The sequence below is a fragment of the Chamaea fasciata genome, unplaced genomic scaffold, assembly GCF_029207755.1.
Source record: "Chamaea fasciata isolate MVZ Bird 193981 ecotype frontalis unplaced genomic scaffold, bChaFas1.0.hap1 SCAF_8, whole genome shotgun sequence".
NCBI lineage: Eukaryota > Metazoa > Chordata > Aves > Passeriformes > Sylviidae > Chamaea > Chamaea fasciata.
This window is the reverse complement of record NW_027094093.1, coordinates 30,331,395-30,402,567: the sequence shown is the minus strand read 5'-3', so window position 1 is coordinate 30,402,567 and position 71,173 is coordinate 30,331,395. Positions and strand designations below refer to the sequence as shown.

The following is a 71,173-nucleotide window of genomic DNA, read 5'->3' as shown; positions in this document are numbered from 1 at the left end:
CTCCGCGGGGCTCTGGCGGGGGTGTCCTCGCCAGGGTCAGGGGGGGGCTCCCTGCCCGGTCAGGGTGCCCGAGCCTCGCGTTGGGAACGACAGCCCCGAGATTTTCCCAGCTCTAGTGGGTGCAGGGCTGCCTCTCCGTGGTAGTAAAGCTTCTCCCTTCACTGAATTCGGGATATTTGGGTGACAAAAGGGCACACGCGGGACTGGCGCCCACGCCGTCCACCCGCTGCCCTGCCATGGCTGTAGGGACAGGGGCTGTCTGCGTCCAGCTCCACGCAGCCCCGCCGTGTCTCCCAGCCCTCCTGAACTCTCTGTGCGTGTATTTCCCTGCGGGGGGTTGCGGGTGCATTTGTGCAGCTGAACGCGCGTGCCGCGGGTGTGTGGGGGAATATTGCCTCGCACACACTCGTGTGCAAATGGCTGTAGCTCTTAGCTCAGAGGTTGCACACGGGCACGACCTCCCTCCACCACTACTTCCCGAGTTTCCCTTCTGCCCGAGGGCCGCCTCGAGGGGCTCCTCCTGCCACCCCCCCCCGCCCGTCCCCTGCCCGGGAGCAAAGGGTCCGCCGCCGCGGAAAGTTTGCTCAACTCTTGGCGTGGAAGAATGGTCCCTCACGGGGTCCTCTCCTCGGCTCTCAGGTGCACACCCCTCGCCAAGTGCCTGCCTGAAGGGATGGATGAGGTTCTCCTGCAAAGATCTGGTGTTCTTTAGGTTCTTTATCCCGAGGTCCAAACGACAGCACTGGTGTCGGGGGACATGAATGTCACCAGTTCTCCCCTTCCGGTCGGCAGGCAGCTCAAGGCTCTCTCCCTGTCGGTGCTTTGGAGAGGAGCCTCTCCACAATATTTCTCTCCCCCTTCTGTCACTTCACACCGCCACGGCCGGGCCGTGGCTGCGAGACGGGCCCGGACCCGGGAGGCGACACCGGGTGGGAGGGTCCCGGCTTGCCCCGGGCCGGTGTGCAGGCACCGGGGAAGTTGAGAAGGAGAGAAAGGGGAGGTGGCGGGGGGCGAGGGGGGGGGGGGGGGGGGGGGAAGAGAATCCTTTGTGTTTTTGTCATCCTTTGTTCCGGAACTAACTTGACCAGTGTGGCTGGGAAGCAGCACCATTTCGATTGGAAAAAGCAGGGGAGAGGGGTGTTCTTTTGATCCTCTTCGGGGAAATGATGTTCGAGGAGGTGGTTGGAGGCGCTGACACCGGCGCTGGGCTCTCTCTGCAGCGGCTCAAAGCAAAATTTCGTTGAGGGCACTATTTCTGCCTTGCCTGGGAACTTTGGGCTTTAGTAATCCGTGTGGCCCCTACGAGTTGGGTTTGCTCCTCTCTGCTCATCCGTTCCCAGGGAGAGAAAACAGTGTGTGTAGTGCTAAAATGCGGCAAAACAAAATAATCAGCTTTTAAAGTACGTGTTGGCTTGGGGGTGGGGGACAGGGAAAGGGGCAGAGAGTAAAGCAAAATAATTCTATTGCCTGCAGAAATGATGCAATGTTACTGCTGCCCAGTGGCAGTAACCGGAATTGGGTCATTTTAGGGACAAACGCCGGCAAAATTCAAGTCACGTCCACTTTTGATATAAGGATGTGTCCTCTTTAAAAATTGTTATGCAAAAGACTCTCGTACGTGATCTTCTTGCGATAAAAAGCAGCAAGCCAAATATTGGAGCCCGAGTCAATAATGTATGAACAGATTAAGCAACCTTTCTCCCAAGCAATTATTTCAGCAATTGAAAATCTCGCTCGCTCCAAATTTCAATAATAATAATAATAACAATAATAGCAAAAGTAAATAAAACCCAGTGCAAGTGAGATGGTCTCCTGCTCCTTAGCCCTTGCTCGGGAAGAGTGGATGGAATTTTTTTTTTTTTTTCCCTAGCCGGGAAGAGTAGCCGAGAAGGTATTTAAACCAACAGCAGCTTGAAAATCATAACAATTCATAATAATCTGCGGGTCGCGCGAGTAAACAGGCATATCGCTGGGCCACTGGCCTGCGGGGTTTATTTGTCTTTAAAGCTCGGGGTAAATTAAGTTTCCGGCTGTGTAATTTTAACAAAAGGTGATAGAAAACGCACGGGGGGTGTAATAGATGGTGGCACCGGGGATCAGAGGGGGGAATGGGTTTAATGCTGATTTATGTGCCGAGGACCGGGGCGCGACGTCACAGCCGCGGGAGCAACGCGAGCATCTCCGCGGGTGCGGGGGCTCCGCGGGGGCGGCCGGGCTCAGCGGGGCCCCGGGCACGGCTTGTGGAGGAGCCGCTGCCGGGAGGCGGCTTGTCCTGGATGGAGACTGCTGCCCTGCGTGGGGAGGCACACGCGTCCCTCCTGGCGGAGGTCGCCAGGAGATCACGAATTTATCAAAATAAATTCAGCTGCAGGAGAAGGGCCGCGGGTGCTGCCAGGAGGTCTGGCAGCAGGGAGGTGGGGGCAGAAGGCAGAGATCTGGGATGGGTTTCCCCGAGCATCCTTGTGGCTAAAGTCGCCGCAAAACTTGGAGAGAGAAATTTCCCCAGTTTTACACTTCACGTCCCCTGCCCACACTGCCGGCCACGCAGCGGGCAGATTGCCTTTGCCAGCCTCTCTCTGGCTCCACCACAAAAACCTGCCCTCATCTTCACCGGCTCTGATCTTGGTCTTGTATTTGGTCGATGGTGCAGTGGCAATAACCAGCCATTCATTTCGGTTACAAAAGCAGAGAGCAAGTCAAAAGCAAGGAAATTGAACTTTCTGGTGTAGATGGGGGTTTCCACCCTCTAGGAGAAACCGTGACCAGGTTTCAGGGGACGGATGGGACTCTGGACCCGTTTGAGGGCTGTGTGAGAGGAAGATGAAAATATTATTTGGGAACGATTCCTCACGGTGCATCTGAGTGAAGAGGTCGTGTGGGAGCACAGAGATGTTGGAGCACCCAGCCCCACTGACCTGCTCCAGCTAAGACCTTTTTCCAAGATGTGCCAGAGTACAATAGAAATTCTCGCTAGCATGGCACTTCACCTGCACACCCAGCCCTGCAGCCAAATCCCACATCCCTCTCCAGACAGCAGCCTTACATTCCTGAGCTAGACAAATGATGAAAAAGTTCCAGTTACCGTCTAATGAAAGGCCTCCATCTCCCTTCCCCCAGAGGTTTCCGATGCACATATAATTAGCTCTCAATATTTCATGAATATGGGGTTCTACTAATTCCTTTTCACTCAGGAGATTTCGCATTCGCCGTTTTACCCTCTCTGTCATTTTGCACAAAGCCGTGGCTGTGGGAAGGGTGGTTGCGGGTTGGGGTGGGTTCTTTTAGCTGGATACACAACATCCTTCAGTCGCCTGAGGCCTCAGCCCAGACATCATGGGAGACACAGATCTCAAATGAAGGACCACAGCTTTTTTTTTAATGCAGGAAATTAAATGTGCTGTGGGATTTTGGTCCTTTGGGGCAAGCTTTTTTTTTTTTTTTTTTTTTTTTTTTTTTGCATGGGTAGCAATTCAGGAGCAGGTCTTCTGCTTCTGAGTTACAGCATGCTTTGGAGGGAAATTAGTACTTTCTGACCAAAAAAAGCAGTAATCTACCAGGAGGCAGAAGTCAAGCTAAATGTCATCAAGAAATGTCCCGTTAAATCTTAGTGATCTTCCACAATAACGGCTTCAAATTGTCTAAATACTACTCAAGTGTATTAGTAAGGACAACTCCAAGTTCTCACTCTATACAATGAAGGGGAAGACTTTGTCAGCATCATCTTTTATTTTTTTTTTTCTTTTTCATCTAGTCATGCCAGAGATATTGACAACATTTTTTTTTTTTTCTGCTCAGTCCAAATGCATGTGCCTCGAGTTAGGTGATATAATGATAGTTCAGTCCTGGAGGAGTTTTCCCAAACACACTGCAAGAACAAAGTTTGGTCCTCTAGTTAAAGCAGGTTTAGACTAATGGACTTTTCACCACATCCCTCAGTGCTAAGTACTGGCATTTGCAATGCAGTGGATGAGTTTCTCTAAAGGCAACCCCCAAACAGAAACAGCTCATTAAAAATCCCATTATCCCCATAACTCGCTTATTATTAGTTTAAATGACTGTCTTATGATTTGTAAGAGGGAAAACAAATCCTAAAACAAATTATACTTATAATCACTGAGCCTGGTGGGCAATGGATTTTATTTGCCACGCATTTTTAGTTGGATGTTAAAGAGGTTTTTTAGTTTACAATAATTGCTGTCTCTCTATGTGGTCCATTGAAGGATAGCTTTGTTTTCTCACATTAAACTTTGTGAGTCACTAGTTACTGTGCTTTGCCTATTTCTTAATAACAACTTTACACTTACATGGGCCTTTTCCACCCTGCAATTCTATAGTTGTTTACTAGGAAGCCAAGAGGAGCTGGTGAAAGGAAGAGGAGTTCCCAGAGTGACTGACATGGATGCAGGATCAGAACCTGCAGGCATTCTGCTGAGCTCTGAGTCACGTTCAACAGGATATTTCCCTGTGTCAGAGAGTTCATTCCCATCATGTCTGTCTGTGGGTGTGCTGCAGTGGGATTTTGTCTGTGCTCATCAATCCCTGGGGGTGAGGGTGTAAGTAGAGAAACCCCAGAGGAGTTGGCAAGTTTGGGGGTTATAAACCCAGGCCAATGCTGCCTACAGGAAACATCTCAGAAGCTGAAATTACCTCCTTTAGCTCTCTGGGGAGTGATCTGAAGCAGAAGCAGGACTCTAAGGGAGGGATTATTCAGCACTGCTCTGGGCTGAGACAGCCAGTGCTGAGATCCCATCAGCTGCAGGCTCTGCTGCAAGGGATCCAAACCCATGCAGACACAAAGCAGTGTAAGGTGTGCAAAAAACACGTGGCAGAAGGGCTCCCAGAGAGGACTGTCCCCATTTTTACTGTTTTCTGCTGCACTGTGATAGTTTAATCTGGTTTCCAATGTGCACTCTTTGCTGTTTGTCCCACAACTTCAGAAGTAAATACAGTTTTTGATCCAACAGTGATTTACAGATCCACAGTTCTCATCCATCCTTTAAGGAAGTGCCATATGTGCAACCTCACAGGCCAAATTCTCACCTGGAGTAAACTGTTGTGGAGAGGGACTTTCAGTGAGTGGGGCTGCCCCTGCCCTGCTGCTCTCAGTACAGGCTCAGAGCAGCGCATACCCCAGGGCTCAGGGCTCACTGCAGATGGAAACAGCCTGGCCCCTTTTCTGGGGTTATTAATGCCTTTTTTTTCCAAATGCTGGTTTCCAGAGACATCTTGTGGCTCTCACCAGCTATCACAGCTGAGCTGCTCCAAATCCCAGCATGCTGCCCTTTCTGCAGGGTTGGACAGCTGAAAGCTGCTTCTCAGGCTGCTGGCTGTTTGCACCCAGAGTGAGGTTTATTTTTTTTTTTTTTTTTTTTAGCCCTCGATGTGTATTTTTCAACATTGTGTGACTGCCTCTCACATAGAGCTCAGGTTAGGTTATGGATGTAAGCACCAGGGCTGCGGGAGAGATCTCTGCAGAGGTGCCACTGGTGTGAGAGCCCTCCCAGACTGGTGTTGCCACAGCAGATCAGTGTTTGCTCCCAAGGCAGCACCCAGAACTGGTACCTCAGCAGCTAATGAAGTCCAAGGTTGTTTGGTTGCTGGGTTTGGGTTTTGTTTTTTTTTGTTTTTTTTTTTTTTCATCATTTCATTTGATGACAATGCTACACAGAGAAATACAAAGCAAAAGCACTTTTGAGAGAAGCAGAGGAAGGACAGTGTTGGCACATGGCAGAAGCTGGGGGATGGTTTGAATCCCTGTGTACTGCAGGCAGGAGGGCCCTCTCCAGCCCTTGCAGCAAAGATTTCCAGGAGCAGTTTCTCCACTGAAGTAGGAGTGATGAACCCCACAGGGGTGTGAAAAACGATCTTTTTCAGAAAAGGGATGGTAAGAAGCAAATATGAAGATTAAATCCCATGGCTGTGTAGGTCCCATGCATCGACATGCTGACTGCACAGACAGTGATGTGAAAGCACAGTCCTCTCAGACTGCAGTCAACAAGGACTGTTGGGCTTTTAAAATATTTTCTAAAGTAATGAATTAGCAGTAATTATTCAGAAGATAAAGAAAGGTCATTTAAACCACCCAGTGTCAGCATATCTCTCCTTGTAAACCTCTTGTTTAGACAACATTTTGTCTTCCAGGGTGGCTTGTTCCAGCAAGCATGGGCAGCCCTGCACCCCTGAGCACATGCAGTGCTGCCAGCCAGCTTCTCACTCATGGCCACAGAGCACAGGAGGGAGCAGCCAGGTTCAGGCAAGGAGATGAAGGCTGTTCCTCACGCCTCAGGCACACCAGGATTGCTGTGGTGCCACACTACGCAGGATCTGTCTGTCCAACACCCAATTAATCCTCCTCCCTTTCCACGGGGAGACAGCAGCTACAGTGTCTGAGCCAGCAGATTGCTTGTCTCCATCCAGCCAGGGATTCCCTTCCTATTGCACAAAGGAAGCTTCATAGATGAGGGTGATGTCAAATGTGTATCCCATGGTCACACTGACTCTTTTTGGGCCCAAGCCATCTATGCAATCTATACTTTCCCGCTGGTGTATAATTTTCTTGGCACTTTCCTTGCAACAGGTGGACTGCAAAATAAGGAAACACAATGTGACTGCTTCACTCTTGACTAAGGAGAAAGATTTACTGCGGAAGACACATTGCTTACAGTTTTATGGAGATTTCTTATCTAAAGCCATGTAACACCCTATGGCGGGGGGCCACAATGTTGAGAAAGTCTCAGAACATCCAAACAAATGTTTTCAAGCACGAAAGGAGCCAAGTTACCACGTCTGTGCACAACATCAGGATGCTGGGCTGGGAACTGTAGCTGAGATCACATGGTGCTCTAACCCTGCTTCGCCTGTCTGGTGTCCAAGGAACCTTGTGTAATTCATCCAGCCGTGGAGGAGAGAACATACCACAGATGAAAAATTACTTCCCACGTGCCCAGGACAATGTGTCAATGTGCTGGCTGTGCTGACTCAGACAGCTTGCTGTGCTCTGTCCTTGAGCTAATCATCAGTGTCTCCATCCAAGAGGTGGCCAAGCCCATGACACAGCCTCTCACACCCACGAGAGGCCAGGACACAGAACCCTTCACCCATTGCTGTGAGCAGGTCCACACCGGATATGATAATGTCTCCTGGCCTCCTACAGATGTAAGGCACCCCATGAAGAGGACAGAGAGAGAGAGCTGCTGTCTCTGCCTTGCTGCTTGAGGTGGTTTTCTTGCGCGGGTTTGTAATTTGGTGCAATGTCCACAGTGAGAACGAGCCCCTCTGTCACAGACACTGCTAAGCATCAAGCATGCCATGAGTTACAACTACTAAACAGCAAGGCAACACTAATAAATCTTAATCTGAAGGCTGATAAACTGTAAAACACAACATAAAATATGATGCATGGGTTGGTGTTGAGAGTCCAAGCCTCTGATCTCTTCCCACGGGTGCAAATTCTGGCTGATTTTTACAGATGGAGTTCAAAGTGGGCCAGCTGCTGTCACCCAGGCTAAAGCCAGCCTCATGACTCTTATCTATGTAATTCCTGGTTATTAATAACTTTTATAGCTGATACGTGGGACTGAATGGTGTGTGCTTTTTCAGTGAGGATAAACCATTCAATCACGTAAAGCATCGCCTAAGACGTTGCTAGATGAATCATTTAGGTTGATTGAGGGCTGTGTAAGTGATACATTAAAGATGTGCCAAGCAACATTCCTTGATGGGGAAAATTATGTGTTTTCTGGCAGATTCATAAGCTAAGGAACTCATCTGTTGGTTGTTAAGGAGATTATTGTCTGGTATGTGTGTATATACAAGGGAGCGGGAATACTAGTCAGTCCATTTTAATAGATATCCAAAATAACTTTGGTTTGCTGAAATGAAACTGTCAGCCCAGTGTGATGCTGGGTAAACTTTCGACTCATCATATCAAAGTGATTCTTTCAGTAATTCTTATGCTAAGGAAGAATTTGGTCCATGGGTTTGAGAGACAGCATCTGTGTGGGACATGACCAGCAGAGTGGACTCAGTGAATGCAGTTCCCTTTTAATGTCAAGAGAATGGCTTGCTAGGACCACTGAAAGAATGGACAAATATTTCTGTAACTCTAGCAAACTTCAGGATGATGTAAAAAGTGCAACCAGTTCAATTCTTCTTATTTTGATCCATACATTAAAAAAAATCCTATCAACAATCCTCTTTCATTTAAGGTGGTCCATGCTTAAAACTGACTTAACTAGGAGGAAAGAATTCTTTTAACCTCGCAAGAAACTTTTGGTGCCTAGGATGCCATCCCACGCCAAATCATAATGCCTCCAGTTCTACAGCCACTCTTTCAGGGAGATGTCCAACTGCGTTGGTAGGGCTGAGCACATGATCAGGCAGGGGACAATGTCCAACCCTACACTGCCACCAAAACAGCATCTTCCCAGAACTGGTGGCTGCTTGCCATCCACCAACACTCACGTCAATAAGAAACGAGAAAAAGCATGCTCAAAGAATGTATTTTGCAATATCTACATGTTTAAAACATTGCTTTTCTTTTCATTTTGCCAAAAATCAAGTGTGTGTCCCAGCCCCTTGAACTCCCACACTCTCAGCTGGAGTTCAGTATGGTCTTAGTTTGGATTGCCATTCAGTTCTTCAGGCTATCTTTTAAAAATTTGCTTCAGTTTATGTAGTTTGTGCAGATCTATGTCTCTGAATCTGAATTTCATGTTAGAAACATGAAGACAGCACTGCAAATGGCAGTGTGCTGTACAGTCTGAACTTTGCATCATCACTTTCAAAGCAGAGTTATTTAGTGTCTCATGATCTGTTTTGTAGGATTTCCAAGTTTATAGTTGGTGCTTTTCCATGTCTTCATTACAAACTGTAATTTTATCATCCTTCAGTCACTGCTTAGTTTCTGTCCTGTATCCTCCATCCATAGGATCACAGCACTTTTCTGCAAGCCTCCTCCCATCAGTTCAAAAAGTATGGGAAACCCCATTTCAGCATGTTTCTCCCTAATATTTTGCTTCCCTGCTTTACTCTGCTCCTGCCCAATGTTCAGCCAATGATGGAAGGGGCTGTCCTCTGCTCTGTTCTCCACAGAGAGGAGAGAGACAATAATTAATATTAGCTGTATGTCATGGACAAAACTAGCTCATGAGGAGCCCAGAGAGCTTGCAGATGGGGAGCTTATGGTCACATCAGTCAGGTGAACAAGCAAATGAGAGAGGCAGGCGCTTAAGCCCATTTACTCAGCAGCTTGGTGCTCCACAGAACTTGAGTACTTTGGCTGTCTCTCTGTGTGCTTTATAAGGTTATTGTGACCATTACATATCTCACCTTCACATCACCCATAATGGCTTTGAGAGATGTTTAAAGTGAACTTCAAAGAAAGGTTAGAGTTGCTTAAAGCTGTTGAGGGAACTTTAATATCCAGTAGCTTGGGCAAGGTTTAATCCACAGGGAAGCGTGTTAGGGTCCAACTCCCAGAGTGGGCTGCAAACTGTTTGCCTTGGCCTGCAAGCGTGGGCATGGCTGGATACTGCTCTGATGGGAAAACCAGTCCTGGTATGGATGCAGCTTTGGCCACTGAAGGAATATTTTTCTGGCTTATACTATCAAGAGGATGCAAGGTGCAGGTAACATTAGGTCAGTCTGGGCAAGAGGTTCTGCCAGCTGCAGGTGGACAAGGTTTAGGTGGTGGCTATTTCTTTATGATAGTGTAAGTATAAACATACTGATTAAAGGCTGCATGTTTGAAAAGCTATGACTACCTGAATAGCTTCCCAAGCAATACTAGGTGCTTTTCCACCATTATGAGGGTGATGATGCTGACACCCTCTCCCCAAACCTCTCTTCTCAGCAGAATACAGACCAAAGAACACCCAAGTCCAATTAAACATATCAACTGTCCAGTAAAGAAATTAGTTCTACACTCTCAGCTAGTCTCCGAGGAGCCTGAGCTCCTCAGCTGGCTGAACCAGATAATATCTTTCAGCTACTTGTTGGGAGCTCGCATTCCTCGGGAAAGCTATGATAAACCCGGCACTTAACAAGGCTCACAAACCAACTAAACAGCTGTGGGAGACATTTGGTGCATTCGACAGTAAAGACAGGAATGCTTTGAAGACCGGGCTTGTAAGGCAGAGCTCTGTCAGGCAGCTCCGGAGCAGCCCCGGCGAGCGGCTGGGGCGTATGGAGCGAGCTCAGCCTTTATGACTCCGCAGCCCGGCAAGTGCCCTCCCGGCCGGCGTGGCCGTGATTTATCCACCCCACACCCCCGGGCTGCTCTGCTGGTCTCGCTCCCTGCATTTTCCAGGGCTCTGTTTCACATTAACTCATCAGCAGGTTGCAAAGTTAGCGAGCCTGGAGAAAAGCTTTTTAAGAGAGACCCTGCAGATCGTCATCTCTTTGCTGCAGAAGGGAGCTGGAAGGGAGGAGGGTCGCCTCCTGCTCCTTGCAGCCATCGGTTCCTCCACTCAGCAGATGTGAATAGTCTTCGCTCCTTGGCACACGAGGAAGAAGTGCAGGAGCAAAAGAGACTCTGAGCTAGTCAAAGTCACCCATGGCTTTATACTTTTATAAATTGTTCCTCTTGCTTGAAGAGTGCTGGAGAGCACTGTAGAAAATGCAGCCCTGAGGGTACCTGGCATCTGCCTGGATCTGTTATAGTCAGTGTATGCAGAGGAAAAAAAAAATAATATATATATATATATATATAAATTTTCTTCTTTTTTTTTTTTTTTTTTTACAAGATACAATATTATGTCACCTTTCCTCAAAGAAGAAAAGAAAAAAAGACTGAAGTTTCTTCATCATAACACAGGGCAGGAAGATGCTGCATTCCTACTCATGTTTCCTCCACCTTGCCCAGTTTCCCCTTCTGCCAGGAGGTGCTGAGGATTTTCTGTCCCCTTGGCCATTAAGCATGTGCCAGGGAGGTCACAGCACTGGACCTGGGAATGGAGAGGTCAGGTTCAAGTTATCCTCATACAGATGCTCTCAGAGACTGAAGAATTTCTGGATCTTTGACAAAAATATCGACTTTACTCTGAGTTGTTACCCCTAAAAGGAGATCACAGAATCACAGAACCATTTGAGTTGGAAAGGACTTTTAAAGGTCATCTAGTCCAACCCCCTGCAATGAGCAGGGACATCTTCAACTAGATCAGGTTGCTCAGAGCCCAGTCCAACTTGACCTTGAATGTTTCCAGGCATGGGACATCCACCACCTCTCTAGAACACCTTCACCTTACTACAGATGATGGGTTATTTCACAGAGCCAATTGGCAATCACTGTGACTTAGAAATACCTGGGTTTTTTCCTGAAGACCAGTATCTACTCACAGCACTAACTGAGGATTCACAAATGGACACATTTCTTTTGCTTGCAGAACATGCCCTCAGTAAAGCCCACATCACCTTTGAGATCCTTTCTCACACAACCAGCAAAGGAGAAGGTACTGGCTAGCTGTGTAACACCTCAGTGAAATCTATAGTGATGTTTTGAATTTTCATGGTAGATATTTAGCTATCCGAAGCAGGATTTTTACCATACCTTTTAGGGCCTGTCTGGAAGAAGAGGCAGAGCACACGCTTGTGTATCTCCTGCAATGAATGCTAGCCAGGACTCGAGGGGAGCTCACACTGCAGCCGGTGCCGGGTGTCCCCGCAGCCCGGGGAAAGGCTCCGGAGCGCACCACAAGGTGGGGATGCTGCAATGCTGAATGGCAGCGGCTCGGAGCCGGGCTAATCGCATCCATCTCTGTCCAAGATGAAGTTTCTAACAGCCAAAAGCTAATATTAAATAAGGGAAGGTATACTAAGCAAGGTGTACTTAGCCCTGCAGAGCTTACTTCGGGTCCCAGCAAGTTACCCCACATTGTATCTCCTACATAACCCAGCATTAAATGTTTTAGAAAACGTTGGTGCATGTGCGGTTTGGTTGTGGAGTCCCCAGAGTCTTTTCTATCGCCTGGAGAGCCAGCACTGAGGCTGCTTCTGAGGCTGGGGTGAGCCTGCAAGACACAGCAATGCTGTGGAGAGAGGGGAAATCTGATGAGCCTCTTTTTTTTTCATGCAAGAGCAAGGTGACACCGCTGTTAAAGAACGGCGATGCATTTCAAGTAATTAAGGGAGCCTCTTTCTCTAGACTCAGCTGGGCTGGAAAACTCAGTGCTTTGTGCTCCCACTCAGTATTACGTGTTTTCCAGAGGCAGAGGCCACAGTGAGAGCAATTCCTGCACAGAGGCAGTGGATAACGGTTCCTTAAAAACTTCACAAGACAAGTTTTAGAGCCCAGCCTTGCAGGGCAGTGTGCAGTGGGCAGAGGCACTCTCTTCCTGCACACTGACCACCTCCTCCTGCTCCAAAACTCCTGCTGCCAGGGGTGCCAGCCAAAGTGTGGCAGGCTCAGGGCTGTGCCTGTGAGTTGTGCTGACAGCACAACTGCCATCCTGCTCTGCCTGCACCCCACAGGCTCCTGAACATTTCAGTCTGAGTGAGAGTGATCCTTCCCACCAGCTGGGAATGGGGCATCTGGCACAATGAATATGGGCAAACAATAGCTGTGATACTTCTTGGAGTTAACAAAGTATTTGACTGGCTAGAAACGAGAACTGGAATCTTGATTATAGTCTTCAAATATGCAAGAGGCTTTTATGAAGAGGGCAGCAGTCAATTGCTTACCATAGCTACCAAGGGGGGGACAAAAAAGGAATGAGCTGAACATTTAGGAACAGAGCTTCTTAGTAAGCATGTGGGAGAAAAATATATCCTTTCTGGCTGTGAAGGTAATTATGAATTAGGATAGGTTATCCATGGAGGGCTTGGAGTCTCTGAGTTTTAAGAGCACATAGCATAAACATAGGTCAGGAATAATCGAAAGACCCTCCCAGACCAATACTTTTTGCCTTTGTGCTTTTAGCATTTCCCTCCTGCAGGTCTTGCTTTTACATCCCCAGGGATGAAGCTGTCAGGGAGAGATTCTCTGTGTCTAGGGAGAGTTTTCCCCAGTCATCACCCATCTAGATGTGGTTCTTGTAGATTTTCTGACACCATTAGAGGTGTCTCTGCCTCTTCATTCAATTCTATTAGTTCCTACATTGCCTTAACCCTTTCCCATTTTGATTCCCAGGAGCCCCCTCTGCTCTGGACATCCCAGCTCGTTGTCCCTCTGCCTGCAGGAGCAGTCTCAGGTTTTGTATGAAGTGTTTTACCTCTGTACAGAGCCACCTCTTGCTGCACTAGGAGTGGGTGGGGGAAAGCTTTAAGTCTTGATCATGTTTAGTGAGGCTAGCAGGGACTTTGCACAACATGTGGAATGGCCTTTTCTAAAGCCTCAGTTCAGCAGCAACCTTGGACATCTCAGAAAAGATGTGTGGGTAAACATGAGCCCACAGCTCTGCTTAATCAACACTGATTTAATTTCAGTATTAAAGCAGGGTCAGAAGCAGTGAAAACAGCCCCTCAAATCAGGCTTCACGGAGGAGCTGGGCACCCCAGAGTCATGGGGACAGCAGCACCCTGGGGCAACTAGCTGGGACTGCTTGGTCAGAGGAAGTAGATGGCAAATGCCAGCATGAGTTCATTGAAAAAAAAGAAATATGCCAAGAAACAGCAAATACCTGGAAGTAACATCCAGTCATTTCAGGGAATCTCTAAGCTGAGAATGAGTGTAGGCTCAGAAAATAGTTGAGAAACATAATAAATATGTTCTTTTATCTCTTTTTCCTGCTCTTTCCTAGGCATTCACTTTTCTGGCAAACCTCAATCAGGGCAGTGGGCTAAGTAGAGCTTTAGACCATTTGAGCCAGTGTGTTCACTCATACACTGCAGTCAAAGGAGGGGATGAATTGGACTGAATATGGCTTAGAAAATTACAGGATTTGTTCTTCTAAATAAGTAGGTTTTCTTCCCACAGCTCCTGCTGAGAGGTAGGTGTTTCAACCTTCTGACCCTATCTTTGTTTAGTTGTCTTTCAGGGACTCTAGGACATGGTCCACAGATTCAGAGGCTGAAGCCTGTACCAAAAGAAGGTGGAGGAGTTCTGCAATGATTTACTACTGTCCCTGGCCATTTTTAACCCAAATGAAGAGCTGGCAGCTGATATTTGACAGAAGAGGAAGGCAGTGCTCTGCTTAGACGAAGTAAATGGAGTCACAGCTTGGCCACAGCAAGAACAAGTGAAATGGATGAATGAGGAAAGGTCATTAATATTTTCACAGGGAGAAAGTGTCCAGAGTTCTGGGGGTTTTATTTTTGGGACATAACAGAAAAGTTACCCTCAAACAGCAAGGAAGAAATTCAGTTCTACATGCAATTTTATCTCCATGGTGCTGAGGAGATGAAGGTGCTCATCTGTGGCTGCTTTATCTTTGGCGCTGTCCATCCCCAGATGAAGAATCATGTGCAGCAGATTATTCTTTATCTCTCTATTCTTTCTCTCACTTGTGTGGTATGAAACACTACAGTCATGGATGGAATTAATGTCTTTGCAGGAGCTGGAATTTCTTTTCTATGCTGCTGTAAAGATATCCCAGGCAATTCATATAGATCAGAAAAATCAAAGGTTCTTTTTCAGCTGAAATTTCTGCTCAGGAGGGGATCCTATGGGCTCATCCAAAGAAAGGACACCCTCAATCCTGCTCAGGTTGTGGAGCACTGGCAGACCTAGCTCCACCTTCCTGAAAGTATCCCCATCCTGGGAAGTCTTGTCCTTCCCAAGGACAGGTGTTTCCATGAGTGGCCACAGTGCTGCAGCTTACCACCCTCAGAGACTTGGGGCTTGTATAGACCCAAACAGCTCATTTTTCACCAGCCCTGGGGCTATCCCACTGTGAGCAAATCTCTGGAGAAACCTGATAGGAGAGGCAGGACTTTGCTTCTGGCTTGATCAGATGCTGAGGGCAGAACAAACCTGCCTGTGTAATGGCCGCTGCAGGGATCTTGTCATTATTATAGAAGCTCAGTTATTGCTCCCGTGCTCAGAGCTGCCATATGGATGTTTTATTGTCAAATGCACAGAAAATCAATAATGGAAATGTATGAGCACTGCCCACTGGCACAAAGCAGAGCATGAATTGGTGGAACTTCCTTGCAGCTGGGCTGACCAAGAAACCAGGGGGCACACAGTGTGTTTCCTGAGCTTCCTCCTTGTGTCCAGACAGCACCAGCAGGTGGATGAGTGTCAGCACCAGCCCTGCAGCAAAAACACTGCTCAAAAATTTGTCATTTTCACTAGAATGTCCACCATACCTCTATGTCTAACATGGTCAGGTCCACCTTGGCTTTGTGGCTTCAAGCAGGGAAAATCCAAGCCCATGGATGTTTCCATCCTCTGTGTTGAGCTGCTCCACCCTGGGCTGGAGGTGCATCAAGAAAAAGCCACAGCTTCAAGCCATAAACCCAGAGCAGGTTGCAGCATGGCTGCTGTGTTTCACAGAGAAAGAGATAAACAGCTGGTAAAAAGCCATGGCAAGTTCAGCTCTCCTTCGGCTCAGACAGAGTGGGACAGAGCTAAGCCACAGTCAGAGACTGCTCTGGCCAGTGCTTTGAAAGATGTCTGGGTTTAACATGTGCCTGTGTCTGAGTTTGACCAAAAGGATACAAAATGGCAAGTCTGAAGACTTTGCATCAAGGCAAATGTTTGAAAACAAGTCCAAGTTGTCACCTATGGCCAAAAGCTGTCACCAATGGCCAAAAGCTGTCTCCTTGTTTAGACAGAGAGTCATCGCAAGGGAGGAGTTACACAATGAACTCACCTGGGTTTGGTTTTGGTTTGTGTTTATGAGACAGCTTCAAGAAGATAAAAAATAATTGTTCAACAATCCTACTACTTTATTTTAATTTCTCATCAGCACAGCAAATTTGCAGCAAGGAGGTCTTCACGTGCCCACAGATTTGGAAAGCTGTGTGATGGACTTCCCCAAGGAAGCATCATTCCAGAGCAGCTGCTGCTCTGGGAGCCTGGCAGAGGCGTCCTGTCCTCCCAGCTCAGCCCTCAGACACTCACCAAAGCTTGGTAAAACTTTCATCTCCGGCATTGAGGGATGGGAAGGAGAAAAGGAGCAAGAAGGAATACAAGGTTTTAATTGCTCCCAACAGCAAAGTGCTGCCAAGCAGCTCAGAGCCACTTACCCGGAGGTAGCAGAGCCAGGTGCCACACCCACCCCACACCTCAAAAAGAGAACAAGAACTGCCACTGGGAAAAGAAACTGTGTTTTCTGGATTTTTCTTCTTCTTCTTCTTACTTCTCAGTATTGTTTTTCTGACAGATCCCATAGCAAAGGCCGCACTAATGACCTCTGCTCATCTCAGCTCTTTTTCTTCCTCACATGGGGCTCAGGACAGTGATCACAGGGGCTTTTGTCCTCTATCAAAACTTCTAGCAGATAAACAAGGAGAAAGCTAGGAATATATGCAAAATGGAATTTTTACTGATTTGTTTTCATTCTAAATCCTTGTCCTTTCTGAAGCCATACTAGAAATGGGTTTTTTCCTATTGCATTATTGGTTCTCCATGGAGGACTGAGGGATACCCAACCCTGAGCCCCACTTACCTGGTCAGCATCTGACAATCTGACACCTGTCATCCAATGATGGACAGAAATTCCCATGAGACAGATCTTGGTGTTAGAAATCAATTAAGACTTGCATTTTCTTTGCAGGAAATTGGATTATAAACTCTATTCCTCCATAGCCAGATTTTTTAAGACGGCCTGTAAAGGTGCATTTTCATTCATGGGCCTCTGTGCCCTTTGCACTGTACTAAAATGTATTTCAAGGAGGTTTTCAATTCTCATGTTATTTTGAGGCGAGAAGCATCTTGGCAGGGCAGGCAGTAGAAAAAATAAGTGTATTAATGAAGAGTGGGAGGGAAGGTCATTTGCCTGTTATTTGTAGCACAATACCTGATAAGAGGTCATTAGTCATTCAAAACCACTGAATGACTTTAATTAAAATTTGATCTTTGAGAGCTGGGAACAATCTGCTGAACAGACTTTCAGGGCAAAAAGACAGAGAGAGGGAGGGAAGGGGAGGGGGAGTTGACCAAAATGACAATAAGCTTAATCAAAACCAGGAGGAACACTGGCAAACTCTCATTTCTGGGCTCCTCAGTTGGGTTTTTATCCAGGTGCTCCAGACCTGTATCTTCCCTGGGTCTGCCTGGCACAACCATGGCTCTGGGTACCAGAGGAGGCACATTCCTGGGCTCTTCCCTGGAGCACTGGGTGATTCAACAGTCTGTACAAGACCCTTCTTTTTCTCCCCCAAATACTCTGTATTTTATAAAAATAATTGTATTTTTAAATATTATTTTGTATTTTGAGATTTTCTGTCCTGTCCTCAGCCCAGGACAGACATGGGAGGTATAATTGAGCCTTTCACTGGGAAAAATAAATGCAGGAGAACAGGATTGTGTGCCTGGGATCACAAGACCAGATTTCTCAGAGGTGTTGACGTCCCAGCATCTTTCCCCTCACTGTCCACAGAGTCCTGCTGCTGGTAATACAGCAGCTGGTCCTCCCTGCACTGCTACAGGATGGCTACAGAGAGGGGCTGGAGTGGAGAAAAAAAGGGCAGCTGGTGCTCTTAGGGGAAACACCTTACAAAGAACTATAAGTAAACTTGTATTTTAAGAGAAGGAAATTAGCCTCCGGAAGAAAGAGGACAATTTTGCACTGCTAAGGGTAAAATTAGGGCTTCCCCATTGCAGCTTCTCTCTCCAGGGTTGCATGCCCAGCACCTCTGCTTGTGCTGGGATGCTGAGACGTGTTGATATATGTGCTCTGAACAGCTGCAAGGCAGATACAACCATGCCAGACTGTGAGAATAAAGGAGGGGGCTAGCCCCCTGCTTATTTGGTATATGCAACATATTATAATTAAGTAATGTGAGCTTGCTGCCAGCCTGGGGAAGCTGCCACAGGCCAGCTTTTTATTTTTTAGGACAGGAGGTATATCTACGTGGGCTTTTTAAACTATTTCTCCTTTTTTTTTTTTTTTTCCATGTGCAAATGGATCTCAAAGGCCCTTTTTGGTACATGAGGACTTGAACTTTGAGTGGAGGCTACACAATACAACATTGACCATGAGCTGCCGATTGTAGTCCCCTTCCCTTGATGGGTCACTCCTACAGAGCTATCCAGGAATATTATTCACGTGCCAAAAAGCATTAGGACTTATCCTTGATGAGGGCTTTATCTATGACAAACCAGACAAAAGACCCCATCTCTTGCCCCACTGCCCGTGCTGGTACCAGGGCTCAGAGCTGAGAGACAAGGACAGTGAGGGTTTCCCTCCTCCTGCCTCCAGCTGCTCAGGCTGACTCCCAGCTAGAGGGTCCCCATGCAGACCACCAAGGAAGAGCTTTTTAGCATGATAAATCACTTCCTGGTAAGGCCATGCTACTGGAGACATTACACCAGGCCTTTGAGTGTATCAATTGATGGTATTCTTGCCAGCAGAGCTGTATCATCATCTCTACCAACAAGGTCGCTAGGCTGACAAAACATTATCTAAAACCAAAGTTTTCTTGGCCCAGCTTTCCATGAGGAGGTGCAGTGATTTTTCTCTCCCCAGCCAGCTTGCCTCCACCAGAAACATGCTGCACTGCAGTCCAAGCCCTATTGCTATTGCAAAAGGCAGCCAACTTAGACCAGAGCCTAAGTTTCCATCTGCTTGTCATTAGTCTGGATCTATCACGTGCTCAAGCTGGAGAAAGAAATCTATGACGTTGATCCACTTTCTTTTCATTTTGCTTTAGGATTTTGCTCGTCTTCTTTTTGGTCTGGGGAAATGTTTGGGACAAATCCTCCAAGGCCACTTCTGATCCCCATTTTCAGGTAAGCTATGGAGGGAAAGGAGTGGACAGTTAAAGAAAAATGTACATCCCAGAGTCTCTGTAGCTTTGAGATCCCCTCTGGATCTTATTCATCACATATCCAGCCCTTGACTGCTTGAGAGAATGAACTCTGAAGGTGAGATGACAGTTGGAAATTTGAGCTCATTTTTGCTTTGATCATTTTCTTTCTTTAATGATGTGAGCTACCCAACTGTCTCTCTCCCTAAAATAACACCTTTCTTTAGCTTGTTCTGATGGACTAACATATAATGCATTTATTTCTGGCACACACATTTATTGGCATGTTGACATCTTTTTTAATCTTCCCACCTCAGACCTCTCCATCAATCCACACTCCTTAAGCAGAGACTTTTCAGTGCACCACAGAAGAAAAGTCAGGTTAATTTTTTTTTCATTACCTAAAGCAGGGCCATCTCTCCCGGGTTTCCTTAGCCATGTACAAAGGCTCATGCCAAGTCAATCTGAATTCCCTTTTAAAACACAAACTGCCCTTAATGGGAAAGGTATGATTTCATAAGGAGATCTGAGCAAGACTGATGTTGTGCAGACAAAGCCCCATAATGATTAACATGTGGCACCTTGGTCCAATTCACTCAGCTATGCACTTACAGTGCAGGCAAAGCTGCTTACCAGCCTGCTCGCTTGGTGCATCTTGATTACAGAAATTAGGAAAACCAGAAATCCACTGCAATTGTCACACACTTTATTGACACCCATAGCTCTAATTTCTTACCATGCCTGTCTAATATTTTAGGCAAGGACCCAGGATTGAAGCCTCAATCACAAGGTCTCTGCAAAAGCCTTTCAGATGTGGCTGGGAGAGGAGCAGGAGCAAGGCTGCCTGGCTTAGCATCCCTCTGGTTGGGCTGACCTCCCTTTTCCACCTTTGCCCAGTCCAGTGCTGGCAAACACAGCAAGTCCCATGCACACTCACAACCCCTGGATTTCAGCCCCAGAACGTGTGTGGGGAGTCAGCTAGCGCTTCTGCTGGAGCCTCCCTGAGAAGGAAAGGGTGTCTGAGGTACCAGCCCTGTCCTTCTGTGGCCCCAACATTATTGAGGAGGTGGCTTTGAGAGAGGCTTTGGGGACCATCACAGCTCCAGGGCTGGCCAATCTTCTCCAGCTCCCCTGCCCCACTGAGCAATGGCAGACACAGAAACGTTCTGCTTCATCACCATGACTGAAGGTCCTTCATGGCTTTCCCTGGTCCTGCTTGACCTGAAGCCAGATGACATCCCAAAAGCAGCTGGTTTAAACCAACACCTTCTGAGTGAGGCCCTAAATCTGCACACGCCTTGGGAAGGTTAATCAACCTATAGTGTGGACATTTTCACCAGCTCAGCTCATTTGAACACAGTAGTGAATGTAAATCAATGGCTTCCACATAGAATTTCTCAATGCCACCAAGAATGCTGTATTGAACTAAAGATATCCAACTCATTAATAAAGTCAAGTAACTGCAAGCCAGTGTTACTATTTTATTGAGCTAGAGCTACATATTTGACCAATAATGAAAGCCTAACTGATTTCTCCCTTTCCTCCCCGGTTTCTTTTAAAGCACATATATGTGTGTGGTTTCAATGTTTGGTTTAGCTTAAGTTGTGCCTCATGCCAGATTCCCTGGTGGTTACAACAGAGGGAAATTATTAAGAACCATGCTTTTTTTTTCAGTGATTACCTTATCTGCATTCAACCAGCCTTCAGTGGCACTTGGTTATGCCTTGCTCCAGCACTGCCACCTCCCACCATTGCCACATGGACCTATTTTCCCAGGTGACATCCAGGGGACAATTCAGGGGCTGTGGTATGTAAAGCCCCTTCCACAGAATCAGAGAGTGGGGCAGGTTGGAAGACACCACAGCAACTCATCTGGTCCAGCCTCCTTGCTGAAGCAGGGTCATTCATCCCCTAGCGCATGGCACAGGATTGCATCCAGATGGTTCTGGAATATCTCCACTGAGGGAGATTCCACAGCCCGACTAAACAACCTGTTCCAGGGCACAGTCACCTGCACAGTTAAAAAGTTCTTCCTCATCTTCAGGTGAAATTTCCTGTGCATCAGTTTCTGCCCATTGCCTCTTGTCCTATTGCTTGGCACCGCTGAGAAGAGCCTGGCTTCTGTCAGGTTTCTGTAAAAACTCTGCTCAAACACTCATAGGCATGTGAGAATGGCAGTACTCCTGAATTGATGGTGTTGAAGGCTCCAGCCTTACTCAAATGTGAGAATCCTAGAGGCCCATTGCTCCCAGTTATTTTGGTGAAGAAAAAAAGAAAAGGAAAAAAAAAAAGCATTTCAATGGGAGAGGTTGGAATTAGGCAAGAGTCAAGGCTGTGGGGCAAATTCTAGTTTTATTCATCAAAGTGATCAAAGCAATTCAGCTGTGCTTGATCTGTCATTGCCGGTGTAGCAGGAGGAAGGGAATTCCCAGCTATCTCCCAAAATAAGGTGTGTGTTGATTATGGAAAGAGGCAGAGAGCCCGAAGGTCAGTACAAATTTACTTTTTTCCCTAGAAAAACATGCCCACACCTCAGGCAAGTTAGCCACTGGCAAGATCTGAGCATCATGTAGTTCTCCAGGCATTTGGACACTTGCACTCAGTTTCTTAAAAAGAAATAAAACATCTGAAAGCATGAAAACAAATAGTAATATTTGTTTTGCTCTTTTTATACAATCTTTAGTAACTCCTGCTACTAGCACTAGCCCACTTTGGGAAAGGCTCCAAGGAGAGTGTTGAACCAGGGCTTCGATTTGTTTCTGCATGGGAAAGAAGCAGCAATGACACTTGCCTTTCAAGCACAGTAGAAAACAGGAACTATGAGGACCACCCACCTTCCACTGGCAGGTGAGAAGGTGAGTCCAAAGGTTTCACACACACTCCAGCCCTAACACCTGGGTGGTGTATTAGGACTGGACATGATCAAGCCTTACACTTGGCCCCAGAGACCGGACCTGTTCCCAGTGCTGTGGGACAGATGCTCAGCCAGCAGCACCCACTGCACTGTCCTCTCCCAGCCCCTCACTGCTCTCAGGAGGGTCTCTGCTCCACCCTGATGGGTGCTTCTACCCACTTCTGCCATCTTTCACCAGCCTCTTGTTCCCTTTCCCTGAGACACCTCCTGAGACAAACACTTTCATGCTGAGAAATAGTAGAGAGTCAAAAGAATTAATTAAGAATTAGTTGTCTATAAGTAGTTATCTAGTGACTATTTCATTGCTAAAGACCATAATGGAGAAGCAGCAGTCAGCAGCACTCATTGGCTCTAATTAAGGGGAAACAACTCACACTGGTCAAAAGGTGAGATCTGTGGGGAGCAATGCAGTGATTGCACACTGACTGTGGTTCCTCGTGGGTGCTGTGCTTTGGAGGATGGCAATGAAGCTCCCAATAAAGGCACCTTTCCCTTTTCTGTCACTTTCCCCACCATGTTCTGACGATGGGAGTTTCACACCGCAGCTTATCACTTCCTAGCGGAGGATGGAGCAAGCTCAGGCCCACGTGGCTGTCACAGGCAAGCAGGAGAGTCACTGAAAGGGAATTGAGGTTTTGTGCAGAGCTGTGGGAGCAGACGGGAGCTGCGCTGTCGTGTCAGCACCCAGAGAAGATGTACAAGGGGACAGCAAAGGGACATCAGAACAGAGGGCAGGAAATTAAGGAAGGAAATTCGACGGGAAAAGTCATGACTTTGGGTCTCTGAAGCGCCCAGTGTCACCACAGCAATTACAGGAGACAGTTTGAACAGCAGGGCTGGGGGTTGCTCTCCAGGGACAGCGAAAAACTGAGAGGCAGGGAAGTCTGGAGCATTTTCAGGGTCTGAGCTTTAATGCCTAGCACCGCACACATGTTTTACAGGACAGTTGCTTCGAGTTAATTCTGTATGGACTGCTGTCAGGAATGGTTTCAAGTCTGTGTATAAAGCTGCACACACATATGTTTGCTCTCCACATTCATTGAATAACGGGCATGGGGTGATTACAGGTTAATGGATTTTCAAGCTGAAGTGTTTTCCAGTAGCATTCAGGACATGGGAATTTGTGCCAGAAACCTTATCAGAGACAAACCATCCCGTGGTGTCCTTTAGTGGAAGCCCAAGTATTAGCTCCTTAATATGTTTACCCTGAGATAAATGCACAGTAACACATTGATGTACAGGCAATTAATTGGGATGTGCCCCAGTGCAAGGACAATACTCAATAATAAACCACTTTAAGAACGTCCTTCTTAAGAACAATGTGCTGACTACCTGACTAGTTTAATATCTAAAAATACAATGACCCTGAGCCTCACATAATCCCAGAGACTTTGCTGAAAAAAAATCATCGGGGCAAGTTAAGGATCTTCTTGCCTGCTTGGGTTGGATGTGGGGCAGAAAGAACCACAACAGAACCTGCAGCATTATTTGACATAGTTAATAACTGCTTAGCAAATTAAAAATGACCCTTGGACTTTAAAAGCCCAGGAGATGGAGGAAAGTGGGAATGCGGCTACACTGTGAGCTGTGCTTGGAGAAATCTTTTTGGCCTTGTGGAAAGCATGTGATGAACCAAAGCCTTCCAGAAGAGATGAGCCTTAGGAAACAGCTGATCTCTCCCTACAGAACTGAGCTGCTAAAGCAGAGCAAGGCCTGGGAGATGCCTCCCTTCAGCTGTAATTTTGCTGTTTGTAGCAGACCATTAATAGATCTAACCTGCCCTCCATGGGACTGGTTTTTTTTGATGTCTCATTATCCCTCCTGCTTCTTAGCCTGTCTCATCCAGTCCTTGGGATCAGCTCTTACCTGAATAAGGGACAACTGCCTTTGAGGTGAGGAAGAAGATGTTGTATGAAGACCTTGAAGACAAACTTGCCTGTCAGGCACATCAGCCTCGCAGAACATTTTTCAGCTTTGAGGGTGGCCTGCTTAGCCAAGCTTGACTATTTCACTGTGCTGCAGAGGCTGCCCTGGTATTAATTCACCTCAAAGAGCAGGTTGAAGTCATTAAAATATTTTGCAGGTGGTTCCTTGAATTCATGGTGCAGCTGGATCCAGCCTAAAGGGGGAAAAAAAAGGAGAGGAGGAGAAGAGGCAAGTTCTGATGAAACACAAATTAACATAACTCATAGAAGGGAAAGAAAATCTGTTTTCAATCTATACAACAAAGCCAAGCAACACATCAAGCTAGAAAGGAGAAATGTCAGCCAGGCAGTGCTAGAGGTTTTATTGCTTTAGCACAAGTGCTTCTCCACAGTCCCAGAAGTACCCAGGTGCTACTGCAGCAGCCAGACCCCCTGAGCACAGGTCTGGGTATGCAGGGATGTGGGGGGCTTCACAACAAGGCCTCTTCTTCCATATGGGTCCAGACTCAAGGTTTGTTCTAATGCCCTGGCATTAGAGCTTGTGTGTTGGCCTCAGTCCCCCTTCTACACGGAAAATCTCCATTTAATGCACCATTTCTTGCCCTTGGAGGTGGATACACTTTTTTTCAGGGGATGCTGACCAGGGCTGAACTGGGCAGTCCATGGGACACTCATAAGGGAGATCCCAGATATGGTACCTCCATGATCTACTGGTGGGCAGATCACCCACAGCCTGCCTTGGCATCCCCTGGATTCAGCAGTGCCTCCTGATGTCAGTGGGCACCAAAGTCCTTGCTCCTTCCTCGGGGAGAACAAGGCATTTTAGCATAAACCCTGTCACACTGCAGAGCTGGGTCTGACAGGGATGGAAGGACCATCCTCCACAGCAGCCCAACACAGTAGGGTGGTGTGCCTTGGATTTGGGGCTAAGCCAGTGTTGCTAACCTGGATGTTTTGGCTACTGGTGAGAAGAGCTTGTACAGCATTGAGCCTGGGAGCAGGCTGGGGTTGAGCAAGATATTTGGGAAGGGACACATCTGGGGTTGTGACCTGAACCGACCCCAGGGATGTTCTGCACCATATGATGTCAAACTCAGAGACTAGAAGTTCAGGGGAAGAAGGAGGAAGGGGAGATGTTTGTGGTTTGTGTATTTGTCAGCCCAAAAAGCCATCACGCATGCTGAGGCCCTGATTCCCAAAAGCAGTTGCCTATCTGCCTGCTGATGGGAAGTAGAGAATGAGTTCCTCTTTTTGCTTTGCTTGCAAGTGCATCTTTTTCTTTCCCTATTAAACTGTCATTATATCAACTCACGAGTCTTCTCACCTTCCATTTTCTCCCCATCCCTTGCAAAAGAGGACTGAGACAACATTTGTGTGGCTATTTGGCTGATAGCTGGAGTAAACCCACCACAAGAGCTGGTATGTCAAAATTCACCAAACCTGTTCATTGCAAAAAGACAAAAGACTGAAAAATCAGGTAAAATAGGGGGGAAAAAAAAAACAAACAAAACAAACAAACAAACAAACAAAAACCACCAAGCCAGTCTACTAGCAAGGCTATGATGAGGCAATTGTAGAGCTCTGGTCATTGCTGGTTTTGTGGTGGACCTGTATGGCATGTGTCACAGATCAAACCACAGCGACTTGCTTTTTTTCTGTGGGAGAGCAGTGTGGTCTGTTGGCAGGATTATGTTTCGGTGTTTTGAAGCCCATCTGCAGAAACAGGGGTGCAGGCATTAGGAGAAGGGGTAGACTGTCACCTTTCCTGGCTGCAACCCTCACTTCAGCCTAGAGGCAACAGCAGAAATGGTGAAGGTTCCTGCACCAACCTACCCAATATCAGGCCTGTTTATGCCATACCTTGGAGAGGAATGAAAGCCTCCCAAATGCTTCACATTCATGCCTAAGACAGTCTGCAATTAAATAGATTAGTTTGGAAAAATTACCCTCTTGTGGATAAATGGAGAAACACCTCTGAACTAGGATATCTTCACACGTGAGAGGAAAAAAAAAAAAAAGAGTCTTTAAAGAACCACAACTTCAGTTCTTTCAGGATAAACGGTTATCCTGAGGAGGCTGATGTCTGCCCAAGCTCCCTGGCAGAAGCTCTGCGGGGAGGCTGTTGATGTGTTTAGCTATTGCCAGGCTGGAGTTTGGTGTTACATCCCTTTGCTTTGCCATGAGCTCTTGGTGATGGCAAATGCCTGCAGAGGACAACAGTGATGGAAGATGAGAAAGGTAGTGGGTATGGCCTGGGACTTTTTGATCCACCAGCCACTTCCAGGCCACTTCCTTTTCCCTCCACCAGCAGTTCCCCCAGGCTCGTGACTTTGAGGCAGCTGTGGTCAGTTTATAAAACTTGGTTCACATGTCGGTGCACATTTAGAGTGAGAACATGAGAAGCATCTTCTGTATGAATGTAGGAAGGAACGGGATAAGCTGGAGGACTACAAGCTCTTTCTTGATGTCAGCAGAACATGTCAGGGGAAGCAGGACAAGCAGCAGGAGGAGAGGGACCAGGGCTTTCTCACAGACAGCCCGAAGGATAAGGCAGATGGCCCAGCAGACATGTCCCATAATGAGCTGGAATCTGTTATTCCACAAATAACCCCACTGCTTCAGCGAAACATCAACCTAGTGAGACTGCACTGAATCAGCAGTTTCTTTTCATTTTTCTTTCCTGATTGCAAAATCAGAGTCGACCTATTGCTAAAGTTGGTGATGGTACAGTGAGAAATGAAAGACAGCGGAGAACAGGACAGCAGCACAAGCAAAGGCTGAGCCAGCATGTTGGAACATGATCTCTGCCACCAGGGCATGGCCCAGACCCTCGGCACCACGAGCACTGGGAAATCCCGTGTTGGCAGGGGCTGACATGGAGATAGAAATGCACCACGACCTCCCAGGCAGCCAAAGGCTCACCTGAGCAATAAGAATGTGGCAGTTCACAGAGCTGCATGGGGCTGCATAACACAGAAATAAAGGTTTGACCGGCTGGGTATGCAACTGCAGTCAGAGGGATCATGACTTTCCTCCCAATAATGGAGAATTGGACTTCAAAACCTGAAGCACTGCAGTTCAGGGCTGTAAAAACTCAATGGAATCTATCCCAGTTTTTACACCCATGCCAACTGGGCCACTGAGAGTGGCATGGTCACAGCATGACCATGAATCATATGAAAACTTATCCCTGAGCTTCTTTGTCAGGGATGGAGGGCACAAAGATCTCATTGCACCTTTTGTCTTTAGGCAGGCTTTTGAGAACAGTGTCTGCCAGCTTATTTTTAATACTTTGAAATAAAATGGTTTTGAATAGAAGTATTATTAAAAGCCTCTCTGCTATAAATCTGCTCTCTGCATGCGCCTGAATCACATCCATCCCTATAAACATCCACTTGGCAGCACAAGTGCAGTCATTCCCAGCTCATCATCCAGCAAGAGTAGACGGCTCCAGGCTTGTGCAGAGTGGTCAGCTGAACCACCAGAACCATCAGAAATGGGCTGGATGTGAGCCCTTACTCCCATGGGAAGGTGATGTCATGATGGGAGAGGATGCACAGGCATTTACTGTGGCTCAGCTGATCGGTGGTAACCTCCCAAGCCTCCCTAATTCAAGGGCACATCTGAGACCTTCAGAAGGAAGGAAATGGTCCCAATTCCTACACAGAGTGTAGCAGAATGTTTAAAAATGGAGGATTCCTCTTCCTCCCTGATGGGGACAAACCAGGTCACAGCTGCACAAGCACATTTGGAAGGAGAACACAGATGTAGATTCAAAAATCCCCATGTATTTGTGGTTTAAGGCTTTCAGAGATTTGTACATCAGGTGCAGAACAGAGGGCTTCACTCTGCAGTGTCAGGGTGTGGATCTCCAGCTCACCCCTACCTGAAGATTTGCCACACTTCATGCCATGGCCAAGCAAAGTGGTGAGGACCCAGCAGCCCCAGGGATGAGCATAGACCTGCAGCCCAGGACCAAATCGTGTGACAGTGACTGCCTTGCACCTCAGAGAGGGCAGGATGTGCTGGTGGCAGCGTGGATGAGGAGGGCTTTGCCCAGCTCCTACCGGCGGCTCCTGCCTGCAGGCTTGGGTGAGTCACTTTGCTTTGAAAAACCAAAATCAAACCCAACGCAAGTGGAGATGTCAAAATGCCAAATGCCAGGGGGAGTCTGGCAGGATGAGGGCAAAGAAATGGTGAAGAAGTAGGAATTGTGTCCATGGGTGTGAAAAACTTGTCAGGGAGGAAACAGGAGCTTGAGAGACCTTGTCAAGGAGGCTACAAGTGTCTTTTCTCCATGTCATCCCAAACCTGTTTGGGTTTCAGCATCCCCCATCCCACCATCATTCGCTTGTCTTTACAACTCTTCCTGATTCTTTGCCTCCTTTCACTTGAGTCACACAGTCACTAAGGTGTCACCTTGGTGCACATTACTGTGTGTTTCACTATGTGTTTCTCCTATCCCAGGAGAGGGATTGCCAAGCTAACACTGAGCATGGAATCTTTTTGGCTACCTGAGGAGGTTTACTAGTGTTAGAAACAAAATGTCCATCTCATTCCTAACTCTGCCACAATGCAGAATAACTCCAGGTTGCAGATCTTTCAGAATCCTGCCCAAGGCTCCCTGGACTCCAATTGAGCACATGAGAGCAGCTCAACATCTTAGCTGCGGCTTTTTGAGGAACTGTTCAAATTACCACATCAGAGTTCTCAGTAGTCTATAAAAGCTGAGCAGATAGGAAATGCATATCAGAAAGCATACCAAATCAGGAGGCAGAGAGGAAGTACCTCCAGTTCTTTATTGTCCATAATCTGACAAGGTTTTAGATTAGTCACAAGAAATTTGTCATGAAAATTAAAGACAAATACAGGGAAGATGGAAATTCGAGTGATATGAACTCTTTCAGTGTTTCAGAAAAGATTGGGTTTGCCTCACCTGCTATCACAACCTTTCAGATAAGTGGTAAGATTTCTTTTTATTCAATGGTTTTATATGGATTTTATCTGGTCTAAAACAACACATAAAAATGAAATATCGCATTTTAAATGCTCTTTGGAGTGATTTTGCTAGTAAATTAAATGCCATTTAAAAGTAGAAGTGTCAAACTACCCTTCCTAGCAAAAAGCTGATGCTGAGCATCAGAAAAAAAAATAGTTATTTTCCTGTTTTAGAAAATCTAATTTTCTCAAGGAAGACTTTCATGCATAATAGTTAAGATACAAAAATCACCAGACTCAATAAAAAAATGTAAGTTTATGAATTTTTAGCTAAATCTAAAAGCTTCATTGCTGACTAAGCCATTCTATTGTAAAACCAATTAAAATACTGTACTCTTTTAAAACTAAGACTCTAAATTTCTGATTACATTACTTTGAAAAAAAAAGAAAAGCCTCAATTGAGGGTAACTTACTGAATGTCTGACGTAGTTACCAATGCTTCTGAAATAATTTTTTTCTCCCTGAAGGCCAAAATTCAACAAAGCCGTTTATTTCTTTTACACTTGCTGGTAACGATTGATTTTACATCTTATGACTTGTTTCAGTTTATCCTGCAGCTCAGTTTATTATTGATTTTTCATTTATTTTGATGCACACATGCATCACTGTTGGAATCACATGTATGCAGTGCTCTGGATGGAGAGGGAATTGGTTTAAGCAACCCTTCAAATGGCAGCCTGGGACAACTAAAAGCGATGGAAACGGGGAGTTTATTGATGCAGAAAGGGGAAAATCACCACATTCACACTGTTACAGGCTGGATTAAGCCTTGTTGGAGCTGAGCTGCTTAAATTAGCTAAGGAAAAGGTGGCCAAGCAAATTGCAGTGCAAAGCCTGGAGCAGAGGAAGGCAGCCTGCATTGCTGGCAGGACCGAGCACTCTCACAGAGGGACCTTGCTGCTCCATACCGCTGGAAAGCACGGTGGCTACGCCTGCAAAGGCTGGAAGCGAGCAGGACTTGTAGGGGAGAGATATGAGAAAGTGTCTACTCTTCTTCTCTTGGTTTTCAGAGCCTCGGAGCCAGAAAAAGGCATCCCCATGCTGTGCTCGGACAGCTCTCGGCATCTACCTGCTGCTGCTGACGGCCGGCCAGGGGCTGCTGGTGTACAAAGGTAACGCTACAACCTCGCCGTGGGCTTGGCAACAAAGGAGAGCTTTGCTGGGTGCTCCTGGGGCCAGGGGCAAGCGGGAATGAGCGCAGAGATCTGAGCCCTCTGAGGGAGCACAGAGGCTCCTCTGCACACCGCCGGGCGAAGCAGCCGCAGCGGGGAACAAGTCCCCCACCCTGCGTGTGTGTGTGTGTGTGTGTGTGCTTTGCATTTGCAAAAGCACTCCCAGCTGCACTCCTGGCTGCAGCAAGGATTGGCACGTGAAAACCACCTCCCCGGGTCAAACAGGGTGGTCTTTATGCCCCGTTGCCCTCCCCAGGTGCTGAGGAACTGCTCTGCCAAAGAACCATTTCCCAGCCGGAGCGGGCAGCGAATATTCATTGCATGGGCTTTTTGTTTCCGCAGTATTTAAGATGCAGAGAGAGATATTGAAACTTCAAGAGCAAAATGCCTCCTATACAGAGGAGATTCTGGAGAGCTCCTTTGCCAACACTCTGGCCTTGTCGAGAAGCTCTACTGGGAAGAGCTTTCTCATGAGACGTGAAGAAAACTGGAGGAGAAGCTTAGAAGAGGAAATCACCATAATTAAAAGCAACAATGCAAACCTGATGATGAGGATGAACAATATCACCCTGGTTGCAGGTATGGCTGCCCATGCTGGCTCTGCAGTAGCGAGACCTTGCTCCTCTGCATCACTAGCAGGGCTGAAAACCCAGTTTAGATGATCCAATAACTAGGGCAAGATTTAATCTTCCTGTCAGTTAGTGATGCCCCATGCCCAGGACTGGAGTCAGTTCCAGACCAGGGAGCACCTATAGGAGCTGAAGCACTGCCCTGTGCAAACCCCCAGATCGCCTTGCAGCTGCACATGTGGCTCTGGGCTCCTCTCCCCTCCTACGACTTGTAGATTTAGATTCTAGGTGCCCTCCAAAAGGGTGGTGTCTTCAGCCCACACCTCAAGCCTGTCAATCCCATACTGATGTCTTCCTCACTGACTGCTGACTACTGAAAAACATCCATTAAATATTTATTTCAGGGCCTCCTGGACGCAAAGGAGATCCTGGTCTACCAGGTATGTTGCTAATGAGCCACAACTTCTCCCCTTTTCCTCTTCTTCTTTATTTAATCTAAGAGACCTTAAGCGAGGATTTGGGATTCCAGTCTCCAGACTCAGACCCCACCCAGTGTGCAGACACCCAATGCCCTGGTCATGAGGAGACCTGCTGTGCCTTCTCACTGATCCTCCAGGAGCCTTGGCTAGCCCAAGTGCTCCCACAGAGGTCAATGCCTACCCTGTCCCTAGGAAAACATTGGCACAGACTCAGGAATGAGCTGGGTGCGAGTTCTGCCTTCCACAGCCTTGCACAAGCTGCTGCCCTGGGTACCTGGGGGTTTGGGTAGAACTACACCTGCCATAGGAGGTAAATATCTCCAGACTGCGAGGATGCAGCAAGTCCTGATCTAACACTGGCTCCAATTTGAGCAGAGGTTGGACCAGGCAACAGTGTCTGTGATCCTGTGATGGTGATCTAAGATGTTAGGTCAGGTCTGTAACTCATCCATCCCTACTTCTTGGCTACACTGATGAGATTTTTCTGAAAGAAAAAAAAATAATTAAAAAATGTGTTTTCATATCTTCCTGGCTGCACTTACGACATTGAAACAGTACCTCCTGCCAAGGAGTGTTATTACACATCAGAGCCCAATCGTTCAGTGCATTTTCATGAAAGATCTCCCCAATGGTCCCCATGAGCTGGGTTTGGCAGGAAGACAAGCTGGCCCCTGCCCAGCTGAGCACTCAGCTGAGCTCCAAGGACTTCACTCAAGTGGTTGGCTGGTCCCTGCCAGTTGAAGATTGGCCTCACTGGTGACTGAAATTGTGTCAGCAAAGGATGATTTAAAAATTCGTCTCCTCTGCTTGGCCATTATTGTGAATAAATGATGTGTGTCAGCTGATCTATGTATTTTACATCCCAGGGTTACGGGGACCACCAGGGACAAAGGGAGACCAAGGTAAGGCTTTTCTGACACCTGAATTACTTCTGTAGATGAACATAAAGTGGCTTTATGGATGATTTTATGAGCAATCTTGTCCTTAGCCAAGGTGTAAGTGAGTAAGAATGTCATTGGAATTGAAGGAAATAAGCCCATATAAAGCTAATGTGAGCAAAAGCAAAACTTAGCTGGAAAAAACCTTATTTTAAAAGTCAGTGTGCAACAGTCACAGTGGGCCAATTTCCCACTACCACCAGCACCACTCACCAGTGCACAGAGTGGAGTCTGGCTTATGCTTACAGCTGTGGTGGGTGTCCTGCTGCTGGCATTCACTAGACGTGGCACCCCATGAAGCATCAGAAAAATGGTGTTACCCTTACAGGTGTACATGGACTCCAGGGTGAGAAAGGGAGCAAAGGACCTCCTGGTCCTGCAGGCCCAAGTGGTGAACCAGGAGTGAAAGGAGAAAAAGGAGAGATGGGGCTTGAAGGTAAGACTTCTTCACGATCTCAACATTTTTAATGTTCTCACACATATTTCTTTTTAAGCTCATTCTATATAAAACACCAGAAGAAGTCTTCATGGGTCAGTATTTATAAAAATCCAAGCAGCCCTGAGCGTGGTTTGCCAGTCAGTGAGGGAGCTGGATAAACAGGACACTTGACCTGATCTGAAGGGGTTTAATTTCATGTCATGCTTCAGCAAATCTCCCAAAGGAGGGCTGGGGGAAGGGGCCATGCAAAATATTGACTATGCACCATGGAAGTCTTTTTACAGAGTGACCTTTGTCTAATGAAAGCCACAGATATTCAATTATCAGCCTACCCTAGATTAAAGCAGTGATATTTGCAGTAGGATTTCCATGGTATAAAATAATACAATATAATTTATATGCACAGTCATGTGGATGCTAGTACTCATTTTAGTGGAACCTGTTTCGGAGAGCTTTATATCTTACATAAGCCTGGCTTTATACACCTGAAGTAGAAGAGTTATGCAATGTTTCTCGCACATAACATGCATTATGGATAGCTGTTCCTCACTGGTCTCACAGGAGAGGAAGAGAAAGCAGGTGATGTGTATGGTGCAGGGCAGGGAGGACAGCTGGACAGGTTGATAAGAGCTTCCTGAGATATTCCACCAGATCCTGAATGCCCCAATTAGCACATCTTATTAGCACAAGATGCTCCAGAAGGGAAGAGCAACTGTAGGAGGAATACCAAAAGGACTTTGGGATAATTCTGGTGCAGAAAGATGAAGTTTTCAAATGAGGCCCTTTCAAGTACATCCGCTCTTTTGGAGCATGCAGATCATCTGTTCAGAGAATAGAAGGTTAAGGAGAGATGACAGAACCCTCTGGAAGAACAGGAGAGGAATGTGCTGCCCTGTATCTCCACTGTGTCTAGCAGAAGGGAAGCATTCAGACTGCACTAAGGGATATTTAACTACGGGAGAAAACATTCCAGTAGCAGGGTTAGTTTGGAGAAGTGTCATGGCACCACTGCAAGCCTTCAACAGCAGCCCAGACAAACATCTGGCCAGAGAGGCTGACAGAGCCAGAGGTGGATCAGACAGACCAGCTCTGTCCTCCTACAGCTTTGTGGTGACAATGTCACCAAATGGTAAATGCAGGTGTGAGGCCAAACCTTCCTACTGGTGTGGGCAGACAGAGGTGCTCCACAGGCTGCAGAGATAACAGATCTGGTTCTTTGGATTTATACATGTGTGCTGTGCTGTTTGATAGGTCCCCAAGGACAGAAAGGTGACATGGGTCAGAAGGGAGACCCTGGGCCCCAGGGAGCTGTGGGTCCTCGGGGACAGCAGGGACTACAAGGACAGTCAGGTTACGAAGGTGAGTGCAGGGGGCACAGTGTGAGGGGGTGCAGGGCCACCCCAGCTGAGGGGCTGGGCTAAGCCTCATTAGCACTGATGCCAGGATGTTGTTACAGGTAGCCCGGGGAAGCCTGGACCTCCTGGGCCGAAAGGAGAGGCAGGTAAGCAGCACAGAAGGTGCAATTTCTTGTAGAGGCATAAGAGTGATCTCTTTTATATGGTGTTTCATGACAAGGAAAACTGCAGCTGGTCTGGATCCCAGCATGGGTAAGGGGAGATGATGATTAGATGAAGAAACCATGTCAACGTTTCAGTGTTGTCCAAACTCATCCAGTAGCCTTGGCTGCCTCATCTGGACCCCACTCACTGTGCCAGAGCTTGAGGGGGAAAGAAGCGTGCCCTCCTCCCTGATGTGTGTGCATACACAAGGGCAGAAATTGTCTGCTGTTTTAGGAAAGAACTTGTGCATTTCAAGGCTGGCAGTCAGCCAGAACCTGGTTCCATGCAGCCTTTCACTCCAGATCATCCCTCACAGCATTGCTAAGATAGGCACTGCCAGGATTGCAACTTGGAGACAGCCAGTGTTAGTTTTGCCTTCATAGGCTCAGCTCAGTGTGCAAGGGCTGGGGATCGAGCTGTCTGTCTTTTTAGCTCCTTTATGTGTTGTGTTACACTTCATTTGTGCTGCTTTCACTCAACCTCAAGGTGCAACTGGACAACGTGGACCTCCTGGCAGCCCTGGCCTTGATGGCAGACCTGGTCAGAAAGGGCAGAAAGGGGACCAGGGGCCCAGTGGTAGCCCAGGTACAGCCCTGCTCAAACCTATAACTCATTGACCTTCTACTCTGACCTCACTTTGTGTGGCCCACCCTTACTGATTTCTTCTTGATTTTAGGAGCTCAAGGCATTGCTGGACTCAAAGGTGTACAGGGAGAAAAAGGAATAGCAGGTAATGGAGAATAAGGCAGGTTTTGGGTCAACAACACACATCATGCAGACACCAGAAAGGGAACTACGCCACCAAAAGGAGATCTCTTGAGTCTATTTTTTGAACCTCTCAATGCATCCCAGGATGCCATGGCACTCCTGGGGCTCTGCCAGGCTGCTCACCAGAGGGTTGTTTCTGCCGTGTGAGGGGGTGATGGTGCCTGAATTTTTGTATAAATTGAAAAGGCACAAACAAAGAAGCGGTTTAAGATGAACTTCAGGATATTTCTCCGCTGCCTGTATTTTTTTTTACATGGTCTGCACTGAGTATGGTGTGAAATAAGACACCTGATTCAGAAATAGATGCTTATAGTGTAGACACCAAAACTAGATGAGTTAAAATCAACTGTAAATAGTAATTTGCTTAAGCTTTTATAAAGGTACAAACATCAGTCTTGTAAATTTTTGTTTGTTTGTTTGTTTGTTTGTTTGTTTGTTTTGATGATCTTAGGACCTCCAGGGCAAAAGGGAGCAAAGGGAGACCAGGGCCCACAAGGTAAACTCTTATAGCATGATTTATTCTGATGATGCAAAGAACTTTAGGTGCCACATTCCACTGTTCTGCATCAATGTGAAATGTTTGTCATGTCCTTTCCCTGGGAAGGGACAAAGGCAATGACATTTTGCTTTCCACCCAGGTATCCCAGGCCTGGCTGGTCAAAAAGGAGCCAAGGGGGATTATGGCACTAAGGGTCTGAAAGGAGAACCAGGACTCAAAGGAGCCAGGGGAGATACTGGATTTTCTGGTAAGGCTCTTTGCCACAGGATCTGTGGAGGTGATGGCACATTTGGGTTTGGGACTGTAGATCACAGACCAACAAAAGCTGCTCAGGGGTGTGTTTTCAGAGCTGATTGGCAGGAACTCAACAGAGAGATCAGCCTTTCCAGCAGAGGAATGTGCAGGGTGTCAGTTGTACACCCTGGGAGGTGTGCTAAAAGACATGCAAGTACACGGATGCATTGGGTTTTCTCAAATCCCTGTTTTCACAGAAAACTGGAACAACCCATGTTCCTCTTTGCTGTGTTCAGGGACATCAGAGACACCCTGTCCCTGGGATAAATCCCATGGCACTCAGGAACATGGCATAGTGAAGCTGTTGGAAACACCTAAGAGTGAGGCTATTTAACTACACCTTGCTAACTGCAGGACACAAAAGTTGTTCAAAAGGGCCAATACTAGAGCTACTCTCCATTCTTAACCCCCTCCCTTCCAATCACAGAGTATTTCATAAAAACATAAGACCTGTAGTAAAGAAACCCCAAACAGTTGCTACAACAGCCCATGGGAAGCAAACAGTGCTCCAGATGCTTTTTTCTTTTAATTGTTCACGCAAAATAGTACAAGAATCCTCAGAAATAAACTAAATTCTATGTGGGGCTCCTCCATGCACTCCTCCTCTGGAGCTTTGCATCTGGAGGATGGAAGAAGTGTAACTGGGCTGGCTCCAGGCCAAAGGCTGCCCTCTGGGTGCATCTCATCTCCTGGTCCCCTGAAGGAGACAGCAATGAGTAGCTGGAGGTAGCTTTGGGGAGAAGACGTCATTGGGTTTTTTCAAACACCCCTGCCCTCAAGACCAAGATTCTTCACAGAAATGTGGAGGACTGTTGAGAGCACCTTTCTGCTCTCCCTGGAGATCAAATCTCAGGATGTAGGTCTTCCTGCAAGTGCTTTGGGAGATACCATGCCTGCTTCTGGAGATCCCAGAGTCTATCAGAGAGGTTATTTTACAGGTAACAGTGGGAACGAGATACATTTCCCACAAGTGAATAAATACATGGGATTTAAAAGTGGCCCTTTTCTTGGGTCTCACACTGGGAGTATTTGCTGTACGTTATCCTACTTTTCTTGCTATGTTTCTTTTACGTAGCCTTAGTCACTTCAGGATGTTCATTTTCTACAAGGGGAGGAGCTTGCACATCTCTAACTCACACAAGTAATCAGAACTAGATAGTAACCAGATTTTTCCACAAGCAACTGTCAAATGTTTGCTTTTCTAAATTGGAACAGGTTCCCCAGGAGTGAAAGGGAGCAAAGGTGAAAAAGGAGAAGGTACTGGATTTTACTTCTTCTCTCACTTGCCTTCTGGTATCAGAGCTACCTGAGATCAGGACCAAAATACCCCTCTGCTCACACTGGTTAACCCATAGCACAGCTAATAGAGCCAAGGAGTCTGTGCTCTGAGCTGCAGCCTGGTGTCTCCAAATGCAGGGAGGGCTTGAATTGTTTGGATGTGAGCTACCAGTAACCTCTGGTCCCACCCTGGAGAGGGGAATATCCCTCTGGTTTGGGTGGTCACTGCTTCTGTCTGTCTGTCAATGTCTTTTTCCTTATGCCTGTATGACCCATAGAGTTATTTTCTTCTCCTCTGAACTCTCAGTCGGGCTCGGTAATTTTGTACGACTCGTGGGAGGAGACAAGAGGGGCCGTGTGGAAATCTTCCACAAAGGGTCCTGGGGAACCATTTGTGACGATGGCTGGACCAGCAAAGAGGCCAACGTGGTCTGCCGAATGCTGGGATTCAACCGTGCTGTCACTGCCTTCACAGCCACAGCAGGTGAGTCCACAACAGCTTTGCACCTCTCCAGGCCTGGCACAGGTGGTTACACACACCCAAAAAGTGCCACAGCAAGGTCACCCAGTGATCCCCTCAACAGAGCAGCTCCTTCCTCTTGGGATGAGGCAGCTGCATGTCAAGTGCTGCTTGAACTGTGCCCAAACGCTTGATTTCCAACAAGCCAACCACACAACCCAACACACACCCACTATCCACAGGGCTCTCTTTAGAAAAAACAAAACATATTCCTCTTTCTCCCATCCAACAGTTTTTTGTTTGTTTGTTTGATCTTCCAAAGGTACCGGACAAATTTGGCTTGACGACGTAAGTTGCAAGGGCACTGAAATTACAATTACGGACTGCAGCAAGCGTGACTGGGGTGTACACAACTGCAACCACAGCGAGGATGCTGGGGTGGAGTGTGCTTGATGGGACACCGAGTCTGTCCTGGGAGCTGCTGCTGCCTCTGCTCCACATGGAGCTTTGCTTCGTGATGCAAACCCAATTTCATCAGGCTGTGCTTTTGTGCCTCTTTACCAGGTCATAGAAATATTGATAAAGAAAGCTGAATTTTTCACAAATCAGTAACAGTTGCAAGACCCCCCAGGTAACCTGAAACCTCCCAGCTGTCACGAAACAACTGGAGCTCAGGCATGTGGGCCAGTTCACAGCTTTTCCAGCTACCTGATATCAGCTCATCTGCAGGAGCTCACACATGTGTGACCTCTAAGTCCACAGGGAAGGAGATGGTCCATGTTAGCTTAGTGCAGCAAGAGAACAGGGTCAGTGTGCAGAAACCTGCATTTACTGCAGCTGATGAAGATGGCTAGTCCATTTTCATCACGGTACAGTTGTGAACCTGAGCTTAAAACCCCCAGGGAAGTGCATACACCCAAGAGGGCAGATTCTCAGAAATCATCAGATGATCTCTCTGGCAAGCAGATATAAATATTCTTCAGAAATTATGCTGATCACACGTTAAAGTGCAAAAATAAGTGCCGGGGATCTAGGTGCCATACTGCCCTGGTTTAGCACAGCACTTGTTTTTGATATTAGCTAAGTCCTTTCCCTTCTCTGTCAGCGTTTCCTAAGCTGTTTGCAGGAGCAATAGCCCTTACTTTTCTGGTGTATAAAGTTAAGCTTTTCATACCTTTAGAAATAAGGTGCTCCAGTAGAGCAAGACGATGACAAATAAAAAAAAATTATATAGCAAATCATGAATAAGCTATCAATTGGTGATAAATATAAATAAATAAGCAAACAAATGCTTGGATAGATGAAGAAATAAAATTATACACACCCTCACACCTGTAGGTATTAGGGAGAAAATATTGAACTGGGCTTTCCTGGATCCTATGCGATTGATGAAATTGACGTTCAATAAGTAAAGGTCTCCGTGCAAAGACAAGCGCTGGACAGATTCTGACGGGATGCCACCGCACCGGGATCCATCGGCCGCCTGCCGGCATCCCTCCCACCCCCGCGGCGGAGCCCGCTCATCTCAAATGCTCCTTCCCGGCACTAAGGGGAGCTCAAGGGCCGCCGCCGCTCCGCGAAGCCGCTGCGGGAGACCCGCGGCATCAGCCCGGCCCGCAGGCTGCCCCTGCCCCTCGTCCCCGCTGCCTTCTCCCTCGGAGAACCCGGGATCCTGGGCGTCCCTCTCTGCCCCTCTCCCGTGAGACCCCGCCTGGAGCACTGCATCCAGCTCTGAGACCCCTCGGTCTGCTGGAGAGAGGCCAGAGGGGGCTGCGAAGATTCTCGGAGGGCTGGAGCACCTCTCCTAGGAAGACAGGCTGAGAGAGTCGGGGCTGTTCGGTCTGAAGAAGAGAGAGCTCTTAGAGCACCTTCCAAATACCTGCAAAAGAGATAGAGAGGGATTTTTGTCAAGAGCATGTAGTGATAGGACAAGGTGGAACAGACTTAAACTAAAAGAGATTAGGTGTAGATTATATATCAGGGAGAAATTCTTTACTGTGAGGGCGATGAGGCACTGGCACAGGTTGCCCAAAGAAGCCATGGATGCCCCATCCCTACAAGTGTTCAAGGCCAGGTTGGATGGGGCTTTGAACAACCTGGTCTAGTAAAAGATGTCCCTGCCCAGGGATTTCAAACTAAATGACCTTTAAGGTCCTTTCCAGCTCAAATCATTTCATGATTCTATGATCCCAGGAGTGGGAGGGCAGTGGTGGCCACAAAGGCCTGGCAATGCATCCAGAGGGTGCCCGTGATGACCCCCCCGTGTCGTAGGAAAGGACTAAAATGTGGTTTATCCTTGTTGCACAGCTGACACCACACAGAGTGAGACCAAAACCCGAGAGCGGGGTGCTTAGTTTGAGGGAATGAGGCAGGCTGTGGTGGTTTCAGTCCTCTGTAACTGCAGCAGGGGACAACCAGTCATCCAAGAAAGGGATTTTGCCAACTAAGAGTGGGTGGTTTAGGTCTTTGTGATGCAGCCTCTTGTGCCTGTTGGTTTGTGAGAGACTGCTGGGGAGCTGTGACACTTTTACGGGTCTTGCTCCCCACTCTTTAATAGCAAGAAGCACTGTTTTTAAGGCAAACCCCCAGATTTTTCCAGCATGTCAGAGGTGTCCCCTTGGAGGGACAGAGGGGGGACAGTTGCACAGCTCATCCCCAGCCCCACCACTGTGGGGGCAGGACACAAGTCCCAGCAGTGGCATTTGGAGCCTGAAACTCAGCACTGGTGTATCCCTGTGCAGCAGGTTTGGAGGGCACTCACACTCCACATGTTCACTTCTCCAGTTTAGGAAAATGTCCACCAGGGCAAGAAGAGTGCCACAAGTCACCATGGGATGGTTGGTGAGCAGCAAAAAATCCTTTTGCATCTGCAGAAAGGGGTAGCCCTGAGATTTGTAAGTTGGTTCACAGGGCCACATGCCCTCCTTCCCAAATACCCAACTCCAGCTGTTCCACCCCAGCTTCAAAGTCTCCCAACCATCCTGCACTGCCCTGAAAGACTGCCTGTGACAGCTAAGAAGGAGTGGTACAGCTTTGCTTATCATTCATGCCCAGCACCAATTAAAAAGACTTAGTTAAGCAAAATGCAATTACACTGTCATGGATAAAAGGGAGACAATTAATTAAAATGGAACATTTTCCCTTAGGAATGATGTTATTTCTAGATGATCCCATCCCTGTCCCTGACCGTTCCTCGTGATCTGAAGAGATTTGGGATAAATTGGGGTCTTTTGGGTAGTTTTGTCCCACAAAAACTTGTTGTCTCACATGTATTTATGAGGTAAGTTAGCAAAGACCCTTGAGGACACAAATCTTTTTTGGAGCCCTAAAACAGCATTTCCAATGTTTCTGACACTACCTTTCCAAGAAGACGAACATTTCATAGAGGCTGTCTGGTGCCACGCCGGGAGTTTTCTCCTTTTGCAGAAAAAACTGAGCCTTCTGTCATCTCTGAAGGAATGTGGAACAGCCAAACACTGTGGGCTGGAAGGATTTTCCAAAATTCACAGGGAAGCAACTGAAGTGAGGTTTCCCATCTCAAGCCCCTCTGGAAGTCAGAGAAGCTGAAGAGCAAAACATTTACAGCTAAATGCCAGTTCTCCAGGTTTCCAAAGCCTGAAGTTTATGCTGAATGCATCATAACACTCCTCCTTGCCAAAATTCTTGATAATTCCAGTTGCAAAGGTAAAAAAGGCAATTGATGTGTTTAAGACATTGTATTAAAACATGCAATAAAGGAATTAGTTTTCTGCATTACATTCGTATGACAGACAGGTAACAACTTTAATACACATGCAGGTTACATCTAAAGCTTAAACTCATCACATCATATATAGATCAATAATTGTATTTTCATCCCTCTCTTCTGAAGTCTTCTGATGTTTTAGATCACATCACCACAAATCTGCCAGCACATTTCCTCGTTTTTTTCTGTTAAACATCACAGCGGAGGGCAGCATCTGGCTGCAAAACCCTAAGACTTCTTTTCTATCTCTCTTGGAGTCAGAACTGGTCAGGTTCTGCTTAGTTAACTCTTCCCACCAGCATGGTCTAGCAAAGGCCCGACCAGCCATCCAGTGCAGTACACAAGCCCAAGCTGAAAGTGTTCCTGGTACTGCAAAGGAGCCAGTTTGGCTCTCACAGGCACTGGCAGGAAGCTGGATCATGCACTGATGCAGACAGCTTCTCTGCTGTGACACCGAGCTGATTTTAACCCAAAGTGCTTAAACAAACTGTTAATGGTAGCCCCAAGTGATTATCCATTTATTTCAGTATTTGTCTTTTTCAAATGTGACCTAAAATCTATAAGTAATTAGTTATTGTACAGGCTACGGTGTTGCAAAATGCTTCCCTTCATTTTTTATTCCCACTCTGAACTATAACTCCAAAATCATTCTAGTCACACCAGCCTTCAAAGGTCTAAATGGGGAGGAAGCGGGGGGGCTAGCTCCTTAGTATCTTTGAGATTTACAAGAATATTTGAGGATTTTCTGGGGATTCAGCAGTGAGATGAAAAAAAAAAGGAGTTTTGCAGGCAAACAGAGAAACTTATGCTTCCAGTTCAAAAGGAAAGACACATCCAAACAGTGAAAGATTTAAATGCTAAAATGCTAAATAAACATTGCTATTCAACAGCGGTCTGTGTCTTTTGAGTCCTAGGTTAAAGCTACTTCACAGGGACTACAAACACTCGTTACTCTCCTTTGCTGGAGCTAAATGAATTTTAACCACTGAAGTTCCAGAGTGAAGAAGAATTGCCTCCTAAAACTCCTCCCAAGTCACCTAGGTACCCCGGCAGAGATAGGCAGTGGAGGACTTTAGGAGCTCTTAAATAAGGTGAATAAGAAAATACTATACAAATTGCATTTATTCTGGGTCTGCTTGTGATGTTTTGTACAAATGCTAACAAATAAGAGGCGTTGTGAAGGTGCTGGTTCCACACCATCAGGGTGTCAGCAGCAAAAGGAAGCACAATTCTGCAATGACCTTGCCCTTGGAAATCCCAGTGGAGCCAAGGGATTCAGAGGGCTTTCAGGCTCAGGCCATAAATCACTCAAGATATGAATTACTGCCTTATTAGAGCAGATTCATAACTGTAATTCTAGATAAATACACAATTAGTCTGATCTCCTCTGATAACAGGCCAACAGGAAAAAAAAAAAAAGTCACCTCCTACTAAGCAGAGTAACTATTCAAAGGAACTGCAGCAAACTTTCACAGATGTTGAGGCCAGCGGGACCACTGTAATAATCCCATCTGATCTTCTGCATGGTGCAGAGCAGAAAACCTCCCCCAGGGATTTCTACATAATTTTGAAACTACAGCTTGTCTTCTAGCAAGGTGCCTTAGCTTGGCTGAAAGTTTTCTGAAGGCAAAGAAAGCATCGTATTCCTTAAAAAACCACCACATTCTTGCCTTATTAATTAATGTGCCAGCTCTCTCCCAGTGACTCCACTCCTGACCTGTGCTGGGACACCGGGAGCCAGTTAAGGTCCTTGAGTGCTGTTACCTGAAGTCTGCTCAGACAATGGTTAAGAGATAAAATATGTTTTCCTTAACACAATTAACTTCACCTGGCAGGGACAAGCCCACAAACAGGTTTTGGAAGAGCTACTCATTGTTCCAAGCAAGCAGCACACCTCTAAAGGATTGCTAATGCCCTTGCCAGAGTTAAGAGAAACAAGGAATGTGCAGCACATGCCAAGATCAAACCCGAGGTGACCTTGATAGTTTTACTTCTGCTCAGCATCTGAAAGGGAATTTCTGGAAGGCTTTTGCCATAGTAGCTGTGGCTCACGTGAACACTGGGACTCTGCTTTTGCAGTCTCTCTTATTTTAAAGGAGATGTTTGACTTTACAGAGTATGGAGAGAAGCAGCTCATTGGGAGTAGAAGGCTCTCAGCACACTTCTGAGGCCCTCAAACTCTTTTCTGGGTGGAAATGAGATCAGACTAAACTAAAGTGGCACTGTTTGCATGAGTAACAGCTAATCCCAATTACCCAGGGCTGAGAGATGAGGATCCCAAGGCTAAAAGAACAAGGGTGTTTTTTTCCACACATGGGTAAAGACTGTTGACTCAACTTGCAGGGCTGTAAAACTTCTCCAATAACAAGCAGGGACAGACTCCTACAGCAACGCTGCAGGGAAGGGAAATACCCTGTCTCTGAAAATCCACTTATTTCAACCAGACTGAAAGAGCTGCACAAGACTATAAATGGATCTGGCTGTGGTTAAGGGGTAGATGAGAGAAGGAAGAACACCCTTTTGCTTCTCCTGTGTTTTTACTACAAAACTCTAAGATTAAGAGTGAGGAAGTCCCCTGCTTCCAGTTTATTTGCTTTAGAAGCCTTTTTGAGTCCCCCAGTGCAAGCTGTCATGAAGAGAGGCAAAAGAAGCTCTTTTCTGGACACTGTTCTGGCACGCTCTGACTTTACACATCATAAGACAGGGAAATGTGAAAAAAGTCACTTTTTCAACGTTTTCCTTTTGTTGCTCCCGGATGCACAGTGCCACTTCCCATTACAGGCCAGCATGTCAGCTGTGACCTGCTCGGGGGAGACGTGCTGTGACCCCATGGGACAGGCTCAGCACACTGAGGATGCGAGGGTAAAATGTACAGTCCTCAGTAAACATGTGGGGCCCAGCTCAGTGAGGGGTCCTGAGCAATGAGACTTCAGCAAAAAGCCTCCAAGCATCACCCAGCATGGGAGATGAAGCAGAGAGTTGTGACCTAGGTCACATCTGCAGCTGGTATAAATCAACATTGCTCTGTTGATAACTGGGGAAATACATGGATTTGTTTCTGCTGAAAATTCAACCCTATTTTGATTATTTTATTTTATTTTTTCCCAGCTCTCTAAAACACTGCCTAGCTCCCGGTGAGTCTACTTTTGGGCTTGATGGTGGGTTGTGTGTGCTGCCCAGCAGCCTGGGAGGAAGGTGACAGACCTGGCAGGAATAGTGAGTCCTTCCTCAAATGCCTGGGCAACCAGGAAAAGCATGCCTAAGGCTTGGAATCCTGAAGTTTTCTAGTGCAGAAAATAGTAGAGACTCTTTCCAAAATGGTTGCTAAAACAAGGCATTTTAAATCGAGCTGCACTGCTTATTAGAAAGCACAGTAATTTTCTATCACATGCCACCAAGGCATTATAAAACTGCTGACAACAGCATTTCATCAACACCTCTGATTCCAAATTACTCCCACCTTGACACTTCTGCAGTTTGACCCTAATTATTGCTGCTTGCCCCATTATGATGGATGTAGTCCCAAGGTATCCTTCATCTCTGTGCCATCAAGCTCTCAAGGATCCTGATTCCTTCATTTAATGTGATGAAATGGGTTCTGGCAACAGAGACACAAAGCTGGAAAGCTAAAATTTTGTTGAAATGTAAGCATAGAAGAAAGTTGGGTAGAGCTTTCATCCAAATTACTTTAAAGAGACATATTTCATAGAATCGTGGAATATCTTGGGTTGGAAGAGACCCGCAGAGCTCACTGAAGTCCAGCTGCTGGCCCTCCACAGGACCATCCCAAGGATCACACCATGTGCCTCAGAGCATTATCCAAGTGCTTCTTGAGCTCTGGCAGGCTTGGTGCTTCCAGAACCCAAGCACCCTCTGGGAGAAGAGCCTTTTCCTAATATCCAACCTCAGCCCTTCTGACACAGATCCATGTCATTCCCTCAGGTCCTGTCACTGGTGACCACAAAGCAGAGGTCAGTGTCTGCCCCTCCTCTTTCCCTCACAATGCTCTCTTGTGCACTGCAATGAGACCTCCCCTCAGTCTCCTCCTCTCCAGGCTGGGCAGGCCAAGTGACCTCATCTGCTCCTCATATGGCTTCCCCTCAAGGCCCTTCACCATCTTTGTTGCCCTCCTTTGGATACTCTCTAACAGTTTAATATCTTTCTTATATCGTGGTGCCCACATCTGGAGAGGAGAAACTCCTTCTCCAATGCAGAACGGCTTGTCCCCAACTAACATCAGGTACCACAGCTAATGAAGTATTGGTGGATCCCTTCCCTACCTAATGGAGTATTTGTGAGTCCCTTCCCTTATCTTTAGAGGATAGTTTCAGTTTTTCCCTTCTATTCAGTTGTACATCTTCTGCTCTTTAGCTCTAACTGTTCCAAGATGTTCACCTGATGTGAATTTACAAACCAGATGATAACCATCATTTTCACATTAAGGAGGAAAACTCATGTACTGTTTCAAAGGCTTTAACTCTTAATCTGTTTTCAGACCTGTATGTACTGCCTGCTCTGTTCATATTTCTGCCATTTAGTTTCCAAATACTCAATCTTATTCAAACAAGGTCATGGTAGCTGGCAGTATTTGAAAACACTGATACTGTTGATCAGCAAAAGTCTTGTTGAATTGAAAGAAACCCAAACTCGTCTGTCTTGCATGACCAACAACTAATGCAATGTTAGCCCAGCTGAGGTAGGGAGCACAGAGCAGGCCTCTAAGGCCTTTAAAGTTGGTTAAGACAGAAAATATTTTAATCGCAGCTCTGAAAGGCAGAGATCACTGTCAGGTTTGGATAGGCTCAGTCAGGTGCTAAACTGGTGTAAATAAACTCAAGTCTGTTGAGGTCAAAACCGTTTACACCCACAGTTATTTTTCCTGAATGAGGTGAACATGTAAAATCCCTTACTGAGTAATCTTTAGCAAGCTTGAGCACTATAATTCTCTCTAAAATCGGGAGGAATGAGCAGTCTGAGAGAGGACCACACAAGCAGGCTATCAGTAGCTGTCAAGGGAAAAATGACTGCAAATCAAAGAATACAAAGTTCTTCTCCATTAAAAGCACAAATTAAGTGCATATAGCCGAAAGGAGCTCAAACACTTTTCTTCCTTTGTGTGCTTGATGCAGCAGGAGCGTGTTTGTCTTGGCAGCAGCATTTCAGGTAAACTGGAATAAGTCAAATATGTAAATTCTGGGTCTGAGCCATCCCATCTGCCTTTTGAGGGGTGCTGAGAGAGTTACCTGGCAGGTGATATGATCAGTACCTGGATGGAAAGGAGAGAAGTTCAAAGATGAGGGGAACATCCAGCTTTCGAAATGGTCAGAGGAAAAGTAAGTCATAACTGACTCCATAGGAAAGAGCAGAAATGCAGGGAACCTCCAATAGAACATCAAAATCCCACATCAATATGAAAACAAAGGGATATTTTCAGGGAGTAAGGGACTAGAAATTAGAGTCTGGGCTTCAGAAGTATTTGTAACCACAATCAAGTCAAATTTGAGGAACAAAACAAAGTTCATATTGTCACCAAAACTGCGGGAGAAACAAAAACTCTCCAACAACATTTTTAGTGTTAGAGAATCAAGGCATTACTTTATTCTGGCCAGGATGTGCAACAGAAATAATTTCACCTACACATAGGTCGAGTTGCGCAGAGAAAATCATTCCATGACACATGAATTTTACCAGATTTTTCAGCTACCTATAGAGTCAAAACCCACAGAAATTCATTGGTTCAGTGTTCATTGATCCCAAGTTACACAGTTCTCAATATTTGGTTTCCTATTGGCAATCGATCTCTTTGCCTTCGATGTTAAGTAGGTTCTCATTCTTGGTTCTCTGGTCTTTTTTTTCCCAGACCAGGAGTCTCTGATCAAGCCAGGGGTGATGTTTGGAGCTGATGGTGTTTGATGGTCATTACCTTCTGTGTATCTTCTGTGTTACTCCCAGTCTGTTGAGATGTTAAGCTCATCAAGCCTTGAGTGATGAAACAGTCCTTTGAAAAGAAACTTAAAATTCCTTTTGCCCCCAGGCAAAGCCGAACAAAACCCCTGACTAAACTTATATTAAAAAGTTTTCAACTTGGTATGTTTTCCAACAATATCAGGTCTAAAAAATCTTGGCACAGATATGAGAGCTGGAGCAGTAAGAGACTCTTTTTGCGAGCTTAAAAAAACCCCAATCTCAAGTTTGAGCCAAAATGCATTTTTTTCTGTTTTCTTACCAAGACTAAAAGCAAAAATACTACCATTTCTAGGGAAAGGGAGTGTTAAAGATTTTACCAAGTTTGCATATCATCAATCCACAGTAATTTAGAGGTGGTCCCAACAGTGAGGACAGCAGCCTTATCTATCCCAGGCAGAAGTGGCCAAAAAAAGGAGAAAGATTTCAGCCCTTTTACTGTGTTTGTGCCACACTAAAACCAATTTAATCCTAATGTCCCTGTACCCACCCTGCCAAAAAGCCCTTCTGAACATCCCAGCTAATTTCTAGAAACTTCGTCTATGGTGACCATCTGTCATTGGGAAAACGCGAAAAGGGGGATTAGTAACAGACTGGCAGGGAATACTGGAACACTGGCAGTATATTTTACTGACTACAGATGTAAACACAATGAGGATATTGTTTTGAAATTAAAGGAAGAGCAGGAAATTTTGCAGTATTTTCCTGAGTTGGTTTGTCGGGGATTTTTTTTACCCTTGCCACATCAGTGTGAAAAAAAGGCTGGCAAGTGAAAAGACTAATAATAGGGCATAAATGTACAATTGTGGGGAGTTTCCCCTGGGGTCTGCTCCCCCTCCCTTACTGCTCAATTGCCACCATTACTGCACGTGAGGTGCATGTTTATGCTGCTGCTGAATGAATGCACAGATGCATCTCTGTTATCCTTAGAAGTATAAACTGCTTTTTCTAACAAATACATTGCCCAGTGCACGAACACACCTAACGAGCTCCTTCTGCCTTGTTTGTTGGAATACAGCACCTTCTGCTGAGACTCAGATAAAACAGAAAGAGCACAGAAACCTCCTAGAAAAGCTAAATGGGGGGACTTAATTGCCTCAGCAGCGTTGCGTCCAAAATTAGAGGGGAAAATGTTTTACAGATGAGAAGATTTTAAAGTGCGCCAATCACAATGAGAGAGATTTCTGTTTGAAATGCTGATGGTCGAGACATCTCCAATGCCATGTTCATCACAGAAGGGGAAAATATTCAGAGAACTGCCAAAAATGTCATCCAGGGAGGGAACCTCTCCCCAGATCTTGTCTGCACTAATAAGAATTTGCTGGCACTTCTGAAGGCATCTTCTGCTGAAAAAAGTCTTTCCCATTCCCTCAGTGAAGGAAGACATGCTCTTTGGCTGGTGTGAATCCATATACTGCTACTCCTACTACCATCAAAACGTCATTAAAAATCACAGCCTGAGAGGCATTACTGCACCAGGAGAAGTCTCTGGCAAGGGACAGCCTTTGGCTGGAGGCCGTGGCACTGCTGAAGCAGACATAGGGGCCAGTGAGTCCCCCAGAGTGGGGCAGGAAGCATGAAGGCAAATCTGCAATTAGTAGGACAGTGTTGGGCAATGAAAATGACCCACAGGAGTGGAGGCTGGCTAGGATTGCTCCCACATCTACCCACTCCCCTTTTTCATCAGTACTCTTGGGGATCAGACTGCAGCTAACCAAAGTGATGGAAATACTTCACTGACTTTGACAGACTTTGGATCCAGCTTTTCATGACATTTTATCTTCTCGTACTATTCCAAAAGGTCCTACAACAACAACCATGAGGCTGAGATTTTCAAGTCTACTCCCATCACTTTCAACAGAGACTTTTCTTCCACCTGCCGAGACAACCCTGAGCCACGCATGTTAATAATTAAATAACAGCTGAGCACCAGGGGAGGGGAAGTGACAAAGCTGCCAAAATCCTTCTGAGATATTTTGACAATCCACAGCCTGAAAAGATTTTAAATGAGGGTCTGGCCCCTTGTTACTCTCCCACTTTCTCCTGCATATCTTTAAGCATCACACGGATTACGCATCATCCATCCCAGAGATGCATATTGATGTCATAACAATATTTCCCACACCGGACTACACAACACCGAGCTGCAGACACTGTGATTAACAACTGCTTTTGCCCCTGTACCTTCTGGACTCCCATCAAAGTAGGATTTGTCCCAATTAATCAAACCCAAGTGTTCTTTGCTGCCACACTTGTCTGCACAGAGAAGATCCCAAACGTTCATCCCGGATGCTGTGCGCGGCTCTAACCTTTCGCTGGAGTCTGCCGGGAGCTGCTGCTCATTTATATACAAAGCACAGCAGGTAAAAGGGCAACTAAACATAATTTACCTGGAAGTGAGGTTAAAAGTGGTTTACCGGCTTGATGGTGTTTGGCTTGAGAAACAAGACGTTAATTAACACCTTGCCCATTGATTAATATTGACCAGGTTCTTGCCTTGTGCAAGTTTTAAGCAGGTGATGCTTAAATTTATTTTTACTTAAGTTTTACCTGTACCAAGAATATTTTGGCTGAACTTTGGCCAAACATGAGCTTCCTTCTGGCCTGACATCCTAACACAGAGAAGACTTGCACCTCCACTGATGACTGCAAGCACTGCTGCTCTGGGAGGTATTCCTGCCCTCAGTGGGAGAGTGCCCCAGGACACCCTGATCCAGTGCCACTGACATTAATGAGCCTTGTCACTGTTTCCAAACTCTTAGGGCCAAATCCTGCTGCCAGCAAGGCTGGGGCTTTATGACATGCTCTCCTTGCCTCAGGACCCATGACCAATTTCACTGCAGGCATGTTAGAAAGACCCAGCAAAAAGGCACAAATCCTCTGTTTCCTTGGGAGACATCATATTCATTTAGCAGTGGCATCCTCCTGATGCCGTTGCAACAATTGCAATGGACTGTGGGGTATTTGCATGATCTCAGCACCCCAAGCACCCTGCTGATCCCACAGACAGAAGCTAGGCTATTTCACCCCAAATAAGAGAGAAGACCTGCCCCATGCTTTGTGATTGCCCCTGTATGCCTGTGACACGATTAAAATATCCTTATTGCCAGGGTGGTCCTCTTGGCACAGGAATATGTTCCAAATTCATCCTCTGAAGGTTCTGGGTTTATCACTTCTCACCCATCCATGCACATTTAATTTGTCAATGTGAGATACAAACAAAATTAAAGCCAGCTATTCACTCATCTGAGGCAGGAGGAAGCCTGGATTCCTGCAGTTAACAGACACTGAAAGAGGGGAAACTGGCTTTCCTGTGAATCTTTCCCCAAAAAAGGCAGCATGAGGCCCAAAACTCACCCACAGGTGGGACATCCCACGTTCCAGAACACCCCATTTAAAGGAGGGAGATGATTTTGGAGCCATGGTGGGAGTACAAGCACCTAAGCCTGATCTTTGTCCACAGACTCTCTTTTGGGCTGGCCAAAGCTAATTGAAGCTTCTGCAAAAAGCAGAGCAGGTGGGAAAAGCCTTCAGGAAGCAAAGACAAAGCCTTGAAGCTGTGTCTGCCATGGCAGGCCTTGAAATACAGCCCTTGCTTTGTACTGTTTTGTTTTATTTTTTGGTTTGGGTTGGTTTTTTTGTTTGTTTGGGGGGTTTTGTGGCTCTTTAACTGGTGTTTATTAAAAAGAGACCACTTTTGAAACTTGAAATATCTTTTTCCAAATTGCCATAATTTCTCTTATCCTCCAAAAATTCGAGTTTTCTCTTGACATGAATTTTCCATAAAGAAAGACCCTCTGCAACTTTGAAAAGTTTTAATAAAAACCTTTGAGGCATCTTATTGTCCTTGCCTAGAGGGGAGAATACTCGTTTGCTTGTTGGCAGGGTGGGAAATGCTTATAGTAATGGCAACTCCAGGAAAAATTAATTTTTGGATGATGAGGTGTTGTTTTTTTTTTTTCTGTCCAGCAATTCAAAAAAATTGTATATAGGGGTTTAGATCTTCAACTACAGAAATAGTAAAGCAAGTGTTTGTCTAAATTTAAGCTATTAAAAGATTTCAATGCACTCTAGAATCAATCTGACAATTTTCTCTTCTCACCTTCCCTTTCAAAATGGGATGACTTTGCACTCTGGAATCCTGCTGGTCACTTCAAGTTTGACCTGACTGTTATAAGACAGGTGAAACAATCCCAGCTGCAGTGTTATTTTAATCGCACCAAACATTCTGAAAACAACCAAAACTATACCAATCGCTTTTTTTCTGATGCAAAACTGTTACAGCACACCCTGAGCCCACCAGAGACTGCTGGTGCAGCCACTGCTGATGGGCACCGCTTTGCAAGTTTGGTTTTGTTTGCTTCATTGGATTGTTGGGTTGGTTTTAAGGATAGATCAAAATGACACATCTTGCTCATCACAGATCAATAACCCAGCCTATTCCTGGCCTGTGTCCTGTCCTCCTACCTCCTAACCACTGAACTAGAACAAGCATTAAAAGACTCTAAAATCAGTCCTGGCCCAAGAAGCATGCAGTAGACAGAGATCTCACTCTGGGCCACGTTGCAGAAGCACATTTTGTTCTCTATGCTCCAGAGCTCCCAAGAAAGCATCCTGAAAACCATTCTTCAAAATGTTCTGCAGCTTAGCTTAAATGCTGAACACAAATGGGGCAACCTCAGCCTTCAGGAGCTGCTTCATGGCTCAGGCTGTTTCAGCACTCCCATCCTCTGCCAAGAGCCTGGGGTTAGCTCACATTTCATGACTGTGCAACAGGGACAGCTGGTCTACTGATCAGGTGAGAGATGAAGAGTATTCCTAGTATATATGGATAAATAGAAGGATGAAAATTATTTAATCTGTGGTTTAATGGGAAAAAGTTATTTCCTTGCAATTGAAGCCTGGTCTCTCCAAAACAAAGGGAAGGCTGAGTTTGCTTCATCCCTTTTCAGGTAGATCAGTGCACCAGGCTGCAGTCACTACTTGACTGACACAGAGATTTTGGAAGCTCTGTGAGTGATGAGTCACATTCCTGTAGGAGTCTCCCTCAGCCCCGGCAGGGGCATAGGACAGCCAGCCTCTCCTCTGGGTGGATGTACAGTCATACTCAGCATATGAATGAACTGTAGCTCTCCAAGGCTCATAACTCAGCCAAATCAGTCCCAGTTTTCACGGGAGCACCCAGCTACACCCATCAAGGAGACCCATTCCCCTGCCAGGATTCATTTGCCTGCCCCCAAGCTGCTTTGACTGTGCAGATGCTAAAAATAAAGTTGCAATGACTGTTTGCTAGAGGAAATAAACAGGGTTTTGTACTCTCATATTGCAAAGTGAGCAGGCCAGGTCAGCTCACAATCCCCACCACCCATATTTAAAAAAAGAAAAAAAAATAAAAAACACCAAAAAAACCACCAAAAAAACCCAAACAAACACATGAAAAGATCTGCTAACCCTTTTCTCCAGAGAGAGGCCAAGGTTTGGAATCAATGCTCTGGCAGGCAAATACAGAAATTCTCTTTAATCACCAAGAGACCTGGAGACCTCTTTAATTATCTGCGCTGATCACCCCAGCAGCCTGGCCTTGTCTGAGTGCTCACCCAGGGCTGTGGGGGGAAAACGTCCTGCTGAACCCCAGTCCCACATGCCCTTGGAGGTCACCTGCCAAGACTGAGCAGTTGCAAAAAAACTTACTTTTCTGACACTTATTTTTTATGAACTTCTACAAGCTGCCAAGAAAGAGATTTTCTTACAGGGAGAGTTGACTGAAGCAGTAGGAAAACATGAAAAATGCCCATTTCCCCCCTACTTTCTCATCTGTTGGTAAATTAATGAGAAGCATTTGCAGAGGACACAGGCATTGCAGCCCACGCTGCACACTGGGTTTCCCCCTCCCACGTAACCTCACAGGTAAACAGCATCACCAAGGTCCGGCTTTTTGACAAAAGGCACCCACCACAGCCAGAGCCAAGTCTTTAAGAACCACTCTTCAATTAAATTAAAAACATTTCTTGCAATAGTGTAATTCAGCGTCTAGGCTTAAGGGAGGATTTTTGAATGCCAAATAATCCATTAATTAAAAGTTTAAAAACCCACCCTTAGTTACCTGCTATTCTGAGGCAAGAAACTAACACCCAACCTCTGCAGAATGCAGCTATATTGACTACAAACAGGATTACTCACAGGAGCTTTTCATTTGTAAGTTTTCTGTGGAGCTTGAAGGTCACACATTAACAAGGGCTACAACCTCCTTTGAAAAACAGTAAGGGAGAATGCATCACCTCTGCTGCTGCTGCTTATGCAAGGAAACAATAAATGCCTTTCTTAAATGGCATAAATTGAGCTGTTCTAATGTTTCAGAAAGGCACAAATTGATGATCTTATTTAAATATCAACTTGTTTGCTCCTGGATGAGATCTGAGCTGCTCCACCATGAACAGACAAGATTAACTCATCTCTGAAGCAGGAAGGGCCAGCTCAGAGAGCCCAGCACAACTCACCAGGCTGGTTAAAGCATGTCTGCAGGGACAAATTACTATATCCCACTCATGCAGTACTTTGCCACTCATGACCCAATGATCTGGGTCTCCAGAAGTTGAGATTTAACATAACCGAGCCAGAAGGACCTTTGGCCTCTTCAATGATCCTTCTTGAGACTGTGGAGTTTGGAGAAGCCACTGTGTGCCTGCTGTGCCCGGGCAAATGGGCAGCCACAAATTCCTGCCCACACCAGATCCCCCAAACCATGCTTGGGGCCTGCAGGCAGCCTCACAGAGGTGACACAGATGTCACCTGTCTACCTTGTTTCTGCTGGCAACAACTCCAAACCCCTCACAGGTGTGGTAGTGCTACAAAGACAAGGTGAGGTTGTTTCCCATCTCCCTTCCCAGCCCTAGGCAGCACCAGTGATGTGCAGCACATGCCTGAGGACTCCCTGTTCTCATCAGGGACACAGTGGAGCTTGTTGAGGAGCAAAATGAACTCACCTCAGTCTTGCCTCTGGTCTCTGCAGTAATTAGTTGTGCCCTGGAGGACCCCTGCGCCAAAAATCATTACATCTGAAGAGTTCCTTTTATTTTGAATTAATTTCCAGACATTTTAATTGTCTCCTTCAGCACACTTCAATGACATCTATCTTTTAAAAAAAAGTCTTTATTAAAAGCCAGGCTTTCAGAACTTTGAAGGATAGCAGTGGAAGTGTCACGGGGCAGATCAACAGACTCTTACCCCACCAGACACCACAAGGGGGTTGATGATTTAAGAAAAGGAGTTGATCTGTCTGGTCCACAAAATGTCTGCTTGGGACCAGAGAAGCCACCTGAGAGCAGCTCCACAAGGTGTCATTCCTGACACACCAAGTCAGAGAAGCTTCTTTTCCAAAATAAGCACCCATGACATGTACTGCTCCCTGACCACAGATCCTCTCCTACCAGGGTGAGAGGCACCGTCCACATGGCACCAGCAGGTTTTATAAGCCTGGACTGGTGACTAGAGCCATCTGCAATGCACTTTTACCAACCTTAAGAACCTGCTAGTGTTACAACTGTTGACCCTGTGGTATGTGCAGCAGCCACCCAGCTTGTGTCTCCTGGCTTGCATCAAAAAGGATGCAGAGTAAATTTTTCTCAGGTGCAACCTATGCACCTTCTGTGATTCTTTTTTCTTACTGCTTCTGACATTTTGGTGTGTTAGCTTTGTTCTGCCCTATTACAACTCCTCCCCTCAGCTGTGGGAAAGCAAGGCTGGGTGGGTGGTAAGCCTTCCTGAAAGATCACAGACAAAACAGAATGGTAATGGGGGCAGCAGCACAGCCAGGCTCTATTCTTAGATGTTGGGTTGTTGTCTGTCTGGACAGTACCAAAGAGAAGTCCAAAAATGGTTCTGGGACAAGGATATACCACCCATGGTAGTGCCATACGTGTATTGAAGATCTCAAATATGTGACCTGACATGAACAGGAACAATCCTCCTGGACTCAGCCTCTAGGAAAACACCTCACCTTAGGAGAAAACTTAGCCCCAGCTGTCTAAGCCTTGTTAGTAATAGGAAGGCTGCTGACTTCCTGGGAGCTCCCCAAACTCGGCATCTGTGTGGTCCCACAGAGCAGGCTGCGAGGCAAGGGTCAGCTTTGCTTCTCAGCATCTTCATCAGTACCACATAATGACACAGATTCTGAATACCAAATAAATCATGTCTTTCATAAGCATTTATTGCTCATTAGTTTGCACACCGAGCTAATGAATGACTCATTTGTCTTCTAAATCCCTAATGACCATTAATTAAAGAATTAACCCAGCTCGCTGAGAAATGGAAGAAATCAACCGACAATTATTTACAGATACATACCAAAATTCACAGCTATTTTTAAGATTCCAGGATGCTTTGTCAGGGAATTGCAATCACTCACCAAAGTGCTGTTCTTTAATTTTCAGTTGGAAAGCTTCAGAGCATGTCTCCTGGCAATTGCTAAGTGGCTGAATGATTGCTCCCCATTGACAAACGAGGGGCTGGCAGGTCGCAGGTGGTTATGTGCATTCTTATAAAGCAGTACAATGCCAGTCAGTGCTGCTTAGCTGTGTGTGTCACCTTTTCATAACAACAAAGAAAAATACCTCCAAAGGTTTCAAGTGCTTTGCTTATTAAGCAGTTGACTGATTGCTCCTGACTGGCAAGTGACACGGGGAAAGGTACCGGGTGCTGCTGCTTTCTGGTGTGCTAGAGCTGCCCACCTTCCTTTTGGACTAGCAGATGAGTGAGGGGCACAGTCAGAAGATGAAGATTTTGGTGGCTTAAATATTTTTAAGTACCCGTTATGCAACATGTTCTTGTCTACCCAAGACCTCTCCTGTTACAGAGCAGCTCCTTCTATTCACTCTGAAAACAATAGGAAAAACACTTGACTGACTACTTGAGACTCAAAAGTTTCCATGGAGGCAGACAGGGGGCTCGGTGTAATTGGGTATCAGGTGAGGAAGAACTAGGAAGCTTTTTGTGTGTGTGTTTCCTTTGAACCTGCTGCTCACCAGTGAATACTTGTGTTCAAAAACACCGTGAATAATCCCCTGGTCACTCCATCCATCATCTTGAACATATCACAGCTTCTAGCTCGTCTCCCTCAGAGTCATTTATTTTCCAAGAGGAAAAGTCCCAGTCTGTTTAGTGTTTGTCATATGGAAACTCTTGCATGCCCTTGGTCATCCCTTACCCTTCCCTGTATCTTTCCTGATGGTTGAATGGCTCTGTTGGCTTCACTGGAATCAGTAGAAGCACGAAGTTGGGATTGCAGTTAAAAGTTTGCTAGTTTCACGTGTGGGTTTTAATTTTTTCAAGTCACATGTACTTCCATAATTTCAATGACACTGGGCTGGATTAGAAAAAGTGCTGTTTGGATCACTACAGGCTACAAAAACACAGCCTTTGCACAGACTCAGTTATCTGGATCACTCAGTAGCTTGCAAGACTTCAGTATTAGATGATGCAATAGCCAATACATGCCTCTGAACGTCACAATACTCATTTAATTTATACCCTGTAATTTACATATTCAAGTGTTGGCTGCTTATGGGTGGAAATGAGATCTCATATTGCCAAAACAAGGCATTTCAAAATCAGGTTAGATGTCCTCCTACTCCAGAAAACACGCACAGGAGGAACGTTCTTCCAGGAGAGAGATTTTTAATCTGTGATTTCTGAACCTGTGCAGTCTGCTGAGCTCACGTTTCCAGGCTTTTTGGATTAGCTGCTCTCTTTGCCAGTGTCTCAGCACCTCATGGTGACTCAACCTATGACGAGGGTTTTGCTGCAGGGTCTTCCCTGCAGCCACTCCCCCAGTGTCTGCCTCTGCCTTTCCCATGGTCCCCTTTGGCAGACAGGGGCAGACATCGTGGCTGTGGGCATTTTGGGATGTCTGAGGTGGGACTGCCACCATAAAATTTTAAAAAAGACACCACAAAAAAATGCAAATTAAACCAAATTTGTAACCTCCTCTGTTTAAGTCACTGCCAGATGGGGCAATGCTTAGGATCTCAGTATGTTTGATGGACTGGAAAAAACATTTCCCAACTAGCCCTGCCTAATTATAGCCTCATTAACGAGAGAATTGACCGTACTGAGCCATCGGCAAAACCAGGCTGCCACGAAGGAAAAACGGGGAAAGGCCTTAAATTTCATGACCTGTGGCACTTCCAGGCTGGAACATCTATGGCAGGTCTCATGAATGACCCATCCAGACATCAGGAGTGTGCGTACACAGATATGCCTGAGCGTGTATTTCTAATTTTCCACACGTGATAATTGGCAGCAGGTGATGCCACCCCCAGCTGTCCCCCAGCCATGCTCACCCCCAAGGCTCAGCAAGCACACCTGCCCTGCATGGGCACACCTCTGGCCCTGCAGCAGGTCGCCTTGGTGCCAGCTCCAGCAGCTTTGAGCTGACACGATGGGACAGAACAATCACCATGAAGCTGGACAAAGAAACCAAAACCCGTGGGATCTGGTGTTTCAGAATGACAAATGGACTACCTAATACCTGGGACTCTGAGTCTGCAACTCCTGGGTGAGAGGTGAAAAATGAAGGTGGAAATCACCAGCTGGAGTGAATACAACATACATACATGATTAAAAGCAGGCTGGGCTCACCCAGGACCCAAGCAACTCCCAGCTTCAGTGGCCACTGCACTTAAAAGCCCTGTCTTTTTTTTGTTTTTTTTTTAAATAAACTGGTGTGTAAGCAGAAGGAAAGCCTTGGTGCATGGACTCACGTTTAATTGATTAATTGACTTGATTAATTGACTTAATTAATTGCCTTTCTTTTTTTTTTTTTCCTCCTGGACATCACCCATCCTCCCAGGCACACACCAGTGCAACCCAAATTGCTGGCAGAAGCAAGATGAGAGCAAACCCAAGCGCTGAAGGTGGGTGTTTGGCAGCAGAACTGGGCGCCTGCTCCGTGTTCATCAGTGCTGGGAGGACAGCAAGGAGCCAGAAAGTTTCATCATGTCCGAAAGAGAAGAGCAGAGTGATGAAAGACTGCTCAGATGGTGCTGCGGGGTGTCGAGGGTAATAAATCAACCAGAAAGAGAGTCAAAACAAACAGCAGCAAAAACCTATTTTTGTGCTGAATTTTGAGCTTGCTTTGTTTAAGTTTGGAAGCATTGGGTGAGGGCAAGTCTTTGCTTTTATATAAAACGTTTGCAGTAAAATTCCAGTTTCTCTCCAGGCTCTTCTGTTTAAATCAGAATTTTTTTATTTTTTTTTAATCAAGAATGATCCTTCCACAAAGGGTTTTGTAAATGGTACATCTATAGAAATAATATTTTAAATAAGATTACTTTTTGCCCAAATTGCTTTTTAAAATAAAAACTCATGTTTATTTAAATGTTCAATTTGAAAAAACATTGACCAAAATCCTCTTAGCAGAAACCTCAGCCACAGTGTAATGAAGGGGATTTTTGTTCTTGATTACAATGAGGACCAAGATTAATCACAACGTGATTTTGAGAAACAGCTGGATTTTTGCCTGGAGGGGAGAGTGTTTAAAAATAAAGTTGGCATAAAGATGAAAAAAAGACTTAGACATTATGTTTAGCTAATTATCCTGTCCTCGCAGTCTGCACAAAATGAAAATACTCTTAAAGGAGCATCAAAATCCTGCAAATTTCCAAAACATGTTTTGGAAACTGTTTTGCCCTCTGATTCCTTCCCTGAATTCCTCTTCTTTCCTCAGCCCAGCCAGTGATGGATTAAATCCCCTCTATTCACTCCGGGGGGTGAGGGGCAGGTATGGACCTGCCCTGGTGGAGCTTCCCAAGTCTGAGAGCAAATCTGGCAGCTGTCAGGAGGGGCATCCTGGTGCTCAGTGGCTCCTCTCCTGCCCTCACACACCCCAAATTGTGCAAATAAAGACTAATTTACCCCCCCTTCACCTGCTGGGAAACATGCAGACCAACCCTTTGCTCTTGGGGCAGAGGAGGGGTATTTTTACATTTGCAATCAAAGCTGTAGTTTGATGTGTTAGTTCTAGCTCAGAAATGAGGAGCCTCCCATGCCAGACTCTTAGCAAGCACTGACTAAAAAGCGATTTCCAGCCCAAGACCAGAGACAGCCACAGGCAACCAGGGTGAGAGCAGGGGCTGAAACACCCACCACCCAGTGCTGGCAGTGTGAGGTTAATGGTTGGTCTTAGTGATTTAGAGGTCTTTTCCAATGTCAATGATTCCATGATTCCATGACCTTGGGTCACCATTAACTGATTATTTTGGAGCGGGACCTTCTGAAGAAGGAGCTACTGAAGAACATGAAGGAACAGGGAGATTTACAGAAGGGAAGAGATGGCCACTGATAACTGTAAAAGGAAACTCCATGGTGGCTCATCAAGCTGCATTTGTCTGGCCAGGAGGAGAGGTGGGTGCAGGGGAAGCTGGAGGAAAGATGTGACACCAGAGGATGATGGAGAGGTGATCTGCTTGTAGCTGCTGTACAGAAATAGCATGTGGGGCACAGGCATAGCCTGGATGCAAAGGGCTTGAGCTGGCAACCAGACATCCACTAGGGTATGTCAAAAAGACAGGCTGTGACTGTGATTTGGGAGAGAAACACTGGACTGTGAGCCACCAACACTCTCTGAAGTTTGCAGATGAGCAAACCTGAAGAGAAGTAGAGGGAGAAGAGAAGGGGTACAAGGGTAAAGCTGTGTGGAGCTCTGACGTAAATGTGGAATGACAGGAAGGATGGTCCAGAAGGGATGGCACCACCCCTTTACCCCTGCTCCTTGGGAGCACTGTCCTTCCCCAAAGAGTAGTGAGGAGCAGGTGGATCTGCCCTGCCAGCAGGGCTCAGGAGGGAGAGGAGCCAGGGTTCTAGAACACTAGGCATTCAGCCCTCTACAAGGCTCAGAAGGGCTCTGCTGAACTGCTTGCACCTTACTTGACCCACTGCAATAATTCAGAGGAAGGGAAAGAATCTCAGGGAAAGTTGTAAAAATATTAAATCTTAGAGTTAGTCCACTAAACTCAGATTCACTACTACAGCTGAGGCAATCATGATCCCTTCAGAGATGTGCTACCACCTCCTGGGATTTTACACATCCAGGGCATCATTTTAAGCCCAGTTTCTTCATCAACAATGGTGTTCAGGGGCTTTGCTCAACTGCACTCTTTAGAAAAAGGCAGCCAGTCCCACATCAGCTTGGACATGAGTCTGGTGAAACCAAACCATTCCCCCTCCAAAGTCCTCTGACCCTCAGCAACCCCCACGCAAAAGAAAAGCAGCAGACAACATCCTGAGAGCAGGAATTGAACCCGTTCTATTTGATTTGTTTCAATGTTGCTGACAGCTGTAACACTGTGCTGCCCCAGCAGCAGGGCACACTGCTCCGTGGTGGGTGCCAGGACATGCACCAAGTTGCCACAGAGACCAGGGATCCCCTGAGACAGGAGGATCCAAAAAGGATGAGAAGGTGCAGCATGGACCTGCCACACAGCCCTTGTCCCAGCCAGGTCCTTGTAGAAAGCACAATAATATGATTTTTCCGGGCATCAGGAAGCACTGGTCGCTCCTAACAGATGTCTGTCCTCACCCAACAATATGAAGAAATGCTGAGATGCCCTGTTTCTTCCACCACCAACATTCAAAGCATCCCAAAGGAGGGTGGAAGCTCCCTGGGCTGAAGACTTTTTATTTTATTTCTGCTGCCTTTGCTTAAGTCCTGACCAACCCTCCCGTCATCCTCTACAAGGACAGCTATTTTTGTCTGCAGTTGTACAAAATGTCAGCAGGCATCCCCAAGTACTTCCTGGGTTCAGTTTGGGGATTTCAGAGCTTGCAGCCTTCCCTGGCAAGAACTGTGTCATTTTGGCAATGCTCTCCCCAAACTCCTGCACTGAGTCTCCTGGATTAGTGTGGAGTGTCAAAATGAATATATCAGGCTAACGCCTCCAACCCACGCCTATTAGATCAAGTCTGGCCTGCCTAGTAAAAGAGAGTTTGCTGGGCATGGTGCCTTGGTTGGCTGTAATAAGGAGTGGTAAAGTGACCTCACAAAAGTAAAATTAAGAGGGCAGAGCTAACTGCAGTGGAGCAGGATATTATCAGCAGCATCCATGTGCCTTTGGCAAAGGTCTGTCTGAAGTGGGCAGCAAAAATCAAGCAGCAGGGTTGGGCCTTTGTGAGCATGTCAGCCAACAAGAAGCTGGTAAGGAAAGGCAACCCATCACCTGAACTACGGGGGACAAAGTGGGACACACCTCTGCCCACTGCCAGCAGGAAGAAGAGTGGCCAGGGACAGTAATTTCTCCTCCCTGTACAGCTTAAGCCCCTGGTCTGTTCAGCAACCGGCACACTTCTGGTCAGCCACACCAATAAATCCACACAAACCCACTGATTTTGTGAGGCCAGTTCCTCACATCTAACCCACCATACACCTCAGTAAAGAGTTGTAACAACTTCTTTAAAACTATCAATCACTGGAGTACAAAACAAAACAAAACACCTCTTGTTCAGCACAAGATGGATGTAGACCTGCTGAGTCCAGAAAAGACCCCAAAGATGCTCAAAGGGCTGGAGCATCTCTGGTATGGAGGCAGGCTGAGAGAGTTGGGGTTGTTCAGCCTGCAGAAGAGGTTTAAGGGAGAACTTAGAGCAATTTTCAGTAGCTAAAGAGGCTACAAGAATATTGGTGAGGAGGCTTTTTATAAGACCTTGAAGTGATAGGACAGGGGAGAATGGCTTTAAACTGAAAGGGGACAGGTTTATGTTAGATATCTGAGAGAAATTCTTTCCCGTGATGGTGGTGAGGCACTGGATCAGATTGCCCAGAGAAGCTGGGGATGCCCCATCCCTGAAAATGTTCGAGGCAAAGTTGGATGGGGCTTTGAACAACTTGGTCTAGTGGAAAGTGTCCCTGCCCAGAGCAGGGAGGCTGGAACTGGATGATCCTTAAGGTCCCTTCCAACACAAACCATTCTGTGATTCTATGATTCCCAGTGACATTTCAGTCCTCAAGGAAAACTCTTCAAACCTGTATTTTCCTGTTAACAAATCTTAGAAATACTCTCCAGAAGTCATTCTTGCTCTGGTTTCTCCTTGGATTTGTGTTTTCAGCATCATCCCTGTTTAAAATCCTGTCTCAGAGGTTTGACTTGCGTGTGGTGAGCCATGCCCAGGAGCACTTCACTAATTGCCGTATGACCAATGGTCCTGGTAGTACACCACAGTTTCAACATCCTTGGCTCAGGTGCAAACACAATTTCATAAGAGTCTTTTGATTTTAACAGCACATTGCTGAGGTGGGGAGGAGATGGGTAATTCATCAGCTGCAGAATCTCTAAGCTGTAAGACATTGCTCTCTTCATGCTCAGTGTGAAGAACAACGTCAGCATTCAAGCCTTGTCTTGAGAAGCTTCTCACCCCAGCTGTCAGTGTGTGACCCCAACTACTTGTTTTTGACCTGCTGAGTCTTTGCAAAAAATTATCCCGGATGGATACCCCAAACTTCCCAAACCTTCACACGCTGCTGTCAGATGTTAGCAGATTTGACTGTTATTGCATGAAACAAGATACTAATAGCTAATAGGCAATTTATTTGGTGCTGACAGCTTCATGACTATCCACATCAGAGACATGGCCAAAGAAAACGTGAATGAAATGTATGGGCCAGATCCTCATCTCTTCAAATCTGCGTCATTATCTCTATTTGTGCATGGGAGATTTTCACAATCTGACATTTAATTCATGTGAAGGACCAATGTTGGCCACTGGGAAAGAAGCACTTCATCAAACAGAAGGTTTGCCACAAAACACTTGGTGTAAAAGGTAGGATTTAAGTGTAGAGGCAAGAGGGTTCAGAAATTATAAACTGAGGTTAATTTTCTATTCATATTGAAGACCAACTCTCCCATGGGTAACACTGAGTGTTAGAGCAAGTCAGTGCTTGAGTGACTTTTGACATATGTCATGTTGGGGTTTTTTATCAAACTCCACTGAGGGGAAAGCTCAGCACTCAGACACATGATCCGTGCTTGCTTAGGTCTTCCCAAAGTGATGCTGGCCTGTGGCAAGGACAGGGTGGGGCACAGTTTTCCATCAAAGACCTCAACATATTTTGGGTCCCTTGAACACTGACATACTTGATGCTCCTCAGAGCTGGAGGTCTGGTGGCCTGTTCTCACACAAAGTCACCCAGTGACAAAAATGATCAAAACTTAGCAGCCACCCCTCACGATAACAATGTATGTAATGGGTCCAGGAGTAATAAAGTACAAAGCACTGCTGAAATCCTGCCCATCTCGTTTCCTTCCACTATAGAATGGAATATTCTTGCACAGGCAATTATTCTCAAAGCATGCTCCATCTTGCTGGATGCAGGAAGGAGCATTCCCAGTGTTCCACTCCAATCTGGGCCAGGACAAGGGCTGCTTTGTCACTATGCACCTACAGCTAGTGTAGAAAGGCAACCTGATGGACTAGCAAGGACTTCACCCCATTTTTCTACACCCATCAGCATTAGTTCATTACTTCACGCCCAAAATTTTCTGCTTGTAAGTCTCTTTGAAGAGGTCTAAGTAACTTTCATGGTGCTCCATCAGAGCACCAGGTTTCAGGGCTATTCTTTCTTCCAAGCTTCCCTCTTTTGCATTCCTGGTGACAAGGGCTGGCGCAGTGCATAAAGACAATTTCATACCTGTTTATTATGGGGAAGGACACACGCATCTGTAACTGATTTGACAGGAGACAGCATGACAGCTGTTTTACAGGATTCTCCATTGAAATAGCAAATGAGAGGCTTGCTGGCATATATGGGACATATTTATATCCTAAACAAAAGGGCAATAACATACATAGTGACAAGCCTTGTTTGTACACAGCTTTCAGCAAGTTTGTGCCAAGCGCTGGCTCCCAGCCAAGCTCGCGGCTGGTACAATCTGGCACAGCCCCTCCGACTCCAAGGCAGCTGCATCAATTTACACCAAGGAAGAAATGAGGTATAATTTTCTCAGTTACACACCAGAATTACAAGAGATGGACGGGGCCGGGGGGGGGGGGGGGGGGGGGGAAGAAATGATGATCTGCAGGATGGCTGGAGGCGAGCAGCATCTCAGCCTGCCCATGCTGGAGGGGGATAGGTCTGAGCGTGTTCTCAAGGCTGGGCTGTTGGATTTGTGTGGGGGGTGGAAATGAAGACAGAAACATTTTAGAAGCCACCCATAGCTGCCTGCACCCAGCGTGGCAAACAGCACTCAGTACAGCAGCCCATTGTTTTCAGCCTGTTTAAATGGGAGGGTATGGTGGGGAAAGCTTCACTTCCATCAGTGCTTCCACACAGGGAAATGGAGACGTGGCTCTCCTGTACCCCAGGGTCTCTAATCACTCTGCAAACAGCAATTTTCTCATGCAGGGAAAAGAGATATGAAGATCACCTCCAGCCTTCACCTAGTCCCTGACCATCTGTGTAATGCCAGAGGATGCTTCAGGGAAGAGGCTGATGGCAGTAGCCTGTGGAGGCTGAAGCAGGACACACCACTGAGCTGAATTTTGTGATCACACCACTGAGCTGAATTTTGGCTGAAACTTGCAAGTGAACAACCTTTGTCAACCACTAGTGGGTTTTTTTAACAGCAACACACTCTCAGGAGCACAGTAAGTATTAATGCCATTTCCAGACAGTAGTTCAAAATGCTTTATAGAGGTCTCCACCTAAATCTTCTTTTAAATTGATTTTCATAACTCAATGACCAAATTAAAAAATAATGTGGATCCTTGGTCCTGCTCTTTAGGGAAGGCTTTGCGTCTCCATGGGTGACTCCATAGCTCCTTGCTGCCCCAGGCTGTTGTCTTGGCTTAAACATTTCACATTGTTTCAGCAAAAATAGAGACAAGTATCTGTTATTGTTTATAGCAATTAATTCCAACCATAATAAATAATCCTGTGCCTGTACATCTACTTACAGTATATAACTATACCTCGTCACACCCAGCCCTGCCCAGAACTGTTATTGAGTGTCAGGGATTTGCTGTATTTCCAACCCAAACCCTGGTATCAGATCCTCACATGTAGCCAGAAAGCTGCCCAGCAGATGAACACTGTCAGAAAGTTAGAAATTACAGTGGCCCAATCACGTAACTTTGCTTTCATGCTGTCCAAAAATAAAAAAAAAGCATAACACAGGACATAACACATAGGACATAAATATTAGCAAGAAGCTCCCACAGATCAACAGTTCATGTTTACACCACAAGTTTTATGATGATCATCTAGATGTTGGCTTATTATGTCAAAGATAGGTATGTTAAGAGAAAGGTTTGGAATGGTTTGTTTTAATTTCTCTTAAAGCAGGGACTGATATATAATTAATTTTAATTTCAGCCTTCTAATACTAAAACGAAATTTCTTTTCAGAATACTGAGATGGCTCTGCCTCCAGTTATTAAGGGCAACAATATGGGTATTGTCTGCTAAAAACCCCAGGAACAATGGCAAAACAAGGGCTCAGTGTGAACAAATGGATGAGGCAACAAAAACTGAATGAGACATTTTCAAACATTTAATGATTACATGTCAAAGCACAATTTAAATATCACAGCACCTTATGTGTTCATGAAGAGGAAAACAAAATGACTGAGAACTCCTGGCTAAAATAGTCTTGTTCCTGGCACTGATTGATATTCTTGAATGGAAGACTTGATGGATTATGATTTTTGCAAGAGAATCATTACACGCCAAGTGCACAAATAGAGAAGTACAGCTTGTTGACACCTCTGTGCAAAATAAAGCCATTCTAGAAATTTTGATTCATTATATCTCTATTAGGAATCAATCCACCTGACCTAAATTTTGCATCATAAATCAGATTAAGAAACCCGTCTGCATCTCAGCAAAGGCTGTACGCCCTTGGTTTAAAATCACTCCACTATATCCAGCACACCATTATTATTCTAAATGCAATAATCTATACTGTATAATTTAGGTCAACTTGATTTCAGACTAGACAAGAGCATTACTACCCACTCACCTGCAGAGGAATTTAATCATTTTAGGGACATTATTTGTCTTTTAGTAAACGAGCTATTTGTTGGGGTTTTTAGTTTCTTATTCACTCATTGCTCAAGGTGTGGGGGGAAAAAATAGCACAACACTGATAAAATACTACAGGAAGATCATAAAGCAACTTTGGAGAACCTCAAAGTAGAGCCATATCTTTTTCTTACATGGGTAATTACAGTAAATTGGATTTACACAGCTAAGTAGAGAGTCATTGATTTTTCCTGGCTGGCCACAGTGCTGAAGAGAAGCCAGGTGGGTTTGTGATACTGCCTAAAAGACTTTGACAGCTGAAAATCTTCCCCCTGAAAGTGTGTAAGCGTGTATAGGTCTGGCTGAAAGTCAAAGGGAGTTGCATCCAAGTCTGAGATGCTTTTTAAACTATCCCCATCGGTATCAACCTGGAATTTGGAGTGAGTTTTAAAAGGAAAGATGGTAGCATTTTCTGCATAAAATTAGACAAGTTCATTAACCGTGAGGAATTTTTGTTTAACTTTGAGGAGCTGCATCGCTCTCTCCTCTTTGAGCTGCACCAGCAAACCCAGGGGTGCAGCACCAGCCTTTGACGATGAAAGGGCCACGAGCAGAAACAAAATGGGCTTTTGAAAGCTTCAAGCCCATGACAGCTGTGAGAGAGCAATAATTCAGGAAATGTCTTGGGTAAAATCAACTCGAATGACTTGATGCTTTGTTTTATCATTACGAACATAAAGGAGTTTCTTTTAGTTATCAACCAAAAATCTCAAGGGGTTCCCCAAAGATTTGCTAATAGCATGCCTTGAATAGAAATGACTGCAAGTGACAGTAAAATAGCAATTGAAAAGGGACATTTTTGTCCACAAGTGTCAGTGCTGTCACTAAAGCATGAGACTCCCTAGCTACACCTACACCCTGCTCCCACAGACTGTCTCTAAATCCAACAGGGCAAGTCTCTCTCCAGGCTTCAGTCTGCTCCTCCATAAAACAAGGATGTCAACACTGGCTGTCTACATTCCTATGGAAACTTCATGGGAAACCCTCAAATGAGGCCATTTATTGCTACAGCCCCATGGTTTCTGGTGGTCGTCTACACCTGGGTGTGTGGGAGGTGGGGAATAAAAGGTGCTGTTAGTGTTGGATGCCCTGCAAAGACTTTGCCAAGGAGGAGGGACCAATGGATGGGAGCTCAGCCCTGTGGACACCTCCCTGCCTGGGGAAGCTGGTCCCCATCCAAACATCGTGCTGCCATCAGGCAGAGTGGAAATGACAAGTGCTTTTAGGTAACATTCAACACTGAGTTTGTCTGGACCCATTTCCAAATGAGATGGCTCTTTTCCTGGTGAAGGAAGTATTTACATGTTGTGATTATTTTGTTATGACCTGTAGGCTTTTATGTGCCTTTAAAGAGGTTTCCCATTCTGGGCATGACTGAGACGATCCCAGACTCTGATCCCAGGGTAGGACCAATGCCCATCTCCATGGATGGATAATACCCTGACCCTACCCTTGCTCCAGCAGAACCCCCTCAGGCTTGAGATAGCTCAGCATGAGCCCAGGAGAGCACAATGCAGCACTGGGGAATATGCCAAACAAGGTGATTGTCAGCTGTGCTAGCTGGTTATATTTATACCTGCAGTGGAAATAGATTCTAAAGGGAACATAAACGTTCTTGGCTCCTTTCTCAACCATTTCTTTACCTGGCACAGTGGTGTGAAGGGACTAAATAAACACTGAAAATCTTACTTAGTCTGTATTCTGCTAAACAAGACCCTACCAACTTCACTTTTATCTTTTTCACACAAGACAATGAATTCTCTTAAGACTTTTCTAACTTTTTCTGAGTCCTCACACAGACTTTCTTAGCAAAGAACTAAGTTATGCCTTTCTTCCAGAACATTTGGACAAATGACAAGACTAGATAACAGGTCCTCCATATCCCTCAAGTATAAATGCATCCACTGACTGCCTATGAGGAAGCTGTTGAAAACTTTAAAAGTCTAAAAACAGTAAGAATAACATTTCTGCCATGGGGAGACCTGTGACAAACAATTACCCCTGCAATTTAGTAGCATTTTTGATCTAAATGGTTGATGCTGGAGAAGAAAAACTGCCAGTGTCACACTCCTCAAGGGACCTAAAAACACCTTGGCTGAATGGCATCTCCCCTGAACTCAGATGCACTGTTGCTGCCTCCCTGAGAACTGGGTTTAATTTTTTAATCCATTCCCAAACTCCCCCAAGTATCCAAGGTGCCATGAGGGGTGGTCTGAGGATGCTCTGGGAGCATCATGCTGGCACTGCCTAATTCCCCTGTCAAACACTGCAAAGTCCCATTGTGCCATGCCCCAATCACTGGAAATACCAATGTTATTTTCACAGAAAATAAAGACTTCCTGATAGACACGATTTAAATAATACAGTCTTGGCTTTTTTAAAGGAAAAGAAACAATCCATTCAAATGTAGAATGATTTCTTTCTCAGAATGTTTCAAAGTCATGTCACTCTATCTATTACCCAAGACAAATTACTTTGACAGCACTATCTACTCTTGACATTTGAGTTGTCTCTCTAGCCTATTATATTTTAACACAGGCATAAAATATTGTTCAGACAGTATGGTTAGTCTAAAAGAGTAAATCTAACTGCTTTGAAATGGCCTATTAGGAGATGAACTCTCAGTTTAGCTGCAGGCGGAGAATTAATCCAGTGCTTTTCTTAGTTCTTCAATGGCAATCTTTTCTTCCCTGCTAACTAAATGCCCTTTATTTGGAGGGATGTAAAAAGAGAGTGATCTTCAGAAGGAGAGGGGGCAAATTAAACAGAAATCAGAGGGGAAAGTGTCATTAAGAAATTCTGACACATGACATTGTTAGAGGACATATCTGGGCTCTCCTGTTGTGGCAGAAATGGAGATGGCGTTGAATTTTTACTTCAGCCTTGAGAACAATTATATACACAACTTACTCAGCCTCCTGCATGCCTTAAAATACAACACCTGCCTCTGCTGTTTGGGCTGGCATATTGCAAATATCGAGTTATAAAAAGGAACACCCTGGGGGATGCCTTCCCAGGGCACAGCTGCTCCTGGGTCATGAGGACAGGAGCACTGGGGGGTCCCAGCCCTGCTCACTGGCATGGGCTCCAGCTGTGCATCAGGGGAGAGTGCTCTGCTCAGCTCACAGAGGGCTTCTGCCTGTCTTAGGGCTTCACCTTCGGCCATGGGAGTGGTGTGAGCGTGTGCTTGGCCACATCATCCTCTTATGCATGTGGAGATTCGTGGTTTGTAATAAACAAGTGGTTGCAGCTGCTTCTGAGGAATTAGTTTCAATTCTTTCCCCGAGCTTCTGCTCTCCTTAGAACCTGCCTTTCCAGTACTTGCCTTTACATCACAATCTTAATGTTTATCTACTTAACGTCTGCTTTTCAGCATCTCCTTCTGTGGCCACTCGGCAGCTTCTGCAGGAGAGGACCTGGAATTAGAGGCAGACACATACTCACAGAGCCTAATTAAACACCAGTATTTTGCTGCCCTCCAAGTGCGTGATGGGGGTTTTGCACAGATCTTGAACCACCCCAGAGACATCCCAACTAGGGACATCTTCCACCCGGTGCGTGCTGGTGGAAACCCGGGGAGGTGGGCACTGAGAGAGGGGAGCATGGCCAGGGACGGGACCAAAAGCCATCCCAACGTGCAGATACGGGCAAGGAACACCCCATGACTCTGAAAAGGCACCAAGCCGGAGGTGCCAGGGCGGGCCAGCAGCCCCTCTTGCCCCATGTCGCTGTCCCCGGCGGCGCTGGGTGCGCAGGGACCGGGGCCGGGGCTGCGGCGGCTCCGCGGGCGGCGGCGGCGGGCCGGGCTCCGGAGCCGAAGGCAGCATTGCCACCCTGTGGAGAGAGGAGGGGAGCGGACAGCTCGGCTGGGCACGGCTCCCGGCACCGCCCGGCCCCCCTCGGGACCCCTCGGCTGGAGCCTGGAGGCTGCCCCACGCCGGCAGGGCCGGGGTCTGTCCCCTGCCAGAGGGCACAGCTCCGGAAAGGTGCAGGCAACCCGCTCGCCCAGCGGCTCCGGCAGCCTCTGCCTCCCCTGGTTCGCATTTCCCCGAATGATGCCCAAAGGGATTCCCACTGAGGGCCCTGAGGTTTCCCCGTACTCCTGAGGAAGGGCACGGGGTGAAAGCGCGGAGCCCTGACAGCTCCCCGGCAGAGGTGCAGGGCACCTGTGCCCTTTGCAGCTGTCCCAGCCGGGTCTATCCGATGGCCCCGGAGTTTGCCAGGTCCCACGACACATCCACCCAGAGCACTGCATCCAGGTCTGGGGTCCTGAGCCCAGGAAAGACATGGATCTGTTGGACTGGAGCCAGAGGAGGCCATGGAGATGCCCAGTGGGCTGGCCCACCTCTGCTGCAGAGACTGGATAAGAGAGTTGGGGTGTTCAGCTTGGAGAAGAGACAGTTCCGGGGAGACCTTAGAACACCTTCCAATACCTAAAGGGGTAGAAAGCTGTTAGAGCAGCTTTTTACACAGGCAGACAGTGTTAGGTCAAGGGGAGAACGTTTTAGATTAAATACTAGGGAGAAATTTTCAGTGTGAGGGTGCTGAGGCACAGGAGGAGTTTTGGAAGCCCCATGCCTGGAAGTGCTCAAGGCGAAGTTGGATGGGGCCCTGAGCAATATGACCTAGCAGGTGGTATCCCTGCCCATGAAAGGGGGATTGGAATGAGACGATCTTCAAGGTGCCCTCCCCCCTAAACCAGTGATTCTATGAAAAAAACAAACTGCAGATCAAATGCCTACAACCACCTACCGGTTGCACTAGGGCTTGCTGGAGCAGATTCTGCATCTATCCCGCGACAAATGCCAGCACCCTTTGCCATGTGGTAAATCTGCCTTCATTCCCCTCACCCCTGGATGATGGTGAGATTTCAACTCTTCTGTGTTTCCCACATCGTGAGGTCACTTCTTGCTAAAACACATTTATTGTTGTGACAGCTTTGCTTTGTGTAATTATCTGTTTATCAGCCACCAGCCGCCTCTTACTAAGGAGCTTGACGCCTTCTTTTTTATTCATCGCGCCTGATCAGTCTTGAAGATAGATATCAGGTTAAACGAGCTTCCTGGGCCAATCAATCAGCTCCGGAGACGGCACCTCTTGTTGCTCAATGAAACTCCTCTGCTGCCCTACCTGTGTGGGGTGATTGCCTTTCCCTTCCCCCGGGACTGCAGCAAAAGGATCCAGGAGGCATTTGTTTTGCTTTTGTTAATTGAAAGGTGAAAACTCTTCTAATTAATGATCCAACTACAGGGCCT

The 71,173-nt window shown here is 46.2% G+C and overlaps 1 protein-coding gene and 1 long non-coding RNA gene across 3 annotated transcripts; both read left to right on the top strand.

Annotated features, from left to right (window-relative positions):
- The first annotated feature begins 27,582 nt into the window (after positions 1-27,582).
- On the top strand, positions 27,583-38,562 carry MARCO (macrophage receptor with collagenous structure). 2 transcript variants are annotated; one of them, XM_066190324.1, is made up of 15 exons: positions 27,583-27,783; positions 29,700-29,801; positions 30,204-30,440; positions 30,835-30,870; positions 31,776-31,811; positions 32,176-32,283; positions 33,538-33,645; positions 33,743-33,787; positions 34,332-34,430; positions 34,522-34,575; positions 35,065-35,109; positions 35,252-35,359; positions 36,622-36,663; positions 36,992-37,168; positions 37,467-38,562. In XM_066190324.1, exons 1-15 carry the CDS (start codon positions 27,603-27,605, stop codon positions 37,595-37,597), a joined length of 1,509 nt encoding a protein of 502 aa, XP_066046421.1. In that variant the 5' UTR covers positions 27,583-27,602; the 3' UTR covers positions 37,598-38,562. The 2 variants fall into 2 exon arrangements, with proteins under 2 accessions (XP_066046421.1, XP_066046422.1); XM_066190325.1 differs by lacking the exon at positions 27,583-27,783 and adding an exon at positions 28,540-28,654 and having other exon boundaries at positions 37,467-38,561.
- An 18,923-nt stretch (positions 38,563-57,485) lies between these two features.
- On the top strand, positions 57,486-58,446 carry LOC136293009 (uncharacterized). Its single transcript, XR_010722046.1, has 2 exons — positions 57,486-57,571; positions 57,700-58,446. It is a non-coding gene; the product is annotated as an uncharacterized lncRNA (long non-coding RNA).
- Positions 58,447-71,173: the final 12,727 nt, after the last annotated feature.

Coding starts and splice junctions, on each gene's coding strand:
- MARCO (XM_066190324.1), top strand. CDS start 27,603: ATGGCCAAGCAAAGTGGTGAGGACCCAGCAGCCCCAGGGATGAGCATA. Junction 30,871..31,775: donor AGGAGATCCTGGTCTACCAG/GTATGTTGCTAA, acceptor TTTACATCCCAG/GGTTACGGGGACCACCAGGG. Junction 32,284..33,537: donor AGGAGAGATGGGGCTTGAAG/GTAAGACTTCTT, acceptor GCTGTTTGATAG/GTCCCCAAGGACAGAAAGGT.